This window comes from Neurospora tetraspora (genome assembly GCF_033439725.1).
Source record: "Neurospora tetraspora strain CBS 560.94 chromosome Unknown B0H65scaffold_8, whole genome shotgun sequence".
NCBI classification, from domain to species: Eukaryota; Fungi; Ascomycota; class Sordariomycetes; order Sordariales; family Sordariaceae; genus Neurospora; species Neurospora tetraspora.
The window spans coordinates 2,828,574-2,894,683 of record NW_026944390.1 but is presented as its reverse complement, the minus strand read 5'-3'; the positions used below and the strand labels follow the sequence as shown (position 1 = coordinate 2,894,683).

The 66,110-nt window shown below is 48.7% G+C and overlaps 17 protein-coding genes and 2 non-coding genes across 19 annotated transcripts; 8 read left to right on the top strand and 11 right to left on the bottom strand.

The window, feature by feature from the left end:
- Nucleotides 1-14,005: 14,005 nt before the first annotated feature.
- B0H65DRAFT_582786 (uncharacterized protein) lies at nt 14,006-16,019 on the top strand (the record flags this gene model as incomplete). Its single annotated transcript, XM_062830865.1, has 2 exons — nt 14,006-14,843; nt 14,894-16,019. The coding sequence occupies 2 exons, from the start codon at nt 14,006-14,008 to the stop codon at nt 15,985-15,987; spliced, it is 1,932 nt and encodes a 643-aa protein (XP_062678025.1). The 3' UTR covers nt 15,988-16,019.
- A 2,522-nt stretch (nt 16,020-18,541) lies between these two features.
- B0H65DRAFT_533580 (uncharacterized protein) lies at nt 18,542-19,753 on the top strand (the record flags this gene model as incomplete). Its single annotated transcript, XM_062828983.1, has 1 exon — nt 18,542-19,753. The coding sequence occupies exon 1, from the start codon at nt 18,971-18,973 to the stop codon at nt 19,751-19,753; it is 783 nt and encodes a 260-aa protein (XP_062678024.1). The 5' UTR covers nt 18,542-18,970.
- A 67-nt stretch (nt 19,754-19,820) lies between these two features.
- Nucleotides 19,821-21,306, bottom strand: B0H65DRAFT_327309 (glycosyl hydrolase catalytic core-domain-containing protein). The gene is made up of 2 exons (XM_062823481.1): nt 20,441-21,306; nt 19,821-20,281 (listed from the first exon to the last, which is right to left on the bottom strand). Exons 1-2 carry the CDS (start codon nt 21,166-21,168, stop codon nt 19,888-19,890), a joined length of 1,122 nt encoding a protein of 373 aa, XP_062678023.1. The 5' UTR covers nt 21,169-21,306; the 3' UTR covers nt 19,821-19,887.
- A 580-nt stretch (nt 21,307-21,886) lies between these two features.
- Nucleotides 21,887-23,713, bottom strand: B0H65DRAFT_592478 (uncharacterized protein; the record flags this gene model as incomplete). The annotated part of the gene is made up of 1 exon (XM_062831127.1): nt 21,887-23,713. The coding sequence occupies one exon, from the start codon at nt 23,711-23,713 to the stop codon at nt 21,989-21,991; it is 1,725 nt and encodes a 574-aa protein (XP_062678022.1). The 3' UTR covers nt 21,887-21,988.
- A 294-nt stretch (nt 23,714-24,007) lies between these two features.
- On the bottom strand, nt 24,008-26,174 carry B0H65DRAFT_582776 (uncharacterized protein). The gene has a single exon (XM_062830864.1). It carries the CDS (start codon nt 25,968-25,970, stop codon nt 24,336-24,338), a length of 1,635 nt encoding a protein of 544 aa, XP_062678021.1. The 5' UTR covers nt 25,971-26,174; the 3' UTR covers nt 24,008-24,335.
- Nucleotides 26,175-27,337: 1,163 nt separating this feature from the next.
- On the top strand, nt 27,338-30,765 carry B0H65DRAFT_553026 (putative bifunctional P-450:NADPH-P450 reductase; the record flags this gene model as incomplete). The annotated part of the gene is made up of 3 exons (XM_062829937.1): nt 27,338-27,470; nt 27,525-27,571; nt 27,622-30,765. The coding sequence occupies 3 exons, from the start codon at nt 27,338-27,340 to the stop codon at nt 30,763-30,765; spliced, it is 3,324 nt and encodes a 1,107-aa protein (XP_062678020.1).
- Nucleotides 30,766-31,675: 910 nt separating this feature from the next.
- On the bottom strand, nt 31,676-32,626 carry B0H65DRAFT_512375 (uncharacterized protein; the record flags this gene model as incomplete). Its single annotated transcript, XM_062828567.1, has 1 exon — nt 31,676-32,626. One exon carries the CDS (start codon nt 32,624-32,626, stop codon nt 31,676-31,678), a length of 951 nt encoding a protein of 316 aa, XP_062678019.1.
- Nucleotides 32,627-33,364: 738 nt separating this feature from the next.
- B0H65DRAFT_434714 (FAD binding domain-containing protein) lies at nt 33,365-37,867 on the bottom strand (the record flags this gene model as incomplete). The annotated part of the gene is made up of 4 exons (XM_062825148.1): nt 33,365-34,195; nt 34,251-34,599; nt 35,635-37,734; nt 37,785-37,867. 4 exons carry the CDS (start codon nt 37,865-37,867, stop codon nt 33,365-33,367), a joined length of 3,363 nt encoding a protein of 1,120 aa, XP_062678018.1.
- Nucleotides 37,868-42,088: 4,221 nt separating this feature from the next.
- On the top strand, nt 42,089-43,477 carry B0H65DRAFT_512373 (uncharacterized protein; the record flags this gene model as incomplete). The annotated part of the gene is made up of 2 exons (XM_062828566.1): nt 42,089-42,268; nt 42,320-43,477. The coding sequence occupies 2 exons, from the start codon at nt 42,089-42,091 to the stop codon at nt 43,475-43,477; spliced, it is 1,338 nt and encodes a 445-aa protein (XP_062678017.1).
- Nucleotides 43,478-43,584: 107 nt separating this feature from the next.
- Nucleotides 43,585-44,393, bottom strand: B0H65DRAFT_553021 (uncharacterized protein; the record flags this gene model as incomplete). The annotated part of the gene is made up of 4 exons (XM_062829936.1): nt 43,585-43,658; nt 43,720-43,992; nt 44,057-44,221; nt 44,273-44,393. The coding sequence occupies 4 exons, from the start codon at nt 44,391-44,393 to the stop codon at nt 43,585-43,587; spliced, it is 633 nt and encodes a 210-aa protein (XP_062678016.1).
- A 2,086-nt stretch (nt 44,394-46,479) lies between these two features.
- On the top strand, nt 46,480-48,229 carry B0H65DRAFT_327089 (uncharacterized protein). The gene is made up of 3 exons (XM_062823480.1): nt 46,480-46,670; nt 46,731-47,207; nt 47,436-48,229. The coding sequence occupies exons 2-3, from the start codon at nt 46,923-46,925 to the stop codon at nt 48,093-48,095; spliced, it is 945 nt and encodes a 314-aa protein (XP_062678015.1). The 5' UTR covers nt 46,480-46,670; nt 46,731-46,922; the 3' UTR covers nt 48,096-48,229.
- Nucleotides 48,230-48,405: 176 nt separating this feature from the next.
- On the bottom strand, nt 48,406-48,477 carry B0H65DRAFT_t433. Its single transcript has one exon. It is a non-coding gene; the product is annotated as a tRNA-Arg (tRNA).
- A 318-nt stretch (nt 48,478-48,795) lies between these two features.
- On the top strand, nt 48,796-48,867 carry B0H65DRAFT_t434. The gene has a single exon. It is a non-coding gene; the product is annotated as a tRNA-Arg (tRNA).
- A 248-nt stretch (nt 48,868-49,115) lies between these two features.
- B0H65DRAFT_326930 (S-adenosyl-L-methionine-dependent methyltransferase) lies at nt 49,116-50,753 on the bottom strand. Its single transcript, XM_062823478.1, has 2 exons — nt 50,350-50,753; nt 49,116-50,294 (listed from the first exon to the last, which is right to left on the bottom strand). The coding sequence occupies exons 1-2, from the start codon at nt 50,638-50,640 to the stop codon at nt 49,203-49,205; spliced, it is 1,383 nt and encodes a 460-aa protein (XP_062678014.1). The 5' UTR covers nt 50,641-50,753; the 3' UTR covers nt 49,116-49,202.
- Nucleotides 50,754-52,046: 1,293 nt separating this feature from the next.
- Nucleotides 52,047-54,071, bottom strand: B0H65DRAFT_326907 (uncharacterized protein). Its single transcript, XM_062823477.1, has 3 exons — nt 53,905-54,071; nt 53,498-53,826; nt 52,047-53,436 (listed from the first exon to the last, which is right to left on the bottom strand). The coding sequence occupies exons 2-3, from the start codon at nt 53,758-53,760 to the stop codon at nt 52,107-52,109; spliced, it is 1,593 nt and encodes a 530-aa protein (XP_062678013.1). The 5' UTR covers nt 53,761-53,826; nt 53,905-54,071; the 3' UTR covers nt 52,047-52,106.
- On the bottom strand, nt 53,810-54,836 carry B0H65DRAFT_326933 (uncharacterized protein). Its single transcript, XM_062823479.1, has 2 exons — nt 53,905-54,836; nt 53,810-53,826 (listed from the first exon to the last, which is right to left on the bottom strand). The coding sequence occupies exon 1, from the start codon at nt 54,674-54,676 to the stop codon at nt 54,179-54,181; it is 498 nt and encodes a 165-aa protein (XP_062678012.1). The 5' UTR covers nt 54,677-54,836; the 3' UTR covers nt 53,810-53,826; nt 53,905-54,178.
- Nucleotides 54,837-55,034: 198 nt separating this feature from the next.
- Nucleotides 55,035-58,726, top strand: B0H65DRAFT_542851 (putative replication licensing factor). The gene is made up of 3 exons (XM_062829210.1): nt 55,035-55,522; nt 55,579-58,069; nt 58,162-58,726. The coding sequence occupies exons 1-3, from the start codon at nt 55,227-55,229 to the stop codon at nt 58,294-58,296; spliced, it is 2,922 nt and encodes a 973-aa protein (XP_062678011.1). The 5' UTR covers nt 55,035-55,226; the 3' UTR covers nt 58,297-58,726.
- A 33-nt stretch (nt 58,727-58,759) lies between these two features.
- On the top strand, nt 58,760-61,131 carry B0H65DRAFT_502724 (Snf7-domain-containing protein). Its single transcript, XM_062827859.1, has 2 exons — nt 58,760-59,154; nt 59,224-61,131. The coding sequence occupies exons 1-2, from the start codon at nt 59,096-59,098 to the stop codon at nt 60,632-60,634; spliced, it is 1,470 nt and encodes a 489-aa protein (XP_062678010.1). The 5' UTR covers nt 58,760-59,095; the 3' UTR covers nt 60,635-61,131.
- Nucleotides 61,132-61,761: 630 nt separating this feature from the next.
- Nucleotides 61,762-65,904, bottom strand: B0H65DRAFT_553015 (chitin synthase A; the record flags this gene model as incomplete). Its single annotated transcript, XM_062829935.1, has 2 exons — nt 61,762-62,966; nt 63,030-65,904. The coding sequence occupies 2 exons, from the start codon at nt 65,902-65,904 to the stop codon at nt 61,762-61,764; spliced, it is 4,080 nt and encodes a 1,359-aa protein (XP_062678009.1).
- Between the last annotated feature and the right edge of the window lie 206 nt (nt 65,905-66,110).

Below are 66,110 nucleotides of genomic sequence, written 5' to 3'. Positions count from 1 at the left end.
ATGGTAAAGGCGAGAGGCCATCTCAAAAGTGGCATCACCAATCAACATTCAGGAGTGTGAGATTTTGTTCCGCATTCCACACCTGAGTACCCGTTGGTGAGGCTGACAGTTCCTGTCTGTTCCCCAACTCTGCTCCACAGAGTTGGTGCCAAAACCACCGGATATGACAAAACCCAATCGGATAGTAAAAATCGGGCATTTTCTATAGGGATTTTCTATAGCATTTAATTACACAACAACCAATAGTCCAAACATGACCAAAACTAATATACAGGTTTATAAGTAGTTATATAATGTAAATATAATTTTCATTTTATTTTCCTACCTAAACTACAAGTTTTAGTTCTATTTTATTATAAGTACGAAAATTAGGTGTTTATACTAAAATTTCTATATAATTCCAAGATGCGTGCAACCTTTCCATTTGTTAATATTAGTATATAGATTATAGCCGCTATATTATATAGCTAGCAGTTTATATATAATAGAGTTTAAATATTATTTAAATAATTATTTACTTCTAACATTTATTTTTTATTAAATAAAACGTTGAGTAATTAATTTGACGTAGGGTTTTAAATTATATACAATATTATATTGAATCCATTAAACTTATTTAGTAATTACTAATATATTAAATTATATATATTACTTATTCTAGTTCGTTATCATCATTTAATTCTTAATTTTAATACTTAAAATTAAATTAAAATGTAATATAAATTAATAAAGCATAATTATTCTTTTATAACTAAATGATTATAGTATAGAAATATTATAGAGTATTATAAGTAATATTATATTATATTTAAATCGAGACTAGTAACTTTAAATATATTATAACCTTTTATGTAATTTAATTTATATTTTAAATATATTCTTTTACATTTTTAAAAGGATTATTCTATCTATCGTAACTTTAGCCATAAATATTTTATTCACTACTTTATATTTATATTGAATATTTAATTTTCTTAAAACTAATTACCTTACTGTTTCCTGCGGTGCCCTGACTGGCCTATAATGATAGCACCAGTACAAGGTTGCTACAGTGAACTATGCACTTGTAGCAGAGCGGAGCGGAAGCGGTAGGAAGTACGACAGCAATGCTGAAGGAAGCAGCGTAGTTGCAAGTACAATAAAAGGATGTTGTAAAAGAGGTCTTAGAGAGGACTCTGCTCTCAAGACAGAAGATTACAGTGGACTCTGCACTGTGAGAAAAGACTATATTGTATTGCTTGACTTGTGCTTGCTTGCTTGCTTAAGGAGTGACGAACTGAAGGAGAGGAGAGGTCTCTATATACATGGACACTAAGCATCTAGAAGCTTCTGTTGAATCCTGTGATGACAAATCAGTCTGGAAGAAATGCTAGCTAAGTTATAAGACTCTAGAATACAGTGGCAAAACCTCTTGTATTCTAGTACATTCTGTGGGGACTGAGTCAACTGATTCCGTAGAAGGAATAGTTCAACTAGCCTTCTATACTACAAGGTAGTACAAGGCAGTTACAAGGCACAGTACTAGCCACACGTTAACACTTACTTTATCTCAAAATTAACTTATATATCAATATTAATTAGTAATTTCAAAATAATTACTTTATTTACTTCTTATTAAAATTAATTACTATACCCTATTAAAAAGGGTTATTTTATATATATTAATCTTACTTTACAACTTCAAATATAATTGTTATTAAGGGTATAGTATAATTAATATAAATATTAATTAAGGAATTATTAAGGTTTTATAAAGATAAAAAGGGAGAAAGAAGTATTTATAAGGTAAACCCAATTAACTATTCTTTTAAAAGAATATATATATATATAGGCTAAGGATTAATCAGTAGAATAAAGTACGCAATTAATTATATTTTATATATTAATTAAACATTTAGTTAATATATATCATTAAATAATTTTAGTTATAATTATTAACATTATAATAACTACTTTATTAATTCTGTATGTAAATTAAGTACTTCAACTTTTATAGACGGGTTATATTATAGATTTAAATCCTACCTTTTAAATTTAAAGGAATTGTTTTAGTTATTTTTATTTAGATCAAATATTTTATTTGAATTTATAATATAAGGAGACTTGAATTGCTTTAATATAATATAACTTACGCAGAAATAATACTATTAAAAGTATAAAGAGGGTTCGTTTAAAAAAAAAGTTGGAAAGCTTCTAACTACCCGTTTATACGTAAAGAATATACGTATAAAAAATTGGAATATACGCTACAAAGTAGCTCGAATACTATAATTTTAATACTTAAATTCAATATAATATCCTCTATAACGGCCTAACTAATTTAAATTATAATTACTGATAATTACTATAATATATGATAGAAATAGAAGTGTAGAACTTTCTCATTATTTTATTTAAAAGGAGAATTCTCTGTACAATAATTATAATATATATATTAACTTTATTTATCGTTTTTAAATTAATTATATTATTCATTCTCTATATAAATTAGTTACTTCATTACTTTATTATTTTATTTATATATTAACCGCAATTATTACCTTTATATAATAGAGATTAATTGAATTATTTCAAATTTGAATTTACTACTTTATTACTTTATTATTTTATTAACTTACTCTTTTATAATTATATTACTCTATTTGTATATTAATTATATTTCCTACCTTTATATAAAGAAAATTACTTTATTTCCTTTTAATTTAAATCAATTAGCTAATTATTATAAGGTTAATTTTATAAGCTTTATTATACGTACTAATATTTTAAATTACTGTTATAATTAATTATATATTTCTATAAACTATAAATAGTTCTTTAGATAACTATAGCCTAATTAATTAAACTACCTTATAATAAAGTACATTATTAAAAGTCAAACTTTTATTTATAGTTTATAATTATTACTTTTATATAAAGAAAATCTATTTACCTACTTTATATTAAGCTTAATTACTTTATAATCCAAATATTTTACTATGTTATTTATATATTAATCATGACTATTACCTTAATTAAATATATATCAATTTACTAACTTTATGTTAGAGTTAAATATTCTAGTTCTTTATTACCTTATTTGTATATTAATTATCTTCGCTACCTTTATAGAAAGAAGATTAAGTTATTTAGTTTATTTTAAAATTAAGGGCTTTAAAATTTCATTATTTCACTATTTTATTTATATATTAACTATAATTATTACCTTTATATAAAAAGATTATTTTACTTATACTATATTGAAATTAATTATTTGATTAGCCTTGTATTCTATTTATATATTCGTTATAAGTACGATTTTTATACAGAGAAAAAAAATAATTCATTTACTTTATATTAAATACTTAATGAGTATTAAACTTAATTTTACTACTTTAATAATTGTTAAGACTTATTTAAATTTATAAAATAATAATATAAAGAAATTAAATCTAATAAATATAATTTAATTTTGTAATTTTCTTGTATTCATTAATTTCATAAGAATTCGAAAATTATAATTGAAACTATTAAGTAATATAATCTTTAAAGTATATAAAAAGCAAGAGTAAAAACGATTAATTGAAATATAATAATTATTTAAAATGGAAATAAACGACTAAAATAAATAAATACAAATAATTATATATAGGATTATTCAAAGGATTTGAATAAAAGAATTTTATATAAACTTAATTATTATAGAAGAATATTTAAACTATATAATAAATCTTTTAAAAGGTTTAATTAAAAGGTTTATATAAAAGGTCAAGTATTATAAGGTAATATTTAAAAATATATATAACATTATCTATAAAGGTCTTAATAACTTTTATAAGAAGACGATTTTAATATTTCTTAATTATTATTTAAGAAAGTAAGTTATTATTAATTTTAATATATATACTATATAATAATTATATATATATTATAGAATAATTATATAAATATAAGTAGTTTAAAAGTTTATATTATATAATACTAATTTAAAGAATATTGTAATGGTAATATATATTATATATATATACCCTATGTTTGCAATTAACTATATTTATTTAAATTCGACTATATATTCGTAATATCACGGAGTAGGGCGTGCACTGCCTAGACCATAATACCAAAAGATGAAACGATGTTCTGTTCGCTAGATAAAACTCGAATTCACGCACTATAGGCAGGACAACATGTTACAGCTTACTTGCCCTGTGACACGTAATTAAAATTCTACTTTATATATAATACTAACCTTTAAATAAGTTATAAAGATAGTTTATACTATATTAGGTAATTTAAATTACAATCGTAACGTACAAAGCGTATATAAATAAGTAAGGTAAATGAAGGCTTTTATAAAATAAAAACCTCTTTTATTATTTTAAAATTTTAAAAACACTTTAATTTCAATATAAATCTATTAATTTATCTCTAAGTTATAAAACTAAATAAATTATTTTTAAAACCTTTAAAATATGAAGAGTTCATTTATTTAACCGGTTTCTTAATTGTATAATTCTACGGTTTAAAAGACTTATAATAGGAAAAGGATTATTAAAAAAAAGAAGGATTTCAAAATACCAAAATATCGTTTATTAATCTTTTTATTAATTTTTAACCTTTCTATATAAACTATATACTATTTTACTCGTTATAAACTCTTTGATATATTTATAATGTGTTTACCCTCGAACGCTTATTAAATAACCGTAATTTCGAATATTAGAAAATTAAATTTATTATACTAATTATTTACCCTTAAGAATTCTTTAATTTTATATATAATATTTTCGCGGCTATTTTGTCAATTTTTGAAAACGATCTTATAAATATTCTAAAGAATAATAAATTCAATTTATAATTATTAATTAATATAAAATTCTAATTTATAAAAATAAAAAAGTTTATTCATTCTATTTTAAAATTTTATTAATAAATTTCAATACTTATTTTGTACCTTTTCTATAGAAGGTTATTAGAATTTGATTTTAATACTTCTTTTATAATTCTATTCTTTTTCTAAACCCTTGATTTAAAATTAAAAATATATATAATTATATACTTCTAATTAAAAATTCCCTAAATTACCTTCGTTTGAATCCTTTATAAAGTTAGGGTCATTGAATTAGGGTATATATAATATAGCCTAAAAGATTAACTAAGTAAAGATATATAAAATAAAGGTAGGTATAATTTTAGCGATCGAATACGATTTAATAGAGTTATAGTACTTTAAAGTTGGTAAGAAATGCTATAACTCTAAAATAGAATATTTAGTTCTTTAGTTCATAGTAGGCTGGGTATTATAGTAGGATACGTGCAAGTAGGTTCATTAGATTGAGAATGAAAGGGGGAATTAAGCGAAGGTTAAATTAATTTTTTTGGTTAAGGTTTGGTAGACTTATACTATTGCAAAGTTGAAAGGTAGGGTTTTGCCCTGTTTGGGCTGCATTTTTGCTGTCCGGTTGGGTTTTGTCATGTCCGGTGGTTTTGGCACCAACTCTGTAGAGCAGAGTTGGGGAACAGACAGGAATTGTCAGCCTCACCAACGGGTAACTACGGGAGGTGATGATGGTATTGGCTGAAACAGGCCGTGGGGAAGGACAAGTCGGAGCGTGGATGACTCCTTCGGTTGTTCAATAACAGGGCCGAAAGATAGACTCGCCGCTTGCGCTATCTGGAAGGCGGAACAGCAACCGAAGCGAAGAAAGAAAAGGCTTTTCAAGCTTGAAGCTTCATTTTTGCCTCGATCTCACGGAGTACTCCGATGCCCCTCTTCGAGCTGCAAAAGTCCGCCAGCTGGCAGCCGACGGAAGAGCAGCGGAAAGACGCAAGCAGCCAACTTGGACAAACGGAGAATGAGGGGCAGAAAGAACTTTTTGAACTCCCATGTTCAGCCATGATTGACACTCACGATTGCGACATCATTCTCTCGGATCGTCACTCGATTCGATAATTCCAATCTCTTCAGCTCTGGCACCGCTCGCACCACAATTTGGAAGCGTAGCAACGCAGTGATGATGGTAGCGAAGGGAGTCGCAGGATGAACATGAAATTCTGCTCTTTGATGCGGGGAACCTTGACTTCAGTTCGAGGGTGTGTCGCAATTCGCGGATCGCGGAGCCTCAAATTCCTCCCCCAGCTACCCTGCCGAGAATAGCGCTGGTCGGCTGCGGCGACAATAATGTCGTTTGTTGTCTCGGGAAGCGACGGTCCCCTTCTTTCAGAGCTTGAAGAAGAAAGGTGTCGAGTGTCACGAGTCTCGTGCCAGATACCTACTATCCAAAGTGTGATGGAAGCTGTCCCTCCAGCCAATTTCCAGGTCGGTTGTCGAGATTGACATGTGCTCTATCCTCCTTCCATCCCGTCCCTACATTACCAGTTGTTCTTCCCGTCCCGAGACTTTGCAGCCTGGCAGCCAATGCAAAAGAGCGGTGACAAGCAGATATCAAGACTGAAACTCAGATAAGACTCACGATAGTTCACGTGCATTCTCCCCCATCTCCCATTTGCAGCACCTCGAACGCAATCAACAAGAGGTGAAGTCGGAAAGAGGAGATGACAACGTGGGGTCTGCTACCGCTTTTTCCCAGTTATAAGAGATTTACTTCCCTAGCTATACTAATCTCAATATAGTATGGCCGGGCCGGCAAGCCCCTTTTTACGTACTTTTCAACCCTAATAGCCCCGCCAGCCGACTGTAGGTAACCTATGCTAGCCGTATGCCCTGTGCTAGTAATCATTGAGAATTTTGCTTAGTCTCCCTATTTTTACTCTTTTACTAAATAACCTTTTTGAAATTTAATTTGTGCACTTTAACCGCTATTATCGCTAGAATTAATTAAATAATACTATAATACTAAACTATTGTATTGCGATGCAGTCTTTTATTAAAGAAGTAAGTATTAAAAGTCTAGCGATTCGAGCGACGTGTTTGAGCTTACCGCTATTAATATCGCGGGGTTTATTATTATTATTAAAACCCCGACCAATCCTAAGGTGAATTTTATTTTAGATTTCTTATATTATTACTGCTCCAATTTATTTATTTATTTTAATTATGGCTTTTTATTGTATAGTTCCCTCCTTACCCCTTCAGAAACTTAGATTTTATAAGTCGATAAAATATTCTTAAATTTATTTTATAATACTTCTTTCTCTTTAATAGTAATATCGATTTTATTATTCTAATTTTTCTACGATATTGTTATTAAATGGAAGAAGCCTAGTAAGAAAATTAAACCCTTTTATAAATAATCTTAAGCCCGACTATACGTTTATCCCCTTTCGGCCGAGATTGCTAAACCCTATTATAGATATTCCCATTGTATTAAATTTAAGATTTTGGATTATTTCTTCTTCAATTTTATTCCTATTAATAATATTAATTATTATAATTATAAATTTAAAGCCCTAAAACCCGATTTTATAATTAATAATTATAATTATACTTTACTTATTAGTTTCCGCCGCCCGATATATTTTTAGGCTTCGAAGTACTTTAGTATACCCCGTTCTACTTTAGTACGTTGGTAGTTATAAAGAATTAAAGTTATTTATAGTATTAAATTTCCCTTCCGATTTAAATGGCTAAAGTTAGAAAAGTAGTTATTTAATTACTTTATTTCGAAATATAAAGTAGGCGATTTAGTATGTATCGGTTAGTTTAGAATAAAGTTAAAGTCCGTCTTTTACTAATTAATTGGCTAACCCTATTTGGATTTTCTATTTTCGACCAGTTAGGTTAGAAATTTTATGCGGCGGTATAATATTATCCTTTATTATATTATATAGTAATTTTCTAAATTGCTAGAAGATTACCTTCGTTTTACGACTAGTTTTCTAAAATTTATTCGAAGAAATACAGCTATTTTTATAATATAAAATACTAATTATTTAATTTATAGCTTGCCTATTTTTATAAGGTAAGTATTTTATATTTTCTTTACCCCTTTGTTTAATTTACAGTTGATTAATTTCCCCTCCTTTAATATTAATAGGTAAATAAGCGGTTTATTATTAATTTTGACGAAACCCTCGTACTTTTCAAATTCTTTAATAGCGTTATATACGATATTAAAGGTAACGATACTATTATAGGTAGGACTGACCGAAGCGGATAGAGTAAGCGGTAAATTACTTTAATTCTATATATTTTTATAGATAGGGTATGGCGGTTATTATTTAAGTTTATTTTTAAAGTTATATTTAATATTGCTAAGCGAAAGATTCGAGATAGTAAGTTTAACTCTTTTATTTTTATTATTATTTTTTTAATCCTTCCCTTTTATACCTTCTTATTTATATTTATTTCTTTCCTTTACTCCTTAAGTTATACTTTTGAATTATAAGTTGCGTATAAGATTAAAACCAATAGAAAGTATTAATATTGTATGAATTTTATTATTTGTGGGTAAATAAATAATAATCCGAATTGAGGCGGGTAAATAAGCGTAGTACTATGTATTATAAACTTAGGGATTCCCCTTCTATTTTTTTTCCTTTCTTCTTTCTTTTTCTTTATAGTTAGTATAGTTGTTAATTTGGAGTAAGTCCTTAATTTAATAGAAGGGTAAATTAGTATTATATCTTCTATTTATTATCTATGGGTAAATAGGTTATAATATAAATAGAGGCAAGTAGATAGTATATTCCCTACTTAGTTATAGGAAAAAAGAAAAAATAAAAAGAATAAAGCAGAAATTTCATTTTCTTGTATTTAATTTATCCTTTCTATTTTATTATTAACTTCCTTTATTTGTTTAAGTAAAACCGATTAATATAATAAAGGCGTAACGGTCGAATTTAATAAAACGGTTTATAATAATGAAAAGTTAATAGTTAAATAAGTTAATAAGGAATTATATAAAGAGGTGGGTAATAATAGTAATAAAGTATTATTAGTTTTAAATGCGGCCGGCTTTTATAATATAAAGGAGGTCTTTAATACCCTCAATAAATATAATATTAACCGAACGCTAATCCTCAGCGGTCTTATACCTTTATTATAAACTTTCGTTACTTATATTAATAAATTTATTAAGGTATATCTTTTCGATGAATATGAACGATACGTCGAAGAATAATAAATTATCAACGTCGACGTTAAAAAATAGATTCCCGGTAAGAAGAGGATTATATTTATATATATTATTGTACGGGTAATTAATCGTTTTAAATTAGGAAACCTAAATTTAGTAGCTAAATCCTTTATTGATTATAGTATTTCTATATACCCTAACGGTATTGAAAATTAGAAAATAAAGATTAAGGGGATTAATTAGCGAGATATCCACTTTTTAGAGTTTTAGTAAATTATTAACGCTGAAGTTATTAATAATTATATTGAATTAATTGCTGAAATTACCTTTCACGAGTTAGGTATGAATTATACCAACTTTAATATAATTTAGTTAAAGGCCTTCTATAAATAATGATGGATTTTTGGCTTTAGTAAGTTTAAAAAGTTCGAATTTATTACTAAATTTATTGCGGCTAACGAAGAGGCTCTTATTACGGCTAAATCGGAGGTGGATAATATAGAATTAATAATTAAAGATAAGGAGGGAACTTTAATAGCGCTAATTCTAATCGATTAATATTATTACTAATATTAATCTTTATTTTTATTTTTAATCCTCGTCTTTATTTTTAATAACGGTAAATTCTTCTACCTATATAAATACTTTACCTTCTTAGCATTTTCTTTTAATACTTTATATATTGTAATTTCGCTATCGCTTCCCTTTTGATTTTATGAAGTATTTAATTAACTAATTCTTATTTAAAATATATTCTTTAATAATATCCCTTTACTGCTCTCGAATTTAGCTAAAATGATAGCTACTACTTTTAAGGGATAAACTAATAACGTATATAAACCCGGGGGAGGAAGGTTGCTAGTAAATGATGTTGTATTCGTTATTAATAGTAAAACTTTTAACATTTTTAAAGTTTTTTATTACGTTTATAAAACGAAATTAGATTTAATTAATAATATAGATTGTATAGTTATTTACGTATAAACGATATCGATAGTCCTAAGGGTAATATAATGTATAGTTTTATAGGGAAGGATTGAAAATATCGTCGTTTTTATAGTTAGTATTATTGGTTAATGTATAAAAAGGATAAAACGATGAAATTAATAGGAATTAGAAGGTTGGCGGTTGTCACAGGTTGACATTGGCCTTATAGTAGGCATTACAAATTCTGCCTAGCAAGCAGAACATTGTTCTTACATTTATTATTCTAAATCATATAATTAATAACTAATAGGATTCTAATATGTTCTATAGAGAGATTACATTTATAAATATTCAAATACTTTTGATCTTATGAAAAAAGTATTTATACTATTAAATTAAACAAAGTACGGATTGAGTCAGCTACTTTAAATATAATTATAGTATATATAATTTATTAAGAGATTTCGGGTAGTAAGAGAACTGTATAAAATTTTTAGAAGTCGATATTATATTTAATATAAACTGAATTAATATGCTCCCCGAAGAAGTTTTAGAAGTATATTAAGAAAATATTTACCTTTAAACCATCAGTCGGTAGACCAAGCTTCTTCTTTAACTTTTTAAATAACTATTCAATTCGAAAAAAATAATAATTATATTTATTATAATATATAGTACGTATATAATTAATATAATTAATACAGCTTTAAAGGACGTTAAGGATAATTTTGTAAAAATATTTCATATTCGTAATAATATATATTTTGGGATATTCTATAATTAATTCAATCTTTTTCGTAGTATTATATTTAATTTATTTCTTCGGATAAATAATCCTAAATATACTAAAATTAAGGTTTATAATAGACTGGGAATATTTCGATTAATTAAATAATTAGGATTAAATTATATTAAATATCCTATTTATTATAAATAATATTTCGGATTTATATATTTACGAACGGTTATCGTCGAAATACGTTTTTAACGGAGATTATTTCTTACAAGTATACCTAAACCTATTGAAATACTAATAAGGTATAAAGAAATAAATAATCCCTTCTCCACTACGATAGATGGCACGACTGAAACGCTATTATAAATCTATAATATCCTAAAATATAACTTCGCTATACTATATAACCCGAATAATGTTAAATATATCTATTTCCATCTCTAATATTACTATCAATATAATAATACGATATTAGGATTTTAGAGTAACGAATTATTAATAAAATCGTTCCTAATCCGGAAGCCGAATATAAAATAATAAATTTAAATTATTAAAAGCGTATCGGCTTAATTATAAATATTACGCCTTATTAAAGCACGGATAAAATATTTCTTCGCCTTACTAATTAAATCCTTACTAACGATATAAATAATTATTTTTAATATAATAATTCTTATAGTAAGGATAAAGAAGAATTCGAGGCGCTCAAAGTTCCAACTTTTGCTAAACAGAATACAATTAAAAATAATACTAATATTAGGTCGGTTAATAAAAGCGCAAAAAATCCGAAAGGAGTTTATAAATTTCCCAGGCTAATAAAAACCGGCGTATTCCTATATATAGGATTCGGACTATTTAATTAAAATAATTATATATCCGAACTATAGGATGGAAAGAAGAAGGGTCCGATAGAATTAATAAAGATCGGAGAACTTTTCGTAGAAATCGCGCTATTAATAAATTGTATAAAATTCATTTATAACTACGAATATTATATAGGTAGCGAATTCAAGGGCGCAGAGGAATTTAAAAAAGTAAAAGTAAAATACTTATTTAAATCCGAAGAGAATATATATAAGATATCCCAAACGCATACACTCTTATAATCTATTAATCTAATTATATTAATAAAAAGTTCGAAAATAATAATAAATATATCATATACCTTATAAAAGTCTTAATTAATAAATAATGATTTAACGCCGGAGTACTTTACAATAACGTCCCTCTATTCTTAAGCGAAATAATTAAATAATATAATTTATAATATAACCTTTATTAATAAGATAGTTAATATTAGTTAAAATATAATACTTTTGCCAAAGCTAATTACTACTATTAAAATAATATTACTATATTAATAAATAATATGATAGATATACTCAACCTATTCCGGGTGAGGTTAACGCGGAACTTAATTAAACGCTAACCGAACGATTAAATTAAATAGAATTCGAATAATAATATATATAAACCGAATTTAAAACTATTAATATTTATCCAAGTTCATATATTCAATAATAATAGCTATACATTACTACGCAGTCCTATTCAAAATAAGTAAAATAATAAAATCGGAATACATTTCAAAGTCTTAGACGAAACCGAAAATTTTATCGAAGGTAAAATTAGACTAAACTATTATTGGTACCAAATTTTAAATAAATTTAATATAGAATAATAGAAATACAATACCTATTTCTTAGGATAATAATTACTACGCTTAACGAATATACCCGCTAAGGGATGCCTAATAATAAATATAAATTACAATACAAAAAAGAAAAATATAATAAGGAAGCTCTAGCTTACACAAAGTACAACGAGCAATCCGAATTTAGATACGTATTATTATTATTAAGATAATCGCGAATAACTATTAAATAAATTTTTTATTTATATAAGTATTATTACGGCTAATGGCCAAAACGTTCAAGATTATTATAAACCTCTTCTCACTTTATTCGAAGAGATTCACATACAATATAGGGCAGGGGCGCGGGGGGGGTAAGAGAGGTCAATGTAACAGAGACTAAAATCTCTTACGATTGGGTAAAAGCGGTAGTTTGCTTGTCACCTTGCGTGAAATTTTAGACTGTTCCACTTTGACCAGCTGCCAAATGGCGAATTGGCGTCGGCATTGGCGTGGAATGGTCCAACCAACCGGGCCGCGACAAGTGCCAATTCGAGGGAGAAAAGGTACGTACCCTTTTTGAGAGCGGAACGCACGACATGAATCCACTGAAGCTGCCCCACGATCTGGGTCGGTGGAACCAGTGGAACCCAATGGCACCCAATTGAACCAATCAGAGACCAGAAAAGGAGAGACAAAACCAATCAGTACGGTTCGTTACCTGCCGTTACAGCAGTTACAGCAGTCTTGGTGGCTCCAGGAGTGGCAGCAGCAAAATGAAAGGTTGCGAGGGAACAACGGGAGCAATGGGAGTGCAAAGTGACGGGAAGCAAAAAAAGTTTCCCTTGCGCTTTTGCTGTTTGGCTGACGACGGACTGCTCCCCTCCTTCTCTCGCCTCCTCTTTTTTCCCTTTTTTCCTTTTCAACATCCCAACCACAACCACCACAACCACCATAACCAAAGACAACGAAGTCGCCCTCACAACCCCACCAGCATACATAAACTAGCTTCAGTCGAGATTTTCAAGATGCCTTCGGCCGTCGTTGAGCTCTAAGCGCCCACTGCGGGTGCCATTCACAGCGCCCGCAGTCCAGCAGCCTCAACGAGAGAGACTATCCCTGCCCTCCCTACCCATACCACTCGACTATCAGAAGCTATCCAGGCTTTTCTCAACCTCGAAAAAGGCCTCTTCCCTGCACAGCATCTGCACATACCGCGACAGGGCATAGGACAGGCAGTGTCCCAGTGCAGGACTTGGAAGAGTGGGAAAGCGGCTACAACATATCATCGACCTCCAGAAGAATCTACCCCAAAAAGACAACATCATATCAACACTATCAAAAAGACAAAAGGACAGACAGCTAGTCCAGACGACCCTGAGAGAGGAGCATACCCCGTTTCTCCACTGCCACCGATTTCTACCGTCACAAAGTCACTCCATCCCCACCTCAAGTCCGACCCCGTCTTTTGTCTTGCTGTTCTTGGGATCCTCGACAGACACCCAAACAAGACCCCTCGACAGCTCCAGCCGACATCCAATTATACCTACACGACAATCCCCCCGTACGAAAACCTTCTGGACTGGGCAATCCCATTTCAACCCCCCGACCAGATCTTAGCTCCGCGCACGGTTCACCGCCGCTTGCATCATACCAACCACCACCCACCTATACCCGGTCACCCAGTCCCCCACCATGTCCCGGACAACCATCAAACTAAAAAACCCGCGGACGCCTCTCAAGGCTACCAAGCGCCGGGTTTCCGTCTCCTCCACCTCTTCCTCCTCCCTCGACCTCTCCGACGATGAAGGCTACTCGGCCGTCGAGGACCTCAGCGAGAGCGAAGATGACGAGCACAATGTCATGGCGGCCGAGGAGGAGCACCTCTTGACGCGAGCTTCCCGCAAGCGTCCATTGGACAACACCCCTCGGCCCCAAGTGATTGCTCAGGAGGAAGACCACGATGCCGACGAGGAAGACGAAGAGGAGGACGAGGAAGATGAACAGAACGAAGACGGTGACGACGAAGATGAGGACGATGACGAGCCTGAGGACGACGACGACAATGCTGCTGACGAGAATGAAAGCTGGGGCGGTCTGTCGGAGCACGAGGAGAGCACATTCATCGAGCAAGTCCCCGAACCCTCCGTCGAGACCGAGGTCAGCGTCAAACGTCACGTTCGCTTTGCCGGTATTCCTGACGACGACAGTGACTCGGACTCGACAACCACCGAGACCGAATCCAATGCCGACTTGTTCCCTGATATCTTTGTTGACCGCAACGAGCTAGACCCCGCCTTCCGCATCGAGATCGAGCGTGGCAATGAGTCATCCTCGGCCGAATCTTTCTGGGATTATGACAGCAATCCGCAAGAGTTCTTTATGGATTCGGAGGATGAGGTCCAGATGCCGCAATCCATGCTGGGTGCCCCTCTCTTGCCTAACCTGACGGTACCCATTCCGACAATAACGCCAGAACTGTCCGACTCGGCTCTCTCCAAAGCGCAAGAGGCGGAGCTTGACGGATACGAGAGTGAGTCAATCGAGTTCGTTCGAACTTTGTGCGGAGCTAACTCGTCACAGCGGACGGCGAAACAACAGAAGAAGAGGACCCAGAGCCCATTATCCGGAAGAAGCAGGCAGCACGTGTCGAGTCGGCGCCTGTGTCTTCAGAGTCCGAGGCTGAGAGGCCATCCCGGTCCCAACGGGGCAAACCTCGCGTGGGCCGTTTCCACCTGGACGGATCCGAGAACAAGCCGATCGCTGTCTTCAACCCCAATTCTCGCAAGATCATGATCTTCAAGAGGGACCACCAGGCCGCAGACTTGGCAGCTGAGGAGGCTATTAACGATGTCCCATCAGCTACTCTCGACTACTTCGCTCCCCTGCTTACCAACCCCGGTTACCTCATGATGGGCGCCATGGTCTCTTCCAACACGTTTGGCGACTTTATGAACACACAACCGTGGGGTCCGGCCGAGGCCTTCTTCCCCATGGGCGAGGACTTTTACGCGGGAGACGATAGTGACGACTCCGAGCTGGGCATCCCGGAAGTGGACGAGGAGGAGGCGAAGCTCGACATTGATGATTTCCTGAGATTCGATAACACTGATTCGGAAGACGATGAAGAGCTGGACTTGGACCCGGAGAGCGCCGCCAACTCGCCGACCAAGAAGGACGGCGAAAAACAGGCCATGCACCCCTTACTCAACCATCTGACCAACAACGCGGACGCTGTCGGAGCTTTCCGGCGCAACCAAATCAACCAGCAGCTGATTCTCAGCGACCGAGCCACCCAGGAATCGCTTTCGTTCTCGGGACCTTACTACCACGGCACACTGAGAGGTATCAAGACCGGCAGTCTGGAGACGGTCACAACACCCATCACCCCCGCCCGCAGGAGGAAAAACAGTTCCATGGTAGGACCTCACCATCTTTTTTTACCCCCTTCCTTTCCTCTTACTTCCCCTTACTTTGACTTTACCCCAAGCCCATGGCGTGACTTCAACCTGGATCCCCCGCTCAACCAAATCATTGCACAGAAAAGGAAGGCTCCCACTACCGGTCCCGGCGGTTCCCTGATTGACGACCCGACAACGATGCATGTGCATAAGCGACACCGGAGTAATCTCAGCACTGTCTCGGAGCTTTCGGTGGATTCATTGCCGATGGTGTAAGGATTGGACGGATATGGATTACGGGTACGGGTACGGACTACGGATTTCGGATATGGCTTACGGATCTCGGATACGGACTGGACACCGGTAACGATACCTACTACTACGGATGAGGAAACAGCAGCAAGTGTACGGTACTACACATACCCACGATCCCTCTTCCACCGGGAATGACATCGTGTGGGCCTGGTTTTCAGGCTACGTACGTGGAAGGACGGCATGGCCCGACGAGTGTTGTCTGTCTGTTGTTCGAGTAGACACGTTCAGCTCGGATTGCGTTGTTCTCCGAAAGGACCAACAACCGCAACTATGACGAACGAAGACGTCTAGGACGAACGACAGCAAGCAGCATCTCTGATGTTGGGAACATCCCTGGCCTCCAGTTGAGCGCAACGCATTCGCAAAGGCGATGCAAAGCGTTTATCTGTACGACAGTACGACGGCGATGGTTTTTACGAACGACGACTCGATGTTGATTCGACTCGATACACACAAGACACGGTTTTCTTTTTGTTACATAGCAATTCTTTGCGAGAATACACATTTCCTGAGTGATGATTATGGTTACTGGGTGGTGGTTTCCTTGTGGTTTGAGAAACAAAAGCGATGCTTGGGTTTGCTTTATGATGTTATGAAAAAGTATTGGCCTTTGCTGCATTCTTTCTCGGGTGGATGTTTGACAGATGTCGTGGTTCATCTCTTTGTTGGGAAGATGTTTGACGGACTTTCCTGGGTGGATTCTTGACAGATCTCGTGGTTTCATCATGTTTCCGTGGTAAACAAAAGTGACGAAAGACTGCGGTAGACAAAATTTCCATTGTCATGACCAAGGAGAGAGGGTGGTTCTACATACACAAAAGGTACACAAAAGGCCATGGCTAGAAGGGATGGCATGCTGTTTTCTTTTCTCTTTCCTGTTTGTCTCTGTCTTCAAGATACCATTTGTTGTTCTGGTTTCGTCTCATTGTCCTTATCATATCTCTAAGAGGGATTGGGCGAAACGGCACGGTAGACGTGACCGGTTCGAACGGACGGACGGATGGATGGATCGATGAAACGATTGGACTCGGATAGCGGTCATATGCTCTGTTTTTATGGATGATGATATGGATTTTTCCTCTTACTGACCATCTCCCCATACATGGGTCCTCTTATCGTGACATTGTAGCCGTGTGTTCGGTCGAATGGAACACAATAACTCCTCGAACTGTCCATGGTGTCAACACAATGACACCTAATGAAGAAGAAAACAAGAAGAGAAGGGTTGACGGAAACTGACATCAAACAGGCAATCCAAACGCCCCTCACAGACACTCTAAGGGCTTCTCATTCCAGTTGTACCAATCGTACCCTACCCCCGAAAGAGCGAACGTTGTGGACTTGAAGGGGGCGCGTATGACTTGGGGGAATGTCGGGTCAGGACGGGTTTGGTGGGGTTTGGCGTCCATTTTGGCTTATTATCAGGTCTCGATATATTTGGAGAGATGTGTCGGATATGGCTTGATGATTACAGATTCTGGCAGTCTTTAGGTCGTAGGGAAACGACAGGAACGACTGTCAAGTCAAAGGTGGGCATGACTCGACTTCTTGTATGCTAGCCGAGTCCTTCTGTCTGAGAGGAGAGGGGGAGAGGGGGCACAAATGAAAAGCAAACGATTCATCAATCGGGATCACAAAGACAATTGTATGAACCGTCAAACGTCTAGAACAGCCTGGTTGACAGTCTTTGGAGCTTCCACGCAAGCCGTCTGGGTAGGGGGCGAGAGGGGGATGACAATTTGTGGTCAAAGGGGCGCGGCAAAGAACAATGTTTGCACACGGCCTGGAACAATGTGAAGCCATTCCCGGCAGACACCTGTAGAAGTGCGGGCAAGCCACGTGCATCCCTTACTTTGGTGATTGTCCGCATTCCAGTGTTTGGTTGGTAAGGGCGGAGATTTTCCGCTGGAGAGCACGGAGAATACAAAACTATACCTACTCGACTTCCGTTTTCTGATGTTTCTTGTTCACTCCATCACCATTGAACACCAACTTATCCCTTTCCCACTCAAATAATCATTCAATCACCCATCTTCTGCCTCGACAATGGCCCGCATACTCGGGACTTTCTTTTGCCCTTTTTTCATGCCTCAATGGCACTTTCGAACCCAGCTACTCTGGAAATTGGTTCGGTTCCTCCTCCCGCTTCCAAGTTCCATGGCGGGTTGGCGATGCATTGGCTCGGGCTGCTTTGAGGGGTCGTTGGTCACTCTGCGATAACTTCACAACTACAACCGCTAAATCCTTGCAAAGAAGAGAGTCAATGAAGCAGATAATGGCCTAGGCATCAAGCGCACTTTCGGCGGTCTTAATGTGAAGTAAATGGAGAAAACGATATCCCCAAAACTACCTCATCGCCGTCTTTTACCATAGCCAACCCTAACCGCAAACACCACTGAAATAAAGTGGACACGCCGAGCCCCAAAACTACGTCATCAGGGGACCGCCAGCCGCTGAAGCCAAGGAGCCCTGGAGCTTAGCGCTTATCTTATCGCGTCTTACAGTGCACTGCCGGGACACTGCCGGGACACTGCCGCAGTGCCGACGGCGACCCCTCGCCAGCTCATCCGGATGCCGATGTCAACAATCACGACAGCTTGAATCCACTTTCATCTCCTGTTAAGGCTGAGCCCCCTTTTCTTCTTCCTCTTGTGTTTGGTTCACTCTTCAGTTGCATAAGATTAAACTTTCCAACTAGAATACTGGCCGCAATATCCGCCAGACGCCAACGTCAACCATCTAGATTCTAGACCGTCGCCAGCTTCAAACCCCGCCATAACCGGATCTCAACCTCAACCACGTTACCACAGCTTCAAGCGCAAGCTTACTTACCATAACGCCAACCGCCCGCTCGACTAAAATACCGGTCTAAACAGCCACGACTTCCATCTCAACCCACCAACCCCCCCTCAAACCCAGCTCCCTACAAACCCCAAAAACAAAAATGACATCCAAACGCGGCTTAACCTTCCCCGTCTCCTCCCCCGACCCGCCCTTCCTCTTCTCCAAACCCGGCTCCCTCATCTCCTGGCTCTACAACTGGTCCCCGCGCCTCACGCCCGGCACCGGCCCGGGTTGTTCTCTCCAATTCGTGCCTATGCAATGGAACCACGTCTACATTGACGAACTCCCCTCGCACCTCAACGCCTGCTACCCGGATCCGCAATGTAATGGCCCCCCAACAATCCTGGGTTTCAACGAGCCGGAACTGGCTGATCAGAGTAACATGCCTGTTGAACTAGCGGCGCAGGAATGGCTGAGGGTGATTGAGCCGTTGCGCCGCCAGGGGGTAAGGGCTGGAAGCCCCGGGATCAGTTCAGCGCCGCAGGGCGTGACGTGGTTGAAGGAGTTCATGGCTGCTATTCGCGCGCGCGGGTCGGATGTGGACTTTTACTGTCTGCATTGGTACGGACATGCGAACTTGGGGTCGTTTTATGATTATATCTGGAGCACGCATCACCAGCTGGGGCCGGACAAGCCGGTGTGGATTACCGAGTTTGCGTGCACGAATTGGGATCAGGCGAATCCGATACCCAAGGAGGAGGTGGAAAGCTTTTGTAGGGAGAGTTGCAAGTATTTGGATACGTTGGATTGGGTGGAGAGGTATGCGTGGTTTGGGGCCATGAGGCCGGAGACGATTGGGAATGTCGGGAGGTGGGCGAGTTTTTTGGGGGATGAGGGAAGGGTGACGGAGTTGGGGGCGTGGTATAGGGATTGTGCTGAGTAGGCCGTGGGATGGGAGTAGGAGGGAGGAGAGAGGGTAATGGAGGCCGGCGATGAAGGGCAGAAGGGATCGGGAAGGGACCGGGCCGCAGTGAGCGTGAGCGTTGAACAGATGCGCTGAATTACCCCAAGAGCTGATTATACCAACACCGCCATGAAGAAGAACAAAAGAACAATCAGCCTGCCGGGCCGCAATGTTCCCTCCCCATTCTCCTCCCCTTCACACGGCTTCTCCTTTGTGCACTTATCATCCTCCCCCATGTAGTCATCGCTCGGCAGGGCCTCTCTTCCCGTTGCGTTTCCACCAAGATACCACGACCCAATATCCGTCAACTCTCCGTATGGATCCAGGAAAGCTTGATTGGGTCCGACGTTTGATACGATACTTCGAAAGGCGCCGAACCAGGCGTACCGCTTGACACTCCCCTTGCTGTCGAGGTAAGGGATGGATTGGTTGTAGAACTCTTGCGTGTTCTTGAGGGTCTCGGAGGGAAGGCCGAATTCGGTGATCCAGATGTCGAGGCCGGGGAAGCTGGGTGACGTTGGTGTTAGTGGTGAGACTATGAGAGCGGACGGTGGTAAGGATGGATGGGAAAGGGGAAGCTATAGAGGTAAGGCGAGGGAAGTGGAGGGAAGGGAAGGGAACGGGCAAAGCGTGAAGCGGACATGGAAAGAAAGAAAAGGGACTTGCGCATCCTCAAACATCCCTACCCTCTCCTTCAACATCTCAAAGTCCCCAAGAGAATAGACCGGCACAAAGTCGAACCCACACGTTTTCTCTCTTGCGTCCTCCAGCTTGTCCAGAAGCCCAGAACAGTTGGCGAAGAACATGTCCAGCCATGATCCCTCTTCCCCGTCTCGTTTCTTTCCTCCCTTGTGCGGCTCATTGACGAGCGGTAGTCCGACTTTGACTCCCAATCGTCGGAGTGGTATGATGTTCTTGATCCACGCTTTGGCGGCCGTTCGGGGCTCCATTTCGCTGCCGCCGACGTCGAAGGGTTGGTCGGGTTTGTTGAAGGTCATGATATGGGTTATGTTTCGCTTGTCTCCTGCTCGCTTGGTTTTGTCCTTCCCTTTACCATCCCCGTTCCCGTCGCCCTTCCCATTGTCCTCATCTTTGCTGAGATCAACCCCCATCAAAGCAGTCACATTCCCTAGAAAGTCGGTGTCGTTCTCGTTGCCTCCCCACATCGTCGGCACAAATTGGATCTGCTTTTGAGAAAGGGCGGCATAGTTGGACTCGGGAGACGGAAGAGATTGGTAGTTGTGGTACCAGGTTAGGTTGTTGGGACCGGTGATCCAGATCAGGTCGTCTTTGGGCCAGTTGCTGTTGGGGGTGAAGATCAGGCCGCGCTTGGTGGATGTTCTGGCAGTGGCCAGTGCCGGGAGGCATATGGAGAGGACGTAGATGGACAGCATGGCGGTGACTGATGACTGGTGACTGGAGCGAGTGACTCGGGTGAGGAAGAGATGCGTGAAAGATTGCGGATATCGATGCTGGTTGGAAATGCTGGATTATCTCGACGGATCCATCTCGAAGTCGAAGTCAAAGTTTGCTCAAAATTTTCACGGGAAGAAAAGTCATGAGTAGAAGGAAAGAGCAACTTGAAGTCTCAGTTGCCGTCGGGAGTCGGGAACGTACATCTCCTTATCTGCTTCCCGTCCGTTATCGTCAGGAGTAACAACGGAGCCAACGATGTGGCAGGAGCGCCACGGGGATGTCGTGTCACCAGAAACAATACGAGGATCTGCAACAGTCAATCAGCATGGGACAGTAGAGGTATCAAGTAAAAAGCAACAAGAATTCTTGATATACTGTGACAGTAATCTAATCCATCCTGTGGTCTGTGATGGGTGTGACATCCGCCATGGTGTTCCGACCTTTGCGCCTTCCCGTCCCTTGCTGAAAATGAGTACCTAGCGCCATCCCAATGAAACCAGTTCCATGAGGTTCCAATCTGAGTCCGTGATTCCACAATTCCCTTCCTAAGGTAGTCCAGTCCCTCCACAATCTGAATCCCAAACTCGATAATCGTACAATCCCATTCCCAATGCACACCACCTCTAGACAACCCTCTCAACCCACCTCCCACCCCCAACCACCCCCTCAAAAACCCCCATCGCTCCCTGCGGCAAACTAACCTGCACCAGCACCTCCTCCTTCTGCTCCTTCCTCGCCGGCAACCACAGTCCCCCGCTAACGCCATAGCGCGCTTGCACACGACGTACAGCATCCGGTTTAGTCACATTGAAGGCGTTGCGGTGGCAGTAAGAGGCAGAGGCAGAAGAACAGAAGGCGTTGGCTGGGACCATGGGCTCTAGAACAGAGGACGGAGACGACAAAGAGGGAAGAGGGGGAAACCTCCATTCTGTGTCCGCGCCAAAGTTTTTCCAACTGTTCATTTGCCATTCGGATGGCTGGCGGGGGTCGAAGGGCGAGGCCGATGTGGCGGATGTCGACGTCGACTCGGTCATCCGAGGGATTGGAGAGAGCAGCAAAGAGGGAGGTGCGCGTGGTGATGTACTCCTCCATATTCTCCGCCATGTCGGTGCTGGATTTGTTGATGGCTGCTACGATCTTTGCCAAAGCAGCGAGGTCTTGCTTCTCGGCGGCGTCGATGAGGAGAGAGGCGGAGGGTAGACGGGTGCTGATCCAGGTGATTTTGTTGCCCAAATACTCCTTCGTATCCTTGGCAATCTGCTCCTTGAAAGCCACCACCTCGGGGTCGGTAGACTTCAAAGCTGCGACGCGAGCGATCCAGTCGGTGGGCGTGGAGAAGACGGGTTGCTCCGAGGCGAAATGGTCGTGGAGAAAACGCTCGAATGACGAAGGGTCGGTGGACTTGGAGGAGGCCGTGACGCGGGAGAAGTACGTCAGAGCCCACAAGAGACCGGAGAGACACTCGTAAATGCCGGCTTTGACGCCATGAGCCGCGATTTCCTTCTGGAGCTGGACGAGTTTGGCAAACGTGAAGACAAAGATCTTCGAAGAACCGGTCAACGAGTCGTCTTCGCGCAAGCGAGGACAGACGGGATGTGTAGGACCGTCAGGTGCGTGATCCTCCCACTCTTTGTACTCGGGGCACTCAGCCAGCAGCTCTTCGTACGGCTTCTCGATAGTCGGCAAAGACAAAGCCAAGTCATGGCTCTCAGGGACAGCCTCCCACGTGGGACTCAAACTCCTCGTATGTTCCGCCAAGATATTCAAGGACTGGGTAAACGCTCCCCCATCAAACATCGTATGATGTCCCAAGACATTAAGAATGAACCCCCCCTTCAGAAACAAAATCCTGACCTGAACAGCAGGCAGTGCCTCGCCCCCCTCCTCAAGTGTCGACAAATCCGTCAACAACGGATTAACAAACGGCTCGACCGGAAACCCCGCTCTCTTCAACTCATCATACTCCCCAAACTCACTCGGCCACCCCTTTACCCCCCTCGGCTCAAACCTCTCCTCAATACCCGCATACACCCCCTTCACCTCCTCGTGATCAGGAAAATGCGCAGTCAAAGGGATCTCATACCCCTCACAAGTCTGAAGATAAACATGCCAGTCGTTGTAGACTTCAGAGGTAAGATTGCGCCTGTCGGACTCGCAAAGGTTGATACCAAGCTGAAGCTTGCCGGCAAAGGCAGGGCGGACTTTGACGAGGCGCAGGAGCTGGATGCGCAGGAACCGGAGGATGGTGGAGGCCGAGGAGAGCGGGTCGAGGCGGGCGGAGGGGGAGAAGGGGAAGCAGAGCGGGCGGGGAGTGTAGACGCGGGGGGCGACGTTGTTCCAGAGGCCGAGGGGGGAGGTGGTGATGACGGGGCTGGGGGTGGTGGGCTGGGTGGTGGGCTGGGTGGTGGACTCGTTGAAGGACTCGTCCATGGCTTTGTTGACGGCCTGGTCGAGGACCTGGTTGCTGGTCATGGTGGGTGTTTTGGGCTTTTGCTCGTGGTTGTTGGTGTTGGTGTTGGTCATTTTGATGGGAATGGTGCAAGAAGGGGAATCGTGGGCCAGATCTTCCGCGAGAGGATGATTTAAATATCGGTTGGGGCATAGTTTCCCGCAGGCGCAGTGACTGTCCGAGGAACAGTGAATAGGTTCGCCGTCCAGGTTCTGTCAAGGTTGAGTAAAGGTCAGTGTTCTTACTGGGTGAACAGCGCGGCTGTGCGGACACGGCAGGTTGGTGAACGGGTGCGATGTTGGTGGCACAATAACCCTTTTGTGAGTTTCGGGTGAAGGGTCAGTCAGGGGGGTTAATGTAGACAAACACTATTCTTTGATTCTCGTACTATGCTATCTGTCAACCTATTCCGTGAACTGCGTTCCTAACCGCCCTTGTAAACCTCAACATGCAAAACCTGGGCGTATCACCATGAACGCCTTCCGACATTTGCGCCTTCCATTCCACGTTCTCAAATGGGTGACAGAAGTGAGTCCAATACCCTTTCCCTCCATATCCCATGGCATCAGTGCGCCCGATACCTGCTTCTGTTGATGCCATCATCTCTGTTCGTTTCCATGATAACTCCCGTCCGCAGGTGATCCAACACCGCAGAGAAAAACTGCTCGAATAATGACAAAATTCCAATCACTCCCATCACTCGAACACCGGCTCATCACCAACCACCCCTTCCCAATACCCCCCAAACACCTCATCCCCCTCCAACGCCCTCATTGCCCCCTCCGGCAAACTAAACTGACACTCCCAACTCTCCGGCCTCGTCCTCTTCGCCGGCAAAATCAATCCCCCGGACCCTCCCACCTCTTTCTGCACCCGTCTCTGCGCGTCCGCCAGCGTCCCCTTACTCAAGTCAGGACTCTTCGCAACACCAGGCAACGACCACTCCACATCCGCGCCGAAATCCGCCCAGCTATTCATCCCCCACTCCGCCGGCATCCGGCTATCCCACGGGAGACCGAGCTGGCGCAGATCGGGGACTGCGTTAAACAAAGCTTCGCGCGTGTAGAGGAAGGAGGGGTCGACGCGGGAGATGGAAAGGCTGATGGCGCCAGCGACTTGGGCGAGGGAGGTCTTGTTTCCCGAAGCGATGCTATGCAAAAGAGATTTGTCGGGGAGAGTGGTGATGGCCCAGGTGACGGTGTTGCCGAAGTATGAAAGGGCCGCGAGGTCGGGATACTTTTGGAGAAGCTTGGTGCTGGTCCAGTCGACGGGGGTAGAGAAGAAGGGAGGGTGCGAGGAGAAGTGGGTGTGGATGGCGCGTTCGCTGGGGTCGCATGAGTTGTTGTTAAGCATGGCTTCGCGGGCGACAAGGGTGTGTGCCCAGAGGAGGGCGCAGAGGGTTGTGTAGGCGGATGGCGGAGGGGTGGTTTTGTTGCCCCTGGGGAGGAGGTGGGCGAGCTCGAGGCTGAGGGATTTGAGCTTGGAGAAGTTGAAGATGAAGATTTTGCTGTCGTTTTTGAAGGACTGAGGTCTCTCGCTATTGGGGATATCGGGCTGGATGGGCTGGGTTGGACCTTTGAGATCGTTGTTTGGCCAGGTCTTGAACTCGGAACACAGGGGGAGGATGTCCTCGAACTTCTTGTCGGCGAGGGACTGGTCCTGCTCGTAAGGAAGCTTGACCATGGGGCTGCAGGGGAATTGGGGCACTTTGTCTCTGCGAGTGCAGGCGGCGAAGCATTCTAGGAACTTGTGGTACGCCTTGCCGTCGAAGTAGGTGTGGTGGATGAGGAGGTTGAAGAAGAAGCCGCCGTTGAGGAAGATAACCTCGACCTCCACAACCGGGATGGGGGGCTTTCCTTCCTCAAGCATCAGGTCGGTGGTCAAGTCCGCGTTGATGAATGGTCTAACAGGGAATTTGGAACGCTTAAGAGTGTCGTAGTCGGTGAAGTTCTCGTCGAAGTTGATTCCCCTTGCCTTTACATTCTCTGTGCCATTTCGAGCAGTGACTGTCCCATAGATGGACTCGAGCTCCTTCGGGTACTTGGGCCTCAGATAGATCCGAAAGTTGGATGACGTGAGGAGGTAGACGTTCCCGTGCTTCTCGTTGGGTGTCAAGTTTGCTCCGAGCTGGAGTTTTCCAGCAAAGTCGGGTCTTTCTTTCACAAGGACATCGAGATTGCTCCGCAGACAGTTCAAGAGAATTTTGGCACTCTCCGACTGATTCTTGCGAGCATCGTCATCAAGTGGGAAGCAGATCACCCGACCGGTGTATGTGCGAGGAGCGACATTGTCCCAAGTCGAAAGATGGTGGATCTGGTCAGCGCTGGTCATTTTGGGGTTCTTGGCTGTTGATTGTTACGTATTTTCTTGGGGTAGATTGATTCCAAGGGTGCCTCTCGGGGAGGCTTTATGGGATTCCGGCACCATGATTTCCAACGGTCTCTTCCGCAGTAAATGCGATGGTCCGGGCATCGAAGCTCTGCGTACGTTGGTGCTGGAGAGTCGACGATGTTGGTGCTGGTCGGTGAAAGAAGGGCCAGTTCGGATGAGAGGACGGTGAACTTTTGAGGTGTTCAGACACTGCGAGTTCAAATGAAAGGGGTGGGCGCAAACAAGGCTCAAACTCGTGTGCTGCATGCGGACTGGATTCAGGCGCTTTGTTGACGCTTTTGTGCAACGGTATACAGCCGCAGATGGACAAACAATGGAACTTTGAATTCCTTCATTGTCCTCGGTGAATGGTGATGGCATCAAGCCGTTTTCAGGGGAAAGTTCGCTTGGGGTTAGGGCTCAATATGGGAGGTGACGTAGCGGTCAAGAATACGATAAGCGATAAGGCCTTGGCAGCGCACTGTAATCGAGACCGTTATCGTCAAAAGAACACACGGAGCCATCAAGGTTCTGTCGGAGAATCGGGCGGAAAGAGCACCGGCAGCGGAAAGTGAACAAGAAGTCCGGTCGGTCAGCAATCGCAATCGAGAATTCCGTTCCGCTTCAATCTCCCACCGTAACGGGCGTAATCCCTGGTGACATTGGCCACTTCCCACTCTGCCCCTGGACCAGACGGGAATGGCTTCGATCAACCCAAACAAAAAAAGGGGTCCAAAACCTTACCCAACAAAGTGAATTCTCCGATCGAAACATGCCGTCGGACCCAAGACAATGCGCATTGACAGGTAAGCTCAGAGACAACCGAGGTCGGGTGGAACACCCATCACTTTACACAGCCAGTCCCGCTGCAATGATACGCAACCACGGCACCGAACCCAGTTCATTCTTGACACCGATGAAAGTGGAGGAGCCAAGAGGAACCGTCAGCGAACAAGAAGCCGTCGAAAGGGGGCATGGGGGCTCTGACTGACAAGGGTCGACCTGTCACAATGCGTTTCAACGTCATGGCCGTCGTCCACATCTTCCTGATGTTTGATGACCTTCGTATAAAGACTTGTATCCATCCCACCATCTTGAAGAGAAGTCAGTATCCGAGTATCTCTACACACCCACTTACAACTTTTATTTAATAGCCTCTCTTGTTCCACCGAGGCTCAAGAATACGGCGTACAATACTCCGACCCAAGACAACTATCACCGCGCCCAAATCACCATTCTAGATCGGGCCCAATATTTCCATCCTAATCGTGCTTATTACTTCAAGCCCCCCCTTTGCACCAGGCGTGTGAAAACAACACATCTTCATCATGTCTTCAGACGAAACAAAACCGGAAACAGTCCCCATCCCAGGACCCCCCGGGCTGCCCCTGGTGGGCAACGCTTTTGACATTGACACCGAGTTCCCACTTGGGTCCATGCTCAACTTTGCCAACGAGTATGGTGAGTACAACTGTTTTGATATCAGCTTTTGAGAAAGCAGCTAACCAGTAACAGGCGAAATCTTCCGTCTCAACTTCCCCGGCAGAAACACGGTCTTTGTGGTAAGTCTCTTCACCATACCTTTACTTGATGCACAGCTAACGTCAAACAGGGCTCCCAAAAACTCATCCACGAGTTGTGTGACGAAAAGAGATTCCACAAGACCGTCAGCTCCGCCCTCAACGAAGTCCGACACGGCATCCACGATGGTCTTTTCACCGCCCGCATCGACGAGCCCAACTGGGGCATCGCCCACCGAATCCTCATGCCTGCCTTCGGCCCCATGGCCATCCAGAACATGTTCCCCGAGATGCACGAGATCGCCAGCCAGCTCGCCCTCAAGTGGGCCCGCCACGGCTCCAACCAGGCCATCAAGGTCACCGACGACTTCACCCGCCTGACCCTCGACACCATCGCCCTGTGCTCCATGGACTACCGCTTCAACTCGTACTACCACGACGAGATGCACCCCTTTGTCGACGCCATGGCCAGCTTCCTGATCGAGTCCGGCACTCGCTCCCGACGCGCGCCCCTTCCCGGCTTCATGTACAGCAAGGTCGACCGCAAGTTCCACGAGGACATCAAGGTTCTCCGTGAAACCGCCGAGGGCGTGCTCAAGTCCCGAAAGGAACACCCCTCCGAGCGCAAGGATCTGTTGACGGCCATGTTGGACGGCGTCGACCCCAAGACGGGCCAGAAGCTGAGCGACGACAGCATCATCGACAACCTCATCACCTTTTTGATCGCCGGCCACGAAACCACCTCGGGTCTCTTGAGCTTCGCCTTCTACCAGCTGCTCAAGAACCCCGAGACCTACCGCAAGGCCCAGAAGGAAGTCGACGACGTGTGCGGCAAGGGCCCCGTGAAGCTCGAGCACATGAACAAGCTGCCCTACATCGCCGCCGTCCTGCGCGAGACCCTCCGTCTCTCGCCCACCATCCCCATGATCGGCGTCGAGTCCAAGGAGGACACCATCATCGGCGGCAAGTACGAGATCCCCAAGGGCCAGCCCTTCGCCCTGCTCTTCTCCAAGTCCCACCTCGACCCTGCCGTCTTTGGCGACACCGCCCACGACTTTTTGCCCGAGCGCATGCTGGACGAGAACTTTGAGCGTCTGAACAAGGAGTTCCCCGATTTCTGGAAGCCCTTTGGCAACGGCATGCGCGCTTGCATTGGTCGTCCGTTCGCGTGGCAGGAGGCTTTGCTGGTCATGGCCATTTGCCTGCAGAACTTCAACTTCATGCCGGAGGATCCCAACTATACCCTCCAGTACAAGCAGACGTTGACCACCAAACCCAAGGACTTCTACATGCGCGCCATGCTCCGCGATGGTATGTCTGCTCTTGACCTGGAGCGCCGTCTGAAGGGTGAGCTCGTCGCTCCCAAGCCTAGTACCCAGGGACACGTGTCTGGTCAGCCCAAGAAGAGCGGAGAGGGTAAGCCCATCAGCATTTACTATGGTTCCAACACGGGTACTTGCGAGACGTTTGCTCAGCGCCTTGCCACCGACGCTGAGGCGCACGGGTTCACGGCTACTATTGTCGACTCTTTGGATGCGGCCAACCAGAACCTGCCCAAGGACAGGCCGGTGATCTTCATCACTGCCTCCTACGAGGGTCAGCCTCCTGACAATGCTGCTTTGTTCGTCGGCTGGCTCGAGAGCCTGACTGGTAACGAGCTTGAGGGCGTTCAGTATGCCGTCTTCGGCTGCGGTCATCACGACTGGGCGCAGACCTTCCATCGCATTCCCAAGCTCGTCGACAACACCGTCTCGGAGCGCGGCGGTGACCGCATCTGCTCCCTCGGTCTGGCTGACGCTGCCAAGGGCGAGATGTTCACCGATTTCGAGCAGTGGGAGGACGAGGTGTTCTGGCCTGCTATGGAAGAGAAGTACCAAGTCAGCAAGGAGGATGACACCGAGGCTTTGTTTCAATCCGGCATAACCGTCAACTTCTCCAAGCCTCGCTCTTCCACTTTGAGGCAAGACGTCCAGGAGGCTGTCGTAGTCGACGCCAAGACCATCACCGCCCCTGGTGCTCCTCCCAAGCGCCACATCGAGATGCAGCTCTCCAGCGACTCGGGCGCCTACCGCGCTGGCGACTACCTCGCCGTCCTGCCCATCAACCCCAAGGAGACGGTCAACCGCGTCATGCGCCGCTTCCAGCTGGCATGGGACACCAACATCACCATCGAGGCGTCCCGGCAGACCACCACCCTTCCCACGGGCGTCCCCGTACCCGTGTACGACGTCCTAGGCGCCTACGTCGAGCTCTCCCAGCCGGCTACCAAGAAGAACATCCTCGCTCTCGCCGAAGCCGCCGACGACGCCGAGACCAAGGCCACACTCCGCCAGTTGGCGGGACCCGATTACACCGAGAAGATCACCTCCCGCCGCGTCTCCATCCTCGACCTCCTCGAGCAATTCCCTGCCATCCCGCTCCCCTTCTCCTCCTTCCTCTCTTTGCTGCCGCCCATGCGCGTGCGCCAGTACTCCATCTCCTCGTCTCCCCTTTGGAACCGGTCCCACGTTACCTTGACCTACTCCATCCTCGAAACCCCTTCCTTGTCAAACCCAGACAAGAAACACCTCGGCGTGGCTACCAGTTACTTGGCCAGCTTGGAGGCAGGCGACAAGCTCAACGTCTCCGTCCGCCCCAGCCACAAGGCCTTCCATCTGCCGGTAGACGCAGACAAAACCCCCCTGATCATGGTCGCCGCCGGCTCCGGCCTCGCTCCCTTCCGCGGTTTTGTGCAGGAACGCGCGGCGCAGATCGCTGCTGGTCGCTCCCTGGCGCCCGCCGTGCTGTTCTACGGGTGTCGCCACCCGGACCAGGACGACTTGTACCGTGACGAGTTCGACAAGTGGGAATCCATCGGTGCCGTGTCGGTTCGAAGGGCTTTCAGCCGCTGTCCCGACAGTGAAGAGACGAAGGGGTGCAAGTACGTTGGCGATCGCATCTGGGAGGATCGGGAGGAATTGGCGGGGCTGTGGGATAGAGGCGCGAAGGTGTATGTCTGTGGAAGCAGGGAGGTCGGGGAGAGTGTGAAGAAGGTGGTGGTGAGGATTGCGGTGGAGAGGCAGAAGATGATTGTGGAGGCGAGGGAGAAGGGTGAGCTGGAGAAGTTGGAAGGGTTGGTGGAGGGGTTGAAATTGCACGGACTCAAGGTGGAGGAGGTGGAGGTTAGTGAGGAGAGGGCGTTGAAGTGGTTTGAGGGGGTGAGGAATGAGAGGTATGCTACTGATGTTTTTGATTGAGCGGTGGTGGTAGGATTGCCGGGGTACCTAGAGCTTGGTTAGAACGCAGGCATTGGATAGAGTTTGAATTTACTTGTTCTTGATCAAAAGGTGTCTTCCTCAAGTGCCGGGTGCGACAGTGATGGAGGTTGAAAAAGGTGCGGGGAGGGTGATGGGGGAATGAACTGCGAGAGGTTTGAGGATTGGATGCGGGTGGTTGGAAAGCAGACATTTGAATTTGCTTGTCCTTGATCAAAAGATGTCTTCCTCATGATGGAGGTTGAAGAAAACGGAAAGTGGAATGATGTTGCGGACGGGAAGGAGTTCCTGTTGGCGGGGACTGCCGCAGCAAACTGAAGCCGTGGTGGCGCTCGGGCCGCTTTCTAGGGCGTCCTCCATTCTGCTTCCCTTCTCCGTTTGCTAGGAGCAACTGAAGAATCTTTCTCGTTCACACCTTCGACCTCTTTTCGAATATGCTGAGCCCTCCATCTCCAATAGCTAGCTACATACTCTGCCGTCGACGAGCCGTTTACCATCAACCGATTGCGCGCGCGAGCCAGAATCCGACGTCCGCCCGGAGAGGGACGGCACAAAACCCATTGCCCGTCCGCGTCGTTTGAGCTATAACTGTTATGTCACTAACAGAATTGGCGCTTGTTTCTCACTGACACAGATAAAATCACATCTTATTCGCATCAGGATCAACGACGCTGACGTTGTCTCGAGATCCAAGTACATTATTCACGAACATCGAACCTGTTTGCGCATTTTGTCTTCCATTTTTTTCTTTCGATTTTCTGCATTTTCTAACTAGCAATTACGACACACTCTAGGAAACCTTGAAGAAATCCCACAAAGCCAACTCCATACACAAGAAAACGAAAGCTCGACCATCCTCCTCGTACTCTTACACTCCTCCTTCCACGACATCTTACCTCCCCGGGTTCAACCCCTCCTCCGTCTCGAAACAATTCCCCTTGCAACTCGGACACCACCACCTCCTCCCCTCCGCATCCTCCGCCTCGCTCACCTCCCTCTCCCCAGCAAAGAGGTAGCCACACCAACTAGGCACATACCCCCTACAATCCGGCCATCCACACACCATCCTATCCTCCGGCTCCTCATCAGCCAGCCACTCCTCCGTCAACCACAATACCTTTGACATCTCCGGCGACAAACAAGTCATAAACCGGGACGGCTGGATATGCACCAGGCAATAGGAGCAAGACAAGTTAGTCAGGATCGCCAGCTCCTGGCGGAGGGTAGCAAACTCCTCGATCCAGTACTGCCTAACTGTCGCAGCCAGACCATCGGTCTCGGTGATGATACCGAGATAATCCATGATTTCGCGCAGCTTGGTGACGGTCTGATTAATCAGCCCAGCGTTAACAGCCATAAACGTAGGGATCTGTCTCACCCTCTCTTCCAAGCACGACAAACAAGTGAAATGGCCGCAGGGAAGCTGGTGGAGGTCACCCTGCTTATACGGACCAAAGCAAAAGGAGCAGAGAGTACCTACTCGTTTGTTTTTGTTGAACTTCTTGCCTGAAGGGAAGGAGTGCTCGTGGGCGTGGTTGCCGCAGTGCGAAGAGCCGTGGGTGTGGAAGGGCGGGATGCGGGAGGCGATGGAGGCCGGAGGGGGGATGGGGGCATCTGCGTCGAGGTCAGTGGCTGCGTCCATGATGTTCCAGGGCCAGATAGACGGGAGGGGACGCATGGGAGCGAATTTGGGAGGGGAGTTGAGGGTGAGAGGACCGATGTGGGTGGGTTTGTGGATGGGCAGGCAGATGCGCTTGGTTGCCTGAGGGGCACAAGAGTCTTCGTCCTCGATAGAGGTGAAGGTGCGCTTGGTGCACGTGGTGGAAGTGGTGGTGAAACACATGATGATACGTACGGTTGGTGGTTCGGGAGCGGTACCCGAACGGTTGGTTGGTTGGTGGAAGCGGGTGTGGCTTGACGTGTTGCTGGTTGGTGAGAAGCTTACTTGGACTTCAAGTCTTGTTGTTCTTAAGTGTTTGCTGCTGATGTTTCTGCTGATGCTGATGACAGGAATCGAACAAACTTGGATGATCCCAACACCGATACTTATACCTTTTCGACACTCGTCGAGATGCCCCCATTCCCAATATCAGATATCACTTACAGAAAAGCTGAACAAAGAAGACCATCTACGACACCCAGATCGATAGGCTCTCGATTAACCTCCGCCAAAACTTGGGAGAGAACAACGGGACAAAGGCTCCCATCGGCTACACCCTTCCGGGACAATGGACTTGTACCCGGCTTCGAGAACACTGCCGGGGAAGCATCCTATTCGTCTTCCAGGTAGCCTCCGGGTAAGGCTGGAGGACAATAAGCCTTGTTCAGTGTTCGACAAGAACACCGGAAGACGGGCTACTTTCCGGTTGGTCCAAGAAGACAATGGGCATTCACGGGACAGTCCTCCAACTACCGGGCGCTGTTCATGTCTCCAGATAGCTTGGGAACTGAACAACACGCGAGATATGTTGGGTACAGGTATGTTCAACGTTCACATCTCAATCCCCATTCCACCGTACCTAAACCCAGCACAAGCAACATATGCATAACCCAATCCATCCGTTCTCGTTTCAACAATGCATCAATACCCCAAGTGGAAGTCCCCCCATCCCCACAGCTCAGCCGGCGGTGGTAACCCAGGTGTATCCGGCCTAGGGGGGCACACCCCCTCCTCTATCACAACACCAACCTCCCTCGTAACCATAATCCCCCCTGCACCTCCCGCCGTACCGTTGTCCGAACTACTACTACTCTCACCCGAGCACCAACCATGATGCGGCTGCTCCGCAATCATCCCTGAACTCTCCACCGACGTCACAATCCCAAAGTATGGTCCATGCGCTGTCTGCATCGTCTGACGACAGTCGTTTCTACTCCGAGTAGGACTGTCGCAGTTCGACTGATAACTCACCATCCCGCTTTGACTCCCAACCGTCGCGTGTGAAGTCTGCCTAGAGTCTCTAGAACTACCTGGTGGTCCGGTGCCGGTCTCCTCGCTTGTCGTGCTTACCCAGAAGGTCTCCAGATCGCTGCCGGGTATCGGGAAGAGCGGATCGGGAATGGGACCCGGTCTACCGGTCACTCCGCGTGATTCACCCGAGTAGGTTGGGCTGAACATGGGGCTGTCGATGGGATATGGAGATCTTTGCGGGGTGAGCATGAATCCGTTGGGTTTGATGCTGATGTTTTTTTTGTTGGTGGTGGTGGTGCCCCCATTCTTTGTCCTGCTTTGGCGTGACCAGCCGCCGAGGTAGTAGACGACGTGATCTACCCAACCACCGAGGGAGTAGACGACGTGATCCATCAACCGCCTGAGAAGCGGGTAGATCATGGGCATGTTGGTCAGGACGAAGGAGACGAAGGATTCGCGGACGGACCAGTAGCCTGTTTGTGCGGGGTCCCTGTTTCCCCTCTTGAGGGAGTCAGTTTGCCGTCTATCCTTCGTAATGTCCAGGGACCCAACTCACAGTTAAAATACTAACACACCGCATAATCCCAAATGCCATTTCGATAAATCCGCCACTGAACATGACCAACAGCACCAATTTCTTCGTCCAGGGCAGATTCGACTTCCAGAGTATAGGCAGGGGGATACCGAGAAGGTAAAAGTCCGTGGCGGTGTTCATTATCATGACGAAAACCGTCTGCAGAACTGATATCGCCGGTTGGCAGTGGTTGCCCGGGTCGGGGTAGATCTGCCACTGCCGGGAAGGGGGGATACATTGGAGTAAGGCGACGCACACACAGGCGATGTAGGTCAGAGGCATGAGAATATAGGCGCCGATGATCCAGCGGCGCATATAGTAGATTCCGGCTCTGTTTTATATCTACCGGGTCAGTTTCTTCCTATCCACGCTAAGATGAATGTTCAAAGGCTGACACTCACGTTAGGCGTGCATAATACACCGACCAACAAGCTTTAAGAAGCCAAAGAAGGGTCGTGTACAAAAGAAGGCCGGCGACGTTTATCTTGGATCCGTTAACTCGCAGTCTGTACTCCTCGGAGTCTGGGTTTATCGTAGCTCGTTGCTCTTCTGTCATGCCGTTGTTTGCTAACCCATGACACCAGGAAACGAAGAGGTGAGGCATGACGCTCTCGGCTGTGTAGACGAACTGGATGCCGGGAAGGCGAGAAGTAAGCTTCATGTCCGCCCCGAGCAAGGCGAAGTAACAAATTGAAGCCAAGGGAACTCACTAAAGCCAACAACATAAAACCGTCGTCTAGCGCGAGCTTGTGCCATCCCAATTGCCGGATCCTACTGAAATATCGAACCCCAATCACCACGTAGGCTACACCTTGAAGGGTCCAGCATTCTTTGATGAAGCGTTTCGCTTCTGCCGGTTCCACTCCTGTTGGATAGGCGTGTCCCATGTTGGGTATATGTGTGGAAAGAAGGGACAAAACACCAATCGACAATACAGGCACGGCAACCATGGAGAAACAAGCCTCAGGTATGTTGTTCGGTATATGTACGGGTTGCTCAGGTATCTTCTCGGCTTCTATCATGCTATGTCATGGTGACGATACATGGAGGTCCGAGAGTTCTCGCCTCGTCTCATCTCATCTTTTCGAGGCTTCATCCTGGTCGTGGATCTGTTTAACGAACCGCACGTTTGGGTCACGGCCCGGGACAAATGCCCGTGGTCATACTTGCTCCCGATTGGACCATGAAACGACAACATCGAGGATCAGACTTCATTCCCCAATGTCAAAGCAGTGGGCATGCCTAATGCTATTGGATGATGCAGGTAATTGTTCAAATTCTTGTTCATTGATCTAACTCTACTATAGGGTATGCTCTCTCTTCATCAAATCGTCCTTCTCAATGACCTCCCTACTCCACCACCGACCTCACGGCCAGCTTAACCTCCCCAGCCACCTTGCTAGTCACGCTGCTGACAGTCTCCGTCACAATGCTTATATCCTGCGCAGCACCCACAGCAGGCAACCTCAAGCACCCCTCAAAGTAGTTCTCCAAATCCTCAAAGTCATCAATATCACCCACCCACGCAACATACTGATCCGGCCTCACCACCACCACACATCCCCTCTCCTTATCTACGCCATAGTTCTTGTAAGCATCCCCAAACCCTTCATGGTAACTGACATCGTCCACATACACCTTTGTGTAATCCCAGCCCAGATGCTGATCAAACGGATGCAAAATAGCCGGGAAGTCCCTCAGCAGCTCCGTCTCCCTTCTCGGGCTGGAGTGGATCGTCAAGATATCAATGACGCTGTCAATAGCCTTGTCCGCAGGCGTGATCCTCCGCAGGAAGCTCTCCGGCGAGTCCAACTTGGCGCAGAACCTGTCCACCCGCGCCTTCTGCTGCGGCGAGAGGATGTTACCAGCGAACAGCACGATGCGGAACCTGCCATCGGCTTTCAACCGCTCCTGGACGTGCCACGGCCTGGCGTCCGCCTGGCTGAGGACCTTGAAGGAAGCTAGACGCTTGCCGACGGGGATCTCCGTGGCCAGTGCTTGCTTCTTTGCGAACTTGTCGTCGCTGATCTTGGCTTCGGTGAGCAGCTTAGCGCTCTTCTCGCTTCTGTCGCCCTGCTCGCGCCAATCGCCTGGCTTGACGACGAGATTGCTCGGCCCGTAGTCGACCTGCATGCCCGAGGCAAACTCGTTGCCGCGCATAAAGGCGCGCTTGAACTCCTCCATGTCGATGCCCTCGGCATCCATCATGTCCTTGGCCGGGCGGCCAGAAAAGAGGCGGGAGAACTTGTGGTCGAAGTCAATCAGATCTTGCGCAATGCGGCGGCGCTCGCTCTGGTAGGTGGCCAGGATGTCGCGCTTGCAGATGCCCTTGAGGACGAGGGCCAGCTTCCACCCGAGGTTGAAGGTGTCCTGCATCGAGACGTTCATGCCCTGCCCGGCCTTGGGCGAGTGCGTGTGCACGGCGTCTCCCGCCAAGAAAACGCGGTTGTGCACGTCAGCGAAGCTGTTGCCGACGCGCTGGCCGATCTGGTACGCCGTCCACCAGTCGCAGTACTCGTAGTCGAGCTTGTACGGCGCGATAATCTTTTGCGCGGCGCGGAAGATCAAGTCGGGCGTGATCTTGGACCGGTCGGCGCGTCCCGAGGCGTCGGGAACGACTTCTTTGAGCTGGATGTACAGCCGCACCATGCGGTTCTCGCGCGGGATGACCATCAGCGACCCGTTCTCGGCCGAGTGCACGGCGCACCGGTGGCGGATGTCGGGGAAGTCCGTGATGGGGATGAGGTCCATCACGCCCCAGATGTAATCGGTTGCCTCGCCCTCCAGCTCCAGACCCAGCGCGCGGCGCGTCCACGAGCGGGCGCCGTCGCACCCGATGACGTACTTGGCGTGTACGATTTCCTCGGTGCCGGGCCGGGACTGGGCCTTGCGGAGGAGACCGGCTTCGTCGTCTTCTTGCATCAGGTTGCTCCGGAAGAGACCGTCAGACACCGCAGACTTGGAGGCCGTGGCGGCTTGCACGGGCGTGGCTTCCTCGTCTGTCAAGGTACGGAGGGTGACGGTGACGGGGTAGGCGTCGTCGTCTTCGACCTTGGACTCGTCAATCACCAGCGACTCGGGCAGGACGCCGCGCTCGACCGAGATGGTGTTGTTGGAGTACTTCTTGATGTTGTCGGTGAACCAGCGCTCGATGCGACCCTGGTTGAGCACGCACTGCTGGAAGCGCGAGATGCCGATGACGGTGTCGGGGATGCGGTCCGAGCGGTGGATAATGCCCTCGGCGTTGGGATTCCACATGCAGATCTCCTGCATATGGTTGGATTCCTTCCACACGCGGTCGGCAAAGCCCAGGCTTTCAAAGATCTCAATGGTTCGGGAGTTGAGGCCGTCGGCTTGGCCGGTGAAGATCTTGGTGTTGCGCTTGTCGACGATGCGCGCGTTGATGCCGCAGTGAGCCATCCAGGCGGCGGCCATGAGGCCTGCTGGGCCGGCACCGACGATTAGTCTGGTATGGGTTAGTGTATGTTGGACTCCAGAGGGTGGTGGTGCTCTTACACATCAACATTGGACTTTTGGGGCTTGACGCCGTTGGTGCCATTGATGCCATTGGCATGGCCGTTGGTGGTAACGGAAGACATGTTTACTGGGTATTAAGATTAAGAACGATCGTGATGAGAGCTTGGAGGAAAGAAGGTAGGATTCGACCTGGGAAAGGCGAGTGACAGAGCTCTTTTAAGTCATCCTCCTCGTCGTCACTTGAGCATCAAAGCGGTTGATCCATCTTCCAGAACGATGGTGATGTCCACAATCACATTTCCACATCAGGAGGAACGCCAAATGGGGGAGCCATCAGCATATTCGAGATTAACAAGGCAACCCCAGGCTCTGATAGTCGACTTGATAGTCGGCCCGCCTCGATTCCTTGGAATGCTGCCCTCTCCTGAACGAACTTGGGCAACTCTTCTCCTGAGGCCAAACCGGAATGGGTAACTGAGACGCACCACCATCGCCAATAGCCACTCACAGAAAGCAACAAGATAATGACCGTCAGGGTGAAGCCTGGAGGAGGGCTGAATTCACCGTCACTCCTTTACCTGGGCTACCTACGCCTCTTTTCTGGGTGTATGTCCCACATCCCGCGAGCATTTTGACGGCGGTCGTAAGTCATGATCGTCTACATAAGATAGTGAGGTAGTGATGATGCCCTGGCAAATTTGGTGGTGGTGGTGACCAGCAAGCTTGCACTGTTCTTCCTCACTGTACCAACTGCCAGTTCAGTTGCTGCGATGGTACGATTCGATAGCACGGTCGTACCCTGATACAACCGTGTTGATGCTGATTGGCGGACGGCAAGTCGTGGTAGCATTTTCTAACCAGGCTCAATATTCGGCTGCACTGTACTGTCTGTACGACCAACAGCCACTGCCGTGGACCTTGATTCTAGAAAATCGCCGAGTTGGCCTTGCTCTTTTCTTTTCTTTTCAGTTCTGGCCTCCTTCGTTCATGTTGTCTCCAAAACTTGGCCAAAATCAGACCGCTCCTTTTGCTTTCCTTCCCCAGGATATTCCTTCCCATCTCCAAGTCATTCTTTCATTGTCGTTGTCTTAATTCCGTGCATGTGACAGCCTCCACTTCCCCAGATACGAAAGACGGACACAAGACGTTCACTGTGGATGCTGTCAATCCCTGATTCTCCATCGTCTCCATCATGCCCGTCCTGTGCCGTCTGTTCCGCATCGTTTCCGCATGAAGATGCGTATCCAGAGGCGCCATCACCCCCTCTCGGGCTGTCCAAGCTCGCCAAGCAGGGCGTGCCCAGCCTTATGCTACCCCATACGGAGCTTTTCCCAGAGGAGAAAAGGAAATGGCTGATCAGTCTCTAGCGGACCTCGCAAGCTTGTGGATTTAACGTTACAGGGCATGGCTAGGCTTTCCTCGGCATTCTTTAGCGTGTGGCCGTTGGCTGCAAACCGTTGGCTGGGCCTTGGCTGGGGGACCCCGGGCCCTGTCGATCGTATCGCATTCGGCAAGGGAAATTCTTTGCCGGGTCAGGGACCCTCAGGGGGGCCCAATGAGAAAAAGGGATGAAAGAGAAGGAAAGAGAGAGGGGGGCGGAAGAGAACTCCGTGCCTGGACTCGCCCACTGGAGACCGCTCCGTCTCTGTTGGCGTTGCTGAAGAAGAGGAGTTTGGCGGATATGGAGGTGGGAGACGTGAACCATGACAGCAGCACAGACGATATCTGGTTCAACTTCCAACTTCTCTAGGTTTTCTGTCTTCAATCTCATCCTCATCTGGCCCCCCGAAAGAAAAGGACCTTTTTGCTGATGTTGAAACTGAGACATCGAACAAAAAAGTCTCCCTTCCCTCCCACGCGAGCGAGATGAAAGATCATTAGATGACAGATCGTATCTTGCGTCGTACCATCCGTCTTTCTGCGTGTCCAGACGCGTGGCCTTTTTTTTCTTTTTTCTTCAACGTCTGAACAGAGAACACAGTTCAGAGCATTCGAACACAGTTCACGGAATTCCATATCAGAACATGCATGAGGATTGTCCCAAGAAGATGGAAGCGAACGAAACTATTGTTCAGCTTTACTCGCTTCTATGCAACTGTCATGGTTCGTTTTGCTTTTGCCTCCCCCGAAAAGGGAAAGAAAGTCCTGCACTGTTACGAACGCTAGATATCGATACGAGACACCAGTGGCCAACTGAGACACACCTGTAGAATCGTGAACGCCCGTTCGGCTGTCGGTTCACCGTTGATTCAGCCACCTGCGCATCGTGCATCTTTCCCCCTGATAACCTCGAGGGTCTTGATGTCTCAGACCCTGACAAGACTGATCCAGCCTCCAGCCGTTGAAATGACGGTTTATCACAATGTCCGACTGACAGTTCAGGACCACACAAAGAAGTCCAGCCACTATTCTTTCCTTTCTTTTTCGTCCCCCCCCGTTTATGCCCATCTCTCCCTTTTAGAGTGTGCCACTTCTTTGTCTCTCAAAAGACTTCCAGACAATAGAATACCATTGGCTAGAAGAATGCAGCCCTCATGAAAGAACACAGTTCCCTCCATTCCTGTTCTGTACAGCTAAAAGCAAAACTGCATTCTCAGCTCTCCTCCTCCTCCTCCTCCTCTCTCCATCGCTTGAGCAAAGCTTCTTCACAGAATATCTCCGTTATTCCTGGGGTCTGCCCTGGGGGTGAACTCCATGCATGTGCTCGGAGATGAACAGTTCGTTTCTTATTCTCCAGTTTCTCCAGTTCGTTTTTGTCAAGAGCCTAGCCTTCCTAAAGCCAGCATAAACCAACCAGAGTGGTCCGTCCTGACTTTTGATATGGAGCCTAAACAAAACATTCGCAAATTCCAAATCACCTGCTTGGCCCTCACCCTCCCCTCCCCTCCCCTGCCCCTGGCCCCCTGCTCCCGGTGCCTTCCCCGGTCCCACTGTGTCAGATGCAGTTTAAGGTTGAGAAGATCGACATTAAACCGACCTAGTGCCCGTTAAACGTCCAGTCAGCCGCTCGGCTCTTTGGCCCCGGGCCCCGGGCCCAGGGCCCTTGTTGGCTCGTAACGGCGCTTGGCTGCCAGGCAGGCATGGCAGGCATGGCAGGGTCTGGTTAGATGCCGGCCGGAAGGGCTGACATGGATTTTGTAGAGAGGTGGACGAGGTCTGTCTCTTCCTGTTCCATTCCTACCTCTAATGTTCTGGATTCCTGCCAGTTGTCTGTCTACCTTTACTCATCGATCTCGAAGGGCCTCCCTCTTCTTGCATGGCTCGAGACTGGACTTGCCTAGGTATCCACTAGGTAACCTCTCAGTCAATCAATGTGGGCTTTCACAATCGCGCTGCGCTGGGTCATACTGAGGAAGAAAGATCTCTTGAGACATGAACTGCAACTGTGATGGATGGGTAAAAAGGCACCTCACTTGCCTAGGATGTTCTGGATGCTGCATCCAACGCTGAAATCCCAAATCCACAGTTCTACTACCGGCGGGGGTCCCGGGTTGCAACCATCCTCCAGTCCTCAGCCCCTCGAAGAAGCAGGCTACTGTGAAGATGACAAGAGATGTGCCTACACGAGGAAGCGACATGAACGGTTTCGTAATTCGTACCCTTAAACCTTGGGGTTTAACGGTTTCCGGTTTAACTCAGGGGGAATCAGGGACAACAAGGCGTTGGCGAAGAACCGCCGCGCCCAGTACACTAGAGATATGGAGCAGCCGGGATACAGATGCCATGGCCACTCGCTCTTTCTTTTTTAAACACAACCTCTACCTAGTCTCACTCGAGTCAGCTTCTGGTTATTAGCTGAAGAGGCAACTTCTTCGTAGGTCGTAGACAGGTAGGTAATAATTGTAACTCCGCGGCCGGCAGGCAACTCGCTACCTAGAGGTACCTAGCCACTAGGCAGAGCCCCAGAGACCCAGATGAAGCGTAGAGAAAAGGAGATGAAAGACAGTTGCAGTAGATCTAGATTCCAACTGTCGTGCTTTTGCCCCTTGGATAGTTGTACATAGGGGAGAAGGATCCAGCCCGTCGGGTAGATCAAAGGTCGAGCGTCTTTCCCTCGTCCCTCGTTTCTTTCCAGAACCAGAACAGAACAGAACACCAACAAGTACGTTCGTTCGTTCGTTTCCACTCCTTCGTTTTTTTTTTTTTTTCTGCTGGATGTGAGGTTGTCAGACCTTCCCAGTTTCCATCACTCTCTGTGGGCCGACATCTACCTTACCAAGATCCATCGATGTGCTGTTGCTGAGGCAGTGTTTCTGTCACTCCCCTCCACTGCTTTCCGGCACACAGACAGATCTTGTCCACAGGTTTTCTACACACCAGCCTTCCTGGAGACAGCCACAATCATGGACATTATCTCTAGAACACCCGATGAAGTAAAAGCCGAAGCCGCTCGGTTCGTCCGCGAAGCCTGGGGTCTGCAATTCGCGGCCTACATCGTCGTTATCCTCCGATATTTCAGCAGAATCCGCCAGCTAGGATGGCGAAAGTTGGCGTTGGATGACTTTTTTATGTTTGCCGCTTTGGTGAGTCTTCTTCTTTTCCGAGAGAAGGGGCCCAGGCTAACACCCCAGCAGCTCATCTACACAGCCGAAACAACGGCCGCCTACTTCCTCGTCACCACCTTCCACGGCCTAGCCAACAACGCCATGACCGACACCCAACGCGCCCTTCTCTCCCCCCAAAGCGAAGAATACCGGCTCCGCATCCTCGGCTCCAAAACGCACGTAGCCGGCCTCCTCCTCTACACCACGCTTCTCTGGCTCCTCAAAGCGTGCTGGTCCGTCTACTACGCCCGCCTGACCGTCGGCGTGCACAACATGCGCAACTGGATCATCGGCGCGTACATCATCATGCCGGCGTCGTACATGGCGTGCGTGTGCGTGGCCGTGTTCAAGTGCGTGCCGTTTGAGAAGCAGTGGCAGATATACCCGGATCCGGGCAACAATTGCATGCCGGCGGTGAGCTTGTTGCAGACGGTGTTTGTGATGGTGATGAACACGGTGACGGATTTTTACCTGCTGGCGATTCCGTTGCCGATGGTGTGGAAGAGTAATCTCACGTGGAGGAAGAAGTTCTTTTTGTTGCTGATGTTCTCGGGCGGGTTTGTCGAGATGGCGTTTGGGATTCTGAGGTGTGTGAGTATTCTGACACTGGGGAATACGGATCCGGCGCAGAGCGGGTATTGGTCTGTGAGGGAGAGCTTTGTCAGTTTTGTGTTGACGAATATGCCCATGGTTTATCCGTTGGTCAAGAGGTTTTTGGAGAAGAGCATCATCTCGCTGAGCGGAGGGACATCGGGGAACCACCAGGGTGGTGTATCGGGACAGCATGGATATCCGCTGGGTAGTAATCCCGGCAGTCACCTAGGGAAGGGAGAGCCGAGGAGCAGGGTTGTGATTAGCAAGGGTAGCAGACACCCGTTGACGCTTCCAAACGATACGATATGGGGTAGTGAAGAGAATATTGTGAGTTCGGATGATGGCAAGGCTGTGGGAGGAAGTAGGAGCTCGACGGCGAGCAGTAGGGATATTGCTACGACGGGTGTGATGCCGCAGGGCAGTGGAGTAGGGCATAAAACGACGACGTCCGTGGAGAGGAGATCGGGACTGATTGAGCCACAGACCTCGGGAGGGAGTGGGAAGAAGGGGAAGCAAAACGGCATTATTGTTACGCATGAGATTACGGTGACAGGAGAGGATAGACAGGACGCGTCGACGGCAAGGAGGTGGTAGAGGATATGATTTGTGAATCTGGGAAAATAGTTATTGGATCCGAAAAGGAAAGGTTTTGGATAGATGTTCGTTTTTTCACTCCACCAGCAACAATATGATACCACGTTTTAGAGTCCGCAAACACCATTCTGGCAAATTATCAAGTCAAACTTGCAGTCCGCATCAGTCGAGCACGGGGAGCCTGTTCACCACCCTTGATTAGCTACTCTTCGTCAAGGCAAAACGCAACAGCTTCGACATACCAATACAAGCCAACGGATTATCCCCACAGCTAGGATTTCCCGGGTTCGTGGGCGGCTTGCTCGTAGTAGTAGGCACCGGTACGGTGATCGGTTTGCTCGTAGTCATCGTAGTAGTGGTGATCGGGGGAGGCACAGGCCGAGTGGTGGTGGTAATCGGAGGAGGCACAATTCGAGTAGTCGTAGTAGGCGGCACAGGAGGACGGATGGTAGCGCACTTGCCTGCAATGCAGATCCAATCGGCGTCGCAGTCATTTTCGGTTTCACATGGGTCGCCTGGAAGGAAGGCTGTTAGTAGCTGGAAGAAGGTGAGTTGTCGAAGGGTGAAGGGGGGACGTACCCAAGCAATGTCCTGGCCAGACGCAGCCTGGAGGTGCCGTGTTTGTGGGATGAGCTGTGGTCTTGCGCGTGGTGGTCGGCTTGACGGGGCTCCCGGGGTTTGCGCACTCGTAGTTGCGGCAGACGAGGTCGCCATCACAGTCTCGGTTTGTCTCGCAATCATCGCCTGTTGGATGTCAGTACCAGGAGGAGTGTTTTAGAGGATGATGGGCCATACCAAGGCAGTGACCAGTCCAGCGACACGTCCACTGTCTGCTATCGAGCTCCGCGCGAGGAATCAGCCTTGCGAGGGTGGTGGACCCCAAGGCAAGGCTGGCCAACAGGTACGAGGACTTCATGTTGGCGAACGGGCGGTGGTTGCGGAACTGACGAGCAGACTGAACATGGGGACTATCCGGATCTTCCATCCTTATATAAGCCCTGTCATCCCATCGGAGCCTCTTCTCATCCGTCCCCGTTGTATCGGCGCATCTCGAAAGGCAGCATTCGGTTGCGTGTTGCTACGTTGACTCCGGATTCCGGGCAGACCACGCGTCCTCCATGGTGACATTTCGTGCCAAGAAGCACTCGAGAGAATTTGTCCACCGGTCAGAAGATGGATCGGGCGAGGCGGGAGAGTGTTGTATATTGCTCGTCGAGGCCGGCTGTCATCTTGTTATATCACCCGGCTGGCGGATCCATTGTTTGTGAACCGGACAGCTTCGTTTAGCCAGCGGGGCATGGCATCAAGGACGTTGTTGGTTCGCGCGCCTATAGCAGCGGCCGTCTATACGTTCCGCAATGGTCTGGCCACTTTGTAGCTCGCCAGGGACGACGTCGTTGATCTGCCGGTTCGGAAGGGAATCCGGGGTGCATATTGCGGACACGGGAAAGAATGCGACGAAAGGGAGAAAACATGCGCAGGTTGTCCGATGGCGGCTGATGTCCTTGTCTTGGCAGGCACCAGCGAAAGACTGGTTCCGAGAATGCTTTTCGACAAGTCGGCAAGCGAGGGTGGTGGGATGGTCAAAGTCTAAAACTGGCAGAGGGCCGACGTTTTTCGGTGTTAAAGTCCGCGTCATTAAGTTGGAAGTGGTGGAGAGGATGAGGGGGTATCCACAATTGCAACTTAGATGGTGCTCTATCTTCGACACAACTGTTTTAGCGGGGATGCTGATAGTGGTGTAACTAGTCGCTAACAAGTTCCCAACGGTAGCAAGTTCTCACATTATACTAATGGCAGCCGCAATAAAACCAAACGATCTACCCTTTGCCTTCTATAAGCCTTCAGATGCATTTGATGCCTCAAGTCGACATCACACTTCTACTCGTCAAGGCTAGAACCGGCTTCCTGCCCCCAGGCTTCGCCCCGAGAACGAAAGTTTGGCCTGCTTGGTAACCCACCGCCTTTGGAATTTCTAGCTCTCACTTTCTTATGTGCCACAGCTAACACCGAAACAGACCCGAAGCCATCGTCCAAACGCACCTCACTCCAGAGCAGAGCTCCCATAAATCCATCTACAAGCCCAGCCCCGACTCCCGAGTCCATAGCATGGCTTCCTATCACATTTCCTCAGCATCAACCGATACCTACCTGCCTCCTTCGCTCAGAGCTTACTCTCAATAATCTGAAGCATGGACTTGGGAAAGGGCTGTGTCTCTAGGCAGCTCGGTGGTGATGGCCATGGTGGCTGTCTGCCCCTAGTACCTGGCATGGAGGACCAGACAGCGGACGGGCACACATCTCGCCAATGCGAACAGTCGCCCATTGTGGCACCGTGACGCCGAAATAGGACTCGGTAACTCGAAGTGAACGGCCCGTTTGGAGACACGGAAACACAAGCGCAAATTTGCCTTGGGCGCTGTGTTGGGTGTGACATCACTCCCTCGCCAGGGCCAAGTATGCTGTCCAAGAAAACACCTGTGGAATGGTTCATGCCGTGTTACCTGGATGAAACTGTTTCAGTGATGGGGTTCGGTCCTTTGTTCAGACAATGGCACTGCAGGTACGAGACAAAGAGGCAAACCTCGGATTTGCGATATCACCAACACTTTCCAAGCCTGGAGGTAATCCTGGGCTTTCTAGTTCGAACAACAAACTCTCAGGATAAGATACAAAAAAAAAAAAGGCCAAAGTCGACAAACGGCTGTTGTTTTCTCCACGTTCATTGCTAACATCTCGTAAACAAAGGTTTCCTCACACCCCCAGTATCCTGTTCCTTTCAAACTCCTGCTTTCCTCCTCATCTCCCCCGACATCCCACTAAATCTCCTACCCGTCAATTATATACCAATTTGGCGCAACCAAGAGACGGGAAGCATGGTGAACTCGCAGACTCGGTCGCCTCCTTTGTGCAAGTACTTACCAGCTACAAAGTCACACCGTTGGCCACAGTGGGACGTCTCGACGGTCCTGCGTAACGAGTCCATGTGATTAGGTGTTCCCCAGTTCAGCCTGTAAACAGAGAACAAGGCACCATTATGATGTCGGCGTTGGTTGTTTATGTCACCTCATATACGATACAAACGGCCAGCAGTGCCACCGTCACTCACTGTTGCTCGCTGCAGGGCCAACTAAGCCAGCTTGACTCGAGATGAAAGAACAGATGAGCAAGGTCGTCGAAAGGGGGTTCATAAGTAGGACAAACCCGCATATCCCTTCAGTATATCAGGAGGATAAAGACTGACGCCGGGTAGTTTAAGGTCCGGCTCGCCCCTTCACCGGACCCTTTCTCTCCAGGTCTCTCGCTTCCTTCACCAGTCTCTCCTGAGTCCAGTCCAGTCCTGTCTTTAGCTGAACCCCAGACACTCGTTCACCCTCGGTCACTCAGCGAGACATTCCACCCAATCCATACCTACCTACCAGCTCATCGAGATCAACAGTCACTCATGTTATCCTCCCACAACCACCTCGCGACATGGATCCTCTCCATGCTCGCTAGCACCCTTATGGGGGTAGCAACAGCAGAAACCATCGTCATCAAAGCCGATGGGCTCGTCTTTGGCCCGGAGATCATCACCGCCAACAAGGGCGACACTCTCGAGTTCCATTTCCTACCTAGGAACCACTCGGTCGTCAAGGGTTACTTTGGCCATCCGTGCCAGCCTGCGACGGCGGATATCGAGGGACCGTTTTTCTCGGGGTTTTTGCCGGCGAAGAGTAATGAGGAGAATGTACGTCTTGCCCTTTCCATCTTTTCCCTTCTCCTCCTTCTTATTTCCACTCCTGCATCTCTCCTCGCATTGACCTTTCTCTTCTTTTGCCTCTTCTTATCCCCTTCTCTTTCCCTCTTCTTTCCTTTTCATCCTCGCTTCATTACCTCTCCTCACCCCTCACCCCTCACACCCCATGCGCAACCCCTTCCCTCCCTCTTCGACACACAACTAACCCCCCAAAAACAGCCCTCAATCTTCCGCGTAACCATCGGCTCAACATCCCCCTTCCCCTTCTACTGCTCCACCCCCTCCCACTGCTCCAAAGGCATGATCGGCATCGTCAACGGCTCCCCCGACCAGCTCGCCCAATACAAAGACCAAGCAGCGCGGGAAGCCGCCGCCCAGCCCGGCGGCGACTTTCCTTTCGAGAAAATGAACCCGCCTGATCCCTCCAAGCCGTTTGGTGGTGAACTGATCAAGAACCCGGATTATGCTGCTTGGTATGGTGGTGATTCTTCTACTACTACCGCGGCGGCGGCGGGAGCGGGTGTGACGGGGGGAGCAGATGGTTATGGACAAGGTGCTCCGCCGCCGCCGCCGCCGCCTCCTCCGGCACCACCTGCTGCGTCGACACCTGCTGCTGCTACAAGTGGGAGTGCGGAGACTACGACTGGGGAAGTGGGGGGTGTGACGGCGAGTGCGACGGGGACGCCGGTTGCTGGTGGGGGGACGGTGGTTACTAGTACCGGGACGTCGACTTCTACGGTGACGAGTGGGAGTGGGGTGCCGGCTGCTTCGAGTCAGCCGCCGCCTGCTGCTAATGGGGCGGTGGTTCCCGGTGGTGGTAGTGAGATCCTTGGATCAGTAGTTGCTGGTTTTATGGTCGGGGTCGGTTTGTTACTTTGAGATCATCTTGTTGGGAGAAGAGGATGAGAGTAATGCACGGGTTGAGGTAGATTGGTGGTGGGTTTAATGTTGGAAAAGTGTAGTGAAAGATCAGGCACATTTACAGCTAGGAATGTAATGGATGAACATGAAGACTGGTACACTGATAGCTTTTGATATTGAAAAAAGTGATAAGAATATTCGTGAACGGTCTTGAAGTGTGGTGGTGGAAAAAAGGAGTGTCCCTCGCCAACACGAAGTCCTGTGCCTGTCTCGAACCGAGGACAAAAACAAAAATAAAGAAGATCAGGTACTGCTACCCGATAATCCTCGATCCACCCAGGGGTCGAACCTGGAACCTCCTGATTCGTAGTCAGACGCTCTGCCATTGAGCCAGCGGACCGTATTGAGGTGATTTGATGTCTGTTGTGTCCAATTTTTCTGTTCAAATATCCTCATGGATATGGGGTGTTCTGACAGACTGAAATTTTCTTCAATGTTTTGCGGGACGGGATGTCCCAGAACGGAAAAGACGCATGAATCCGCTTTTGGCTCCACCGTTCCACACGGTCCCTGAATGGAGATCTGTGGAGCCAGCCCGAAAAAAAAAGAAACAGGGACTCCCGGATGGAAAAGTCTTTCTTCCACACACACCAGTTTCTGACTTTCCAAATCTCCAGAACTTAAACCCTTTGTTAGAGACCGGTTTTCAACAATTCAAGGTCCGCTGGCTCAATGGCAGAGCGTCTGACTACGAATCAGGAGGTTCCAGGTTCGACCCCTGGGTGGATCGATTTTTGCTGTCCCCTTCCTCTTGGAAGGGTTAGGGTTTACTACCATTCAACCATTTTTTTTTCTTTCTATTTTTGGCCTTCTGCTTAACCTCCCTTCCACCTCGTCGTTGTAGCATATGGAGGGGCGCGAACATGCTACTCTCCGTTGTTATGAGCGTCATTCACCAACCTTGCTTGGTAAAGTATTTCAGGTTCCAAAACGGGCATACATGGAGGGAGGAGAAAGAGATACCTCTTATCATTCCTCTCCTCCGCTTTATCGCTCCATCCTGCTCTTCCTTTCCCCCCTAACAGCCACCCAACCCATCACACCTCATACGCAGGCATACCAGCCCTATTCCTCCCTACCCTCTCCCTCCTCCAAAGCAACCTCACACTCAATAATCCCCTCCACCCCTCCCCCGGGCCCATACACGCCCAACACTTTGAGTCCACATCCATCCTCCAACATCCGCCTCCACTCCTTCTCCGTTCGCTCCCTGGCCCCAAACATCACCATCATGTACAAATCCAAATACGTCGCCTCCCAACTCGCTCGCCTCTCCGGGATAACCTGCTCGTTGATCAACAGCCGCGAATACCCCGGTTTCATCACCTTCTTGATCTGCTCCAAGATTAAACCACACTTGGCGTACGGCCAGTCGTGCATGATGTGATGGAGGTAGTACGCTCGTGCACCCACAACGGGTTGAGAGTTGAAGAAGTCGTGTTCTTGGAGTTGGATATGCTTCCCGTTGGGAAGAGGGGAGGTGAGAGAGGGAGGAGTGACGGCAATGACGGAGGGCAAATCTTGTAGCACTAGCCGGCCGGGGTGGGAGGGGTGTTGGGAGATGAAAGTCTGAAGATCATGGCCGACGTTGCCGCCCATGTCTACCAGCATCACAGGGTCGGAGCCGTCTGGCAGAGGAGTGGGATCAAAGCCCGAGATCAGACGGTCGGCGGCTGGGTAAACACTTTCAGAGCACCATGCTGGATGACCTTGGCAGTAGGCGACCATGTGATCATTAAAGTGTTCGGTATTCTTTGCAGTCGAAGCAATCACCTCAAAGAACGTCTGCGAAGTCTGGTGCCCAAAGGTGAAGGGGTTGTCGATGATGGTTGTCGGGGATCGGTATGATTTGGTCTTGAGCCACTTGTGTAGGTTGCTCATGGCGGGGAGGCAGACATCCCGATAGAACTGGTAAGAGCCGGCGAGGGGAGAGGTGGTGAGGGCTTTGGAGAAGTTGTTGGGCCGGTACTTGTCTTCGCCGGTTTGGATGATGTGGTTCATGGAGGCCAGGTGGCGGAGAATGCGACGGAGGAGGTCTGGGTCGAAGGAGATGGCTTCGGCGAGACGGGTGGCAGTCTTGGGAGAGCCGTTGTTCTTGGCCATTTCGTGGAAGAGGTTGGTTTCGATACCGATGACGATGATGTAAAAGTTGGAGGTCTGCACGGTCGGTTAGTGGTGGTTTTGACTAGATCAGGACATGTAGAGGCCATACCTCCGCACCAATATGCCTCAGCAGAGTCTCTCTTGGGGTTTCAAGGGCGGCGATCAGAGATCGAGCCTTGGACAGCAAGGATATCCGAGCATTGCGGTCTGTGGAGAAGTCAGTATCTCCCCAATTGTATGAGGCAATGTCGTCGATGAGGCCGGGAACACGGCCAAGGTCGCATGGATGAGCATTTATGGAGATGTCGTTGGGGTCGAAGGATGAGGATGATCTGGAATTGACGTTGGGTGTGGCGTTGTCCACGGTATCATGGTAAATCTCTTGACTGGAGGGGGCCATGATGAGTTGCAGATGTGGAATACTGCTAGAAGGGAACGATGAGGTTGATGATGGTGTCGAGAAGCTGTTGAGGAGAGAAGGACAGCGGTCTTATACCTTCTCTTTGTACATGTCTCGTTATTCTCCTGTCGCTTTCAAGCTTTCCATATCACGACCTTGGCCTTTGAGCTGCAAGCTGACGCCATCACGCCCCAACGACTACTAGTGATGTGTTATGTGTGTCTGTGATGAGTCCAGAGGCTGAGCCCTTTGATGGTGTCCACAGTGTCGACTATGGGGAGGTTTATGATGGATCCAGATTCCAGCCTGTTCAGGTTTGCGACATCGCAGAAACTAGTGGATGTGGACAACGGTATCCAAATTGTCGAAGGGTCCATTTACATCTCGATGTCCTCGTGCCGAGCATTATCCTAGATAAGTGGACATGAAAATTGAAGCCAGAGACTGACCAGCATCACCAAGCTGAATATGGGTTGATCCAGGGAAAGCGGGGGCGAGTGAGGTTAGAGAGCTTGACAAGACCATGAATACATACGCATCAGCAAATGTGATAGCTGGAGTCCCTATTCAAGGTTAGTATGCCCATGCTCGTCCCTTTCCCACTGTACGTCCATTTTCGGAAACATTCTTCAGTCGTAGGGCGGTTGGAACTGTCTATACCCCGCACGGAAAAAAAGAAACGAGCGTGGCCATGAGGGATGCCTTGAGGGTCATCACCTTGACACTATTCGCGGCAGGTTCCGCACGCGGGCTCGGACACTAGCCCGTAGTGTCGTTGGCTATCACGATGTTGCTGATAAAGGGAAGGAGGTTTCGAGTTTGACAGCTGAAGAACCCTTGATCCAATGGAGCTCCGCGGAGGCGATGCCTGTCATTGTTGTTGATCACACACCCTCAGCCTGATCGGGTGGGTTGGGAACTCCGTAGCTGGGGTTCACATCGAGATCAAGCCATTCACATTCCCCGCCAAAACCGGACATATTCGAATCTCGATGTATCTTGCGAGATCCACGCAGGCAATCCCATGCCACGCTGAAACACGTTTCCCCAACTGGAGATATGTGATCAAGAAGTGATGAGAACGTCCTTTGGTGATGGCGAGTAAATCAACTTGGTCTAGTTCGAAACACCCATGTTAGTGTCTTCCATCAGTTTACCGCTTCGGGAACAGGAAACGTGAAGCACATGCTAGCAAGAGCTGGAGATCACCAAATGCGGAGTTACGATTGAGTATGATTGGATCTTCAATCCTCAGCTCTCGTGGTGTTTCACAGCTGTGCCGTAGACTAGAGTGGGCTACTGTTCTAGTGCACCAACACCACCGGAAGACTATCCAAAGTAAGTGATTGGAAGGAGGGAAGGTCAGGTAAAAGGCTCCCTGGTGATTTTCTCAAGGGAGCGGAAAAGCTTTCGAATGGACTGAACTTACCCCACTGGGGTTCAACCTGAAAGCCGCCCCCGTGTTGTCAACCTCGGAGGACCTTCATGCCCCGCAACATATCACCGCCAACATCATTGCCACCACCAACGTTGATACCAGTACCAACAGACAATACAGGCAGTTCGATATCCAACAAGTGTCTTCCTCCCAACTGCGTAACAAATACCCTTTGGTCGAGTCCCGTTCTGTCCTGTCGTAACTCCTCTTTCATAAACGAGCACAGCCTCTGCACTGATACCTTGCCGTCTCCTCGGGCATAGGTGCTGTCCAGGACTCTGCATAGGGCCTGGGTCATTTTCGTTGCTGCTAGTGTAGCCCCCTTCGAGTTGCTGTTGGGAGTTTCCGTTCCGGGCAATGGAACGCAGGCGCCCAAAAGTTGCTTAATGGAGGGTGAAGATGCCAGACCCGGCTCAACCAGCATTTGATCTTCGGTTTCTGTGCTCTCATTCGAATTCATGGAGTAGTGGCAGTCAAAGATGAGCAAGACGTCGCCCTCACTCGACATGATGGGTTCGCGAATGTCCTCCAAGAAGAAATGACTCGTGCCACTTGCATTCGCCAACATCATCCTCCCTCCAACCATGCCCGCTTCCCCAGCGTAAAAAACAATCAGTAACTTCTTCTTCTCCTGGTCCATATCGGAGTCCGCGAGAAACTTGGCCAGGATGGTCTCCACAGCCGCAGTAGGATAGTCCTCGGGAATCGATCGGCATTGAACTCGATATCCGAGTCGTTTAAAGCAGTTGCGGACAGACTCTGTGGAGGTACTGAACCCTTGCCGACTTGACCTGTGTTTCATTGGGCCTTGTTGCTTGACGTTTGCGTTTGTTGCTGTTGTTGTGGCCCAGCTGAGGATCAAGACGTTGACTTCTTCGGCTAGCTGTGCGTATCGACCGCGCTGGGAGGGAGAGAAGACCGAGCTAAACCTGGTTCTGGGTTCTGGCGGTTCGGTCTCGGGATCAGGTCGAGCGGTGTTGAGACTTGGTGATGCTGGATAAGCCGAGTACGTTTCGTATGGTTGCTGAGAGTGTGAGAGGAGCGTTGCATGATCTCTGTACCAGTCCTGAGAGTATCTCCTTTCTGCCCGTGCTCTAGCATTTGTATCAAGCCCCTTGGCAGCCGCAGATGTGTAGAGGTTAACTGGGCTTTTCAGCTGTGGTTGTAGCTGCAAAGAGAAGCGATCTTGTTGTGCTTTCGGAGGCCCGACGGTCCTCGACCAACTCGAATTCTGAGGTGACGATATTACAGTCTCAGTTTCTATATCTCCATCACCGTCGGCATCACGGCGAAGATGATTGTCTCTGAACCACAGTGAATCGGGGCTGAGGGTTTCGGTGGCGGTGATAGGGCTTTGACTGTTGCAGATCTCCGTTAGCCATTTTGTTTTGGACCAAGTGTTAGGCCAGGCGAACTTGCACCTCAAGCTCCTGCAAAGCATCGATCACCATCTCCATGTCTCCGTCCCACTGATGTCCAACTGGGAGCGACGCTGCTTGAGTTCCATGGTAATCAGGGCCCCTGGGCGTAGCTTCACTGTCTCCTCTCCCATCCACACTCCTCGCCGGCTCCGAAGGCAAAGCTCGTACACTAGTGCTGTCAACAGGTCCAGTCGAGAAGTCATGGCGGAGGTTGGCCAAATGGCGATGCCATAGTTGAGTGAAATCCGTGCTGCTGTTCATCGTGGTCGTTTGACTGATTAAATCCGAAAATAGCGCGGCCCAGGTCCGATCCTCTGACACATAGCTCTGTTTAGCCGAGTCAGCAATGAAAGTCTCGTTGTTTCGCTTGTCGATCCATCTCTGATGTCAACAGACTGTACTAACCTGACGTTGCTGTTCGCCTCTGAAGTGGTAGTAGAAGCTGAGACGCCAGAAAAGCGGTTAAGTGCCAAAGATAGATCAAGTTCGCTGCCACGCTGCCCACCTACATGGTGTTCCTACCCAGAGATCTGATCGGGGGGCAGGCGGATACCAGATTGCAGAAGGTCGTCACGTCAAGCAAGCCGGAGCAAGGACATGGCCTTCTTGGCCGCCGACAGATCCGGGCGAGCTTCCTGGTTCCGAGCAGTAAACGGCTGACTCTCTCGGCTAAAGCCTATCAGCCCAGATGAAATTGTGGTAGCACTGCAGGTTGTATTCTCCGGGGATGTTGGAGTTTGAGACCGAGCATGATCGGGACCGCTTCTGACTGGTTCGACCTCAATATCCTCACCTTCTTATGTTGATTAGTGTTGTACCTTGTCTGACATAACTCCGGTGTTATAATAGGTGACCATTGAGGACTCGGCCTGGCAGCTGTCAGATTTTGATTAGCATGACACCATGGTAGTGCTGGTAAATGGATTTGAACGGTCGAAGATCCAGCGAACATGATGAAAATGATCGAAAAAAAAGAGAGATGTGGAAGGCAGAGTGGTGTGGGAGCGAATCCAAGAGATGGACCGACAGAGCGACGACGATCGCGACGGGAGACACTTGACAAGGTGAAGAGACACTGAAGAAACACAACTAAACCGACGAAAATTTCTTTTTCGTTGCTCGAAAAATCAGCGAGAAAAGAGAAAATATTTCTTGAAGGGGAAGGAGCACCTTCCATTTTCCAACGGCTTGTGAGGAAGGAGCATCTTGCTGGACTACCTCAGAATGAGAACCATTGGGAGAGAATCGGGGACTATGAGCCACACTGTGAATAATGTCAAGTCGGTTGTCGTTTGAACACAACAGACATTGTGACTTTGAGCAAGGTGAGGGAACCGGTCAAGGTCGAATGGCGATGCATCGTTACGGCAACAGTGTTGCTTTGAGGAGAATACTTCATTAGATGAATCACTACTGTCAATGACGGATAGTATGCATATACACGACCTGTACCCTATTAGCGAGGCCATTAAAAACTGGCCCCACTTGTACGCGCCAGCTTCCTGGTCTTGGCGCGCTTCAGCTTTTCTGGCGCGTTTTATCGTGTTTTCTTGACAGGGAGGAGATCCCCTCGTTCACAGTTTCCCCTCGATCCACTAACGAGTCCCTTGATCCCTTGGGCTTTCATACTTCATACTTGACCTCAACAACTTCCCATCTCCACCAACTCTTCTTGATACCCAGGTGGACCGATTCAACACCAGATTCCAAACACAGACACCACCAAGATGGCAACACCAATGGCGCAGTCCAGCGATGTTGGCTTCATGATGTCGGACGGAATCGCATCGCGAGGAGGAGCTACTCCCAGGGCGCGAAACGGTCAACTCAGTTCTTCTTCAGCTCGTCCACGAGGACCTCCCTCAGAAAGCCTCGGAGCGGCCAGCGAAGATGAAGGGGAGGAAGGGTTCGCCGACGATCAGGTCCCCGTCCGCTCGAGGCCTCAGAACATTGCCGACATTCCCAAAGTTCAGGATAGGATTGGTGTGATGGTCCAGAGGGCGTTTGAGGCCTTCATTGACGGGTATGATGACTACAGATACCAGACAAACATATACTACATGCTGACACAGCCACCAGCTACGTCGAAACACCAACATCGTCCGGCCAACCAACCTCGAGCGCAGTCACGACAGACAAGTACTACGTCGCCCAGATCCACGGCATGAAGACCTACTCGTTATCTACCTTCTACGTCGACTACAAGCATATTGCCTCGTGGCAAGACGGTACCCTCGCCGAGGCCATCACCAACTCCTACTACCGCTTCCTTCCGTTCCTCACAGCCGCCCTCCATAGCCGAATCGCCGCCTACGAACCTCAATACTTTAACGAACATCGCCAACCTACGGCATCGAGCGCTCACTCGACGACAGCTTCCAGCACGCGAGGCGCCAATGCCAGCCAGTCCGACTTTGGCATCAAGAACCCCAACCAACAAACCGACAAGCTCTTCGCCATCGCCTTCTACAACCTGCCCCTCGTCTCGCGCGTGCGCTCCATGCGCGCCCACAACGTCGGCCAGCTTCTTGCGATTAGCGGCACCGTCACGCGCACTTCCGAAGTCCGGCCCGAGCTGGCTCTCGCCACCTTCGTCTGCCAGGCCTGTCGCACCGTCGTTCCCAATGTCGAGCAGACTTTCCGATATACTGAACCGACGCAGTGTCCCAACCTGACATGCCAGAACCGCACGGCGTGGCAGCTGGATATCAGACAGAGCACCTTTGTGGATTGGCAGAAGGTGCGCGTGCAGGAGAACAGTAGCGAGATTCCCACGGGAAGCATGCCCAGGACTATGGATGTGATTTTGCGCGGTGAACTGGTGGATCGAGCCAAGGCTGGCGAGAAGTGTATCTTTACCGGTGCGCTGATTGTGGTGCCGGATGTCAGTCAGTTGGGTCTGCCGGGTGTGAGGAACGTGTCGGTGCGTGATGATCGGGGTGCGGATGCGGGTGGCAGTGGTGTTTCTGGTCTCAAGGCCTTGGGTGTGCGCGATCTTACCTACCGTTTGGCGTTCCTTGCTTGCATGGTTACGCCTGATGTGTCGGCGATCGGTGCCTCTGGCGATGCCCTTCTGATGGACATCGTCGGTACCCTCAACAGCAGCGCCGCGGCGGAGACGGCCGAGACCATCAAGGAGGCCCAGGAAGCATTGCTAAGCTCCTACACACCCGCCGAGATGGAAGACCTCCGTGCCATGGTGCACAGCGACCACATCTACGCACGCCTCGTCCAGTCCTTGGCACCCACGGTCTACGGCCACGAAGTTGTCAAGAAGGGCATCCTCTTGCAACTCCTCTCCGGTGTCTCCAAAACTACCGCCGAGGGCATGGCACTCCGTGGCGACATCAACATTTGCATCGTCGGCGACCCCTCGACCTCCAAATCCCAATTCCTCAAGTACGTCGTCAACTTCGCTCCTCGTGCAGTCTACACCTCCGGCAAGGCCTCTTCCGCCGCCGGTCTCACGGCCGCCGTCGTCAAGGACGAAGAAACCGGTGAATTCACCATCGAAGCCGGTGCCCTCATGCTGGCCGACAACGGCATCTGCTGCATCGACGAGTTCGACAAGATGGACATCGCCGACCAAGTCGCCATCCACGAAGCCATGGAACAGCAGACCATTTCCATTGCCAAGGCCGGCATCCAAGCCACCCTCAACGCGCGCACCTCCATTCTCGCCGCCGCCAACCCCGTCGGAGGCCGGTACAACCGCAAGACCACCCTGCGCGCCAACATCAACATGTCCGCGCCCATCATGTCCCGCTTCGATCTCTTCTTCGTCATCCTCGATGAGTGCAACGAGCAGGTCGACCGTCATCTTGCGGAACACATCGTCGGCCTCCACCAAAACCGGGACCAAGCCATCGAGCCTGAATTCTCCACCGAACAAATACAGCGGTACATCCGCTTCGCACGCACCTTCCGCCCCGAGTTCACCGACGAGGCCAAGGAAGTCCTCGTCCAGCGCTACAAGGACCTGCGCGCAGACGACGCCCAAGGCGGCATCGGCAAGAACTCGTACAGAATCACGGTCAGACAGCTGGAGAGTATGATCCGTCTGTCCGAAGCCATCGCCAAGGCCAACTGCGTGGAGGAAATCACGCCCGAGTTCGTCAACGAGGCGTTCCACCTTCTCCGTCAATCGATCATCTCCGTCGAGCACGATGACGTGGAAGTAGATGACGAGGACGACGCTCCTGAACCCCCCGCCGACGACCCCGCTGCTTTGCAAGCCGCTGCCGCTAATGCCAGCAGAGTGCCCGAGGCTGATATGGACGGCGACGTCGACATGGGCGGTGATGCTGCTCGCCAGCCGTCTGCGGCACCCTCCGCTGCGCCCTCGCAAGCGCGCGAGAAGCAGACGATTTCGTACGACAAATACATCTCCATCGTCAACCTGATCGTCTCCAAGGTCGCCGAGGACGAGACGCAAGGCTCAGGGGAGGGGATCGAGGGCGAGCAGCTGGTGGAGTGGTACCTTGAACAGAAGGAGGAGGAGATGGCGACGGAAGAAGAGTATGTTGAGGAGAGGAGGTTGGTGGTGAAGGTTTTGAAGAGGATGGTCAAGGTATGTTTCTTTTTTCTGCCCCCCCTTTTCCCTTATCCCTTTGACTGTGGGTGAATAATATTAGGAATCGATGCTGACATTGACTAAAATAGGACAACATCCTCATGGCTATCCGCGGACAAGGTATCGTTGGCGAGGAAGGTACTGCGGGAGAGGGTACCTCGGCAAGGGCGGAGGGCAATATTGTTTATGTGTTGCATCCTAATTGCGCGGTGGAGGAGTTCTAAAATATGATGGGTTACAAAGAAGTTTAAACTCTACGGAATTCGTTTGAGTGGGATTTGGAAACTGTTGGACTAGCTGGCTGGCGTTTGGAGTTCATGTAGGTGGGTATGGGCAGTGGGAAAGATATCATGGTGTTGTGAATACAATAGATCGTTGAGACAGACGCTTGTGGCTGGCTTAGATGCTGGATAAGAAGGGGGAAGCCCCATCCCTTGCATTGTCTGTGACCGGTTCCTTCAACGCCACTCTTTCTTGAATTTAAACAATCATGAATGATCACTTCTGAAAGAACTTCCGATTGTATCCTAGAGGTTCCACCACTCTAACTCTTCATGTTGTTGTGGTCTCTTCACCTTGAGGTTTGGGTGGTATCACATGAAAGCAGATCAACAGGGGTCCATCTGGTCTATGACTGATAGAGGTAAGATAAGGAAAGCCCACTGTAACTCGATCACCACAGTGACGACAGCCCAAATTCCATCCAACCTCGATTTGTTTTCTTCCCCAAATCTTCTTTCTGCATCTCATCACCACCGCCAGGCTAGGCTGCTTGCGCCCATCCAATTCTTTGCGCGCCCATTGACTCGAAACGACACGTGTGTCAGCCAATCCAAGCCTGCCTGGTGGCATGCACTTGCTGCTTCTTGAGCTTTTGTTTTGGTCTTGTTGTCGCAAGCCACCAAGGTTCCCAACCGGCGCATCGCACATCATCGACGACCGCGATTCCCTCCTCTCTTTTTCGGTCCTACCTTTGACTTCGATTCCAATTTTCCGCGCAACGATATCCAGATACCCAACAACATGAGCAACCAACAATCCCTAGTCGACTACCTAGTCGAACACGAGCCTAGCTTCAGGAAGTACGTCTTGCCCACCCGACTGCTGCCGCCTGCCTCTCTGTGTTCCCAGCTAACCCTCCTTCTCACCAGAGCCCGCCTCCCAGCCCTCTACTCCGACTTCACTTCCCTCCGCACTCTTAATCCCGACGGCTACCAGGCCAACATCTCCGCCTGGCGTTCCGCCCTTGCACACCTCGCCCGCTCCGGCCTTGCGCCCGCCCCAAAAGGTTCAACGCCGAATCTCCTCGTTCTCAACGCCGATGAATCGCTCCTCCGCGCTTTAGAGTCCAAGAAGTACGGTCGCCCGCTAGCCTTAGGGACAGTGGTTAGGGAAGCACTGGCTGCTAAGGATCTCATGCCGCTACACGACTTCCTCACCACCAAAACGAGTATATACTACAAGCCATGGCTACCGTCGCCTTTGGGAATCGCCGGGGGCGTAGCCGGCTGGGCCTTAAAGCAGTTGGGAGTAGCAGAATGGTTACGATCCCACAGTTTACCCAAGGGCCAATTCGTGGTAGTCGCAAACGTCGAAGAAGCCGGAAAACAATTCGCCGCAACAACAGCATCAGCCCTAACAGACAGCCGCTTCGAGCGCACCTGGTCCAAAGCACATTTCCTCCAAACCTACAACGAACAAGTCCAACTCGAGTCCGGCTCAGACGCCAAACTCCTCACCGAAACCGACCTCGACGTTTTGTTAGTCTTCCTCTCCCGCGACAAGGACGTCATCCTCTACGACGGGTCCACATTCAAAATCAAGGCTCCCTCCGATGACGCCGGTCAGCATCAGCAACAGCAGATAACACAAGAAGACACCACCGTCGCTTCCATCAAGGAACTCATCTCCTCTTTAACGCACCAAACCCACCTCCTAGCCGGCCGTATCTCCGAACTAGACAAAACCGCTCGCCAAGCCGTGCAGTCCAAGAACCGGATCGCTGCCCTGGCGGCTTTGAAGCAAAAGAAACTAGCCGAGCAAACTTTGGAGGGGCGCTACGCAAGCTTGACACAACTAGAAGCCGTGGCGGCCAAGATCCAACAAGCCAGCGACTCGGTCGCGATGATGAAAGTCATGGAGACCAGCAGCAGGGTGTTGGAGAGCCTGAACGAACAAGTCGGCGGCGTCGATAGAGTCGAGTCCCTCGTCGACAAACTGCGTGACCAGATGGCGGAGGTGGATGAGGTTAATACCATCCTTGCTGAAGCCGGTACTAGCGCTGCGGGAGTGGATGAGGAGGAGATTGATGATGAATTTGAGGAGATGTTGGCTGAGCAGGAGAAAGAGAAGAAGGCTGTGGAGGAGAAGAAGGAGGAGGAGAGGGAGGAGGAGAGGGAGAGGGAGCGCGAGCAGGAACGCGAGGCGGAGGAGCTCAGGAGGAGGTTGGAGGCTATTGGGGGTGTGCCGGTTGTTGAGCCGGGGACGGGGAGCAGAAGAGAGAGAGAAAGGGAGATGGAGAGGTTGATGAAGGGTATGTCTCTTGCAGGTGATGAGGAGTGATTTTCTTCTTTCTTTTGGGATTGTAGAGAGGGAGGGATATCTTATATACCACACACGTGCATGTTGTTTAGTAGGCAATGCTAATTTCTTGGTAGGTTACTAAATGCGATTACCTATACCAACTTGTTCCCATTTCTTACTTTTACGACCACAATGACGACTCTGACGACTGTTACGATACGATATTGCATACCGTTTCGCAATTCCAAACATGAAGGATACTAGTTTTACGACTTTTTGAGAAAACATAGAATGGGAGCGAGCGAGCGAGGCAGGAGTCACGACCAGAATATGATTTACGAACCCCATGAGTAGGCGTTAAGGGGTAGGTGTGTTTGTTTACTTTGGTTGTAAACATGAATAGAATATGAAGCACCATGTTCGAGTGCTTGGTTTTTCTATACCTACCTAGGAACGTTCAAGACAGTATACTGCAACTCATTAACCATTGTTTCATTTCGTATTATGCTGCTTCCAAATCGAGGTTTGAACATGTGAACATTTTCGTTAGCTCAGCATCACCACACGATCATTCATAAATGCAATCTCTAGCATTTAACTCAGGACCTTCATTCCGCTTTTCAAGCTGTCCTCTCTATGTACTCAACACATCATAACTACTCTAACATAGTACCTAGTGGTGAAGGACATTATCTTCAACCCAAGACCCAAAGTCAAATCCCATTTTGTTCGTGGGCAAAAGTAAACAAACATAAACAGTCGTTGTTGTTGTTGTTGTTGTCCTGTATCAACCAAACCCTTGGTGGTATCCTTCCTAGCCCCTTAACCAAATTCCCAAACAAAAATATGTGGTATCATCAACTAAACCCATCCCTTCGAGCATTGTTTAAAACTCGAGGTTGAAAGATCATCAAGCCGCCAAACCGCCAACCCTGTCCCAAAAATCCCATAATCATACCATACGTATGATGTGTATGTATGTGTCGTGATATCGTGCGTGTCAGAAAAGAACAAAGAAATAACTGTAAAAGAGCCTGCCTCCCTCGAACCTGAAGGCTTCGCTCGCTCGCTCGCTCGCTCTCGCTTGCTTGCCGCCCAAGCCCAGCCCAAGAGATCGTTCAGGCCGTAACATCATGAAATCAGAATCGAAAATAACCACCACCACATTACCGCCTCGCCAACCCCCTAGCCCTATCCCCCAGCCCCTCAAACTTGCCCTTCACATCCGCATCCCCCCACTTCTCCTTAATCCACCTAAACCCCTTCATGTTCAAGCTCAGCCTGACTCTCCCCTCCACCAATGCAGACACAAGATTAATAACCGCAAACGTGGTACTCCCCAACGCTCTAAACAGCGCCAAGCCGGCCACCGCCCAGAGGATAAAGCGCAAGTAAAAGTTGTCCCCAATCTCAGAGTTACCATAAGCCTCGCTAACAGCCATAGCAAGCGTAGCGTTGGCGACCATCCATGTGACCACCATGTACGTACGCACGGATTTGTAGTAATCCTGCTGTAGCTGTTCCTCGGACACGGGGACGGCGGGGACGAGGACGCGGTCGCGGAGGTTACGGAGGCATTCGTCGTAGCCGGAGTCGATATCGAGTTGTTCCGAAGGCATTTCCAGTTCGACTGTGCTGCCTTTACCGATGGCTCCTCCCAAGTCGGTGCGCATGACGTTATCACCCTTTGTGCCCCAGGTGACGTCGTGGGTGTTGCAGAAGGCGTAGATCTGGAGGGTGCAGATGTAGGACGGCAACAAAATGAAGTACTGGATTGCTGAAGTGAACATGTGCCACGGGTCCAGGTACAGAAAGGACATGAGGAAATAGAGCCCCAGGGTACTAGCCACGGAGACGATCAGGTTGGTGAAGACGTTGTTGCCGAGAGATAGGTCCGGGTCGTCGGATTTTTTGGGTTTGATCTGCCGCACGACGATGAAGACGGTGGCGAAGGTGGTGTAGACCATAATGACGGCGTAGATGATCATGGAGGCTAGGTACATCCTTTTGGCGCCCTGCGGACGGTTTCCGAGAGACATGATGAATTGCGTGCAGATGAGCAGGACGCAGACGTAGCGGAGGATGTTGAAGATGATGCGCGAGACGTGGCCGTCAGAGTTGAAAGGGTCGACGTGGGGATCGGCGAGACCGCCGGCGATGAAGTAGAAGGCGAGGTAGAAGTTGGCAAGGGAGAAGTAGGTGAAGAGGAGTTGCAGGAGTTGGTAGAGGAATTCGACGTGAAGGAGGGCTTTGCGCATGAAGGTGTGGTCGGTTTTCCAGATTTGGCGGAAGTGGACGAGGGAGTAGACGGCGGCGAAGAAGGCACCGTTGAGCCAGCGACGACGTTGCGAGACGAATTCCGGGACGGTGTCTACATGCTGTTAGTATCTCATCACACAGAAAGGATCTGCATCTCATCAAGCGGGCAACTCACCAGGCACATCCGTCTCACCCGTACACCCCTTCACATACTTCAACACCCACCTCTCGCCCCTCTTGGCCACCAACTCCCAACACAGAATTCGGTCCTCCGCCAGATACATATTCGCCGTGAACACATCCGCATGCTGTCCATGGAGCGTCTCGCCCTTGAAATACTGACTCAACGGTCCATGACCCGTCTCATCATTCTGCAGCGCATGAAACCGATACGCCGACAACGCGCCCGGTAACACCGTGATATACCCAAACACCGACTCCAGCGGCTTATCCAGAATATTACTCATCTTGTACTCAAAGTTCTGACTAGCCACCAGAGGGTTGAGCAAATTCCCGCCGAACCGCCCCTTCATCGCTTTAATCTCCCCGCAGGCTCCCGCCACGTTGGAATCCGTGTCGAAGGCTTTCCAGAGGTGGTAGAGACTTGTGCCGCCGGGGCGGGTTCCGACGTCCAAGAGGATACACACGTTCGGGTTTAGGGCTTTGCCGAAGGCGTTGAAGAACCATCTGTGGGAGTTGAGCTTCTTTTGGTTCTTCTCCTTCAAGCAGAAAATCATCTGGCATGGCACGATACCCTTCTCGGCGCCCTTGAACTTGAGATCGCTGTCCAGAGACACTTGCGTGGTGTACTCGTACACATGCGCCTGAACTGCCTTTTGGTTGACGAAATTCTTGGCAATGCCGTGCTGGTAGACACCCATGGCTGCGAGGGCGTCTAGCGTCCGAGGATGAATCTTCTCTCGGCCATCAGAAACCACACAGACAACAATCTTCTGCCACCCGTCCGCGCCCCACGTCCTGCTCTTGTTTCGCGAGCAAAAATGCGAGATATTCTTCATGACTGCGTGCATAGTCCGTGTAAAGCCGTACTCGTCCTCGTTGTACATCGTGACGCAGATGAACAACTCCGTCTCCCTAGCAGTACGACCAAAATTCTGCCGCAACGTATACCCCTTGCTGACAAAGTCATCAGGGTCGCAAGTAACGGCCGTGTACCGCATGTGCGTAAATTCAACCTCGTCCCTCCTAGGCAGAAACGAATACAATATAGTCGGAATCTTGCACTCGAGGACCAGTTCGCCGTTGATGAGCTGGACTTCCTTCCTTGACATCTGTGGTGGCCGAACACCGCGGCGCTCGTGTTTGCCTTCTTCTGGGATGGGGCCGTAATGCTCGAATTTGTCGACGCCTGAAGCGCTAGTGCCGGTGTTAGAGGAGTAAGTAGTGCTAACATCGTCTTCGTCGTCGTACCGGGAACGGGCATGGGTGCCGTGGGGATCTTCGCTGAGAGTTATCTGGGATGACCGGAACCCGTAAGCATCATTGAGGTGCCGCGATTCGCTGAGGTCGGTTTCAGGGCCAAATATGTCTGTTCGATCATCGTCCGGCCCCATGCTAACTGTCACATCGTCGGCATAACCTCCTGCTCCATGATATCGTGGATGATGGCTCATTGCGCGGCTGGGGCTGTTGTATTGGAAAGGCGCTGGTGCCGCGGGAAGTGGTCGCCGCGCATTTCCATAACTCGATCCTGGTGTCCCTGGCCTAGGATGACCATCAATCTCTGAAGGCTCGTACCGTCCTTGTGGTGGAACTCGATAATCGGCAGTCGATACGGGACTCCATGGTCTGCCGTGTCCCGAAACCATGCTCTCGGTGCCCATGTAGGAAGAAACGTAAGATCCGCCGTCGGGTGGTGGGATGCGTGGGGGGTCCATAATCGATGATCGTTCGTCGATGGAGGGTTCGTACATGTGTCGTCGATCGCTAAACGAGGGTTCGTATGTTCGGGTATCTAGTGATGGTTCGTAGGTGCGGGCGTCGATCGAGGGCTCATAAGCTTGTCGTAACCGGCTGCTGTGATTAGGAATAATATGTGAGCGTGCTGCCTCTGAGTTTCGCCTTTTTGGTGATCCAAAGTGAACGGAGAGTGGTGGTGTAAGTGATCTTGTAGAGTCCCCTTCCTCGGTAATGTTGCTGGGCCGCTGCTTGCTTCCTTGCCGCTGCTGCTGCTTCTTACGCGCCTCACGAAGCGACGCTCGTCGCGGGGATGCGCCCTCCGGAATTGTCGGCAAGGCCAGAGAAGGTGAAGGCGCAGACAGCTTAAGAGGCTTCACTTGACCCAGCCTCTTCCTCTTCTGCAACTTTCCTCCTCCCCGTAGCTGAGATTCTTCTTGTTGCTGTAGCTGCGCTTCCGCTTGTTGTTGCCGCTGCTGCTGTCGCAAAAGGAATTGCTCTTGCTCCTCGGGTCGAAAGGGACTGTATGGTGGAGGATAGTGAGGTAGGTGGGCGTATTGCTGTTGAGGGTCGTCGCTCCCCAGGATCTCTGGCGCGGCAGCAAACGTCACGGCCTTTCCCATGTCGGAGTCGTCTTCGGGGTCCTCGTGCTCTCTTTGGTTTGGAGTCGGGGGCGTCTCCAGGTCCGTCTTGTTTCTTTGGTCCTCTTGATTCTCGGGTCCCTTGTTGGGTACTGACAGGGACAGGGAAGGGGAAGGAGGAGGGGATGTGTTGACCACGATGACTCGATCATGGCTTTGTTTTGTTTTGGGACTGGTATTGGAATGGAAGGGAGGACTCTGGGTTCGGGTATGTGTCTGGGTTGAGGGATTGGTATGGAGGGGTTGTGTGAGGGGCATGACATACGGTCTGACATTATCTATATGTGAACTCTGGCTGGTTATTTCGGAAACTGAAATGTACGAGCTGTTGTCGAGGTTCGTCAACAGGCGGACGCCCTGACCAGTTGGTGTCGCATCGGCATCGGGGTCGTCGCCTTCATCGTACTGGGGGAGCATGTACTGAGGGCCTGGCGGACCGCTCCCGCTGCCGCTGCCGAAGCCGCCGCCGGTGCTGTGACCATACCCGGCCATCGTGTCGGGCGGTGTGTGAGAGTGAGACTTGTCGACTTCCCTTGTCCTGGATCTCGATTCGATGGATAGAATGGACCTGACTTGTGAGTAGTAGTAGCGGAGTGTATACAACCACTATGTCACTGACGGACTGGAGAATCGTAAGGGACGCGGCCCCTCTCCGGTCGTTCGGTTGGATTGAGATTTGCTGGTACGATCGATTGACT

Coding starts and splice junctions, on each gene's coding strand:
- B0H65DRAFT_327309 (XM_062823481.1), bottom strand. CDS start 21,168: ATGCTGTCCATCTACGTCCTCTCCATATGCCTCCCGGCACTGGCCACT. Junction 20,282..20,440: donor GTAGGGATGTTTGAGGATGC/GCAAGTCCCTTT, acceptor AACGTCACCCAG/CTTCCCCGGCCTCGACATCT.
- B0H65DRAFT_582776 (XM_062830864.1), bottom strand. CDS start 25,970: ATGACCAGCGCTGACCAGATCCACCATCTTTCGACTTGGGACAATGTC.
- B0H65DRAFT_327089 (XM_062823480.1), top strand. CDS start 46,923: ATGTTATCCTCCCACAACCACCTCGCGACATGGATCCTCTCCATGCTC. Junction 47,208..47,435: donor CGAAGAGTAATGAGGAGAAT/GTACGTCTTGCC, acceptor CCCCAAAAACAG/CCCTCAATCTTCCGCGTAAC.
- B0H65DRAFT_326930 (XM_062823478.1), bottom strand. CDS start 50,640: ATGGCCCCCTCCAGTCAAGAGATTTACCATGATACCGTGGACAACGCC. Junction 50,295..50,349: donor TGAGGCATATTGGTGCGGAG/GTATGGCCTCTA, acceptor CCGACCGTGCAG/ACCTCCAACTTTTACATCAT.
- B0H65DRAFT_326907 (XM_062823477.1), bottom strand. CDS start 53,760: ATGAACAGCAGCACGGATTTCACTCAACTATGGCATCGCCATTTGGCC. Junction 53,437..53,497: donor GCTTTGCAGGAGCTTGAGGT/GCAAGTTCGCCT, acceptor GATCTGCAACAG/TCAAAGCCCTATCACCGCCA.
- B0H65DRAFT_326933 (XM_062823479.1), bottom strand. CDS start 54,676: ATGGAAGGTGCTCCTTCCCCTTCAAGAAATATTTTCTCTTTTCTCGCT.
- B0H65DRAFT_542851 (XM_062829210.1), top strand. CDS start 55,227: ATGGCAACACCAATGGCGCAGTCCAGCGATGTTGGCTTCATGATGTCG. Junction 55,523..55,578: donor TTTGAGGCCTTCATTGACGG/GTATGATGACTA, acceptor CACAGCCACCAG/CTACGTCGAAACACCAACAT. Junction 58,070..58,161: donor TTTTGAAGAGGATGGTCAAG/GTATGTTTCTTT, acceptor TGACTAAAATAG/GACAACATCCTCATGGCTAT.
- B0H65DRAFT_502724 (XM_062827859.1), top strand. CDS start 59,096: ATGAGCAACCAACAATCCCTAGTCGACTACCTAGTCGAACACGAGCCT. Junction 59,155..59,223: donor CACGAGCCTAGCTTCAGGAA/GTACGTCTTGCC, acceptor CCTTCTCACCAG/AGCCCGCCTCCCAGCCCTCT.